The sequence below is a fragment of the Vidua chalybeata genome, chromosome 1 (assembly GCF_026979565.1).
Source record: "Vidua chalybeata isolate OUT-0048 chromosome 1, bVidCha1 merged haplotype, whole genome shotgun sequence".
NCBI classification, from domain to species: Eukaryota; Metazoa; Chordata; class Aves; order Passeriformes; family Viduidae; genus Vidua; species Vidua chalybeata.
The window spans coordinates 109,478,590-109,539,537 of NC_071530.1; the positions used below are offsets into that span (position 1 = coordinate 109,478,590).

At 38.9% G+C, this 60,948-nt stretch overlaps 2 protein-coding genes across 2 annotated transcripts; both read left to right on the forward strand.

Moving 5' to 3' along the window:
* Window positions 1-3,790: 3,790 nt before the first annotated feature.
* On the forward strand, window positions 3,791-28,656 carry LOC128797151 (desmoglein-4-like). The gene is made up of 16 exons (XM_053959462.1): window positions 3,791-3,904; window positions 10,502-10,537; window positions 10,907-11,035; window positions 12,022-12,177; window positions 12,311-12,458; window positions 13,405-13,568; window positions 13,818-13,952; window positions 14,577-14,762; window positions 14,933-15,192; window positions 16,144-16,286; window positions 16,435-16,653; window positions 17,792-18,295; window positions 20,365-20,513; window positions 21,014-21,074; window positions 22,521-22,729; window positions 24,229-28,656. The coding sequence occupies exons 1-16, from the start codon at window positions 3,857-3,859 to the stop codon at window positions 25,198-25,200; spliced, it is 3,519 nt and encodes a 1,172-aa protein (XP_053815437.1). The 5' UTR covers window positions 3,791-3,856; the 3' UTR covers window positions 25,201-28,656.
* Window positions 28,657-37,135: 8,479 nt separating this feature from the next.
* DSG2 (desmoglein 2) lies at window positions 37,136-59,983 on the forward strand. The gene is made up of 15 exons (XM_053962344.1): window positions 37,136-37,218; window positions 42,781-42,816; window positions 43,687-43,821; window positions 44,745-44,903; window positions 45,168-45,312; window positions 46,398-46,558; window positions 47,397-47,531; window positions 47,674-47,859; window positions 48,799-49,058; window positions 49,921-50,063; window positions 50,690-50,917; window positions 52,387-52,617; window positions 53,621-53,763; window positions 54,904-55,242; window positions 57,247-59,983. The coding sequence occupies exons 1-15, from the start codon at window positions 37,174-37,176 to the stop codon at window positions 58,270-58,272; spliced, it is 3,372 nt and encodes a 1,123-aa protein (XP_053818319.1). The 5' UTR covers window positions 37,136-37,173; the 3' UTR covers window positions 58,273-59,983.
* Window positions 59,984-60,948: the final 965 nt, after the last annotated feature.

Sequence of the window (60,948 nt, forward strand, 5' to 3'; positions counted from 1 at the left end):
AATAGGCTGCAAAAATAATCTATTTTGAGGAAACTGAAAATTGCCTTTGGCATAATCCTGCCATAATCAAAATTTAACATTCAATTTCATTCCCAGACAGATGGTTTGATAGTATAATGAGAGAAATTCTTTTAGACTGATATGTATGTTTAGCAATCTAAAATACTGTTGACAGGAGAAGCCCATAGTGCATAAAAGTTTTCCCAGCAAAAACTGTGGTCCTGATGATATTTAAGTGAGATTCCCAAAAGATATCAAAACATAAGTATATGATGAAACAGAAACCCATGTATTATAAGCATTGCAAAGTGTGTCTGTGTGCCTTACCTGTCAAACAAGTCCCAGGAGCTTCAGCTCCATAAATGTAAAATAAGGCATATCAGAGCTGAGTGCATTGCCATATGCCACTCATAAGTTATCTTCAATTGCACCAGGTGAGACAGAGTGCTGCCCTACTTTGCTGAGATATTTCAGACAAGTCACTGCATCTTGCTAGGCCTTGGGTTCCTCATATTAAAACAAGGTAAAACTTACCAAGGTCATCACACACTGCTTTGATAGAGCGCATGGCATTTCCCATTTGCCTTCTCTTCCTATTACAGAAATTCTCCTTTTCTAGCCTTCCATATAGGTCTGAAAATAACACTGATGAAATAATTCAAATCCACATTCCTGGATGTTTGCCAGAAAACCGATAGCTCAGGATTTAGGCTGGATTTCTCTTTCAGAATGGAGAGAAACCCTTTCTTTGTTAACTTAAGTATGACAGATTCTCCAGGTAATTGCTGAATAAACCTGCTTCCTTTAATCAAGAGGGTAAAGCTAGAGCAGAAAAGTTTAATTGTTTCTGTTGTTGGGGTTTTTCACTTCCCACACAGGAAGGTTAATTTGAGAGTGCAGTATTAGGGTGTGTGTTTATTATTATCTCATGTAGTTACAAGACCCTTGAGGGGGAAGTTGCTCATTGCTGACCTGGATCAAACACCTCCTCTCCAAACCCCACAACAGGAGCAGGCATGAGTCATATTGCGGACTTTGTGCCAGGAGTGGTACAGAACCAAGTATTTTCCTGTGAAATGTTCAGAAAGCTGACTGAAATGTGTGTATATGTATATATTTGTCTGAAAGTAGACTGTATCAAATATGGATGAAGCAGGTTTGAAATCAGCTGCAGGCTTGGACTTTTGCTGTCTTGGAGATCCATTTTAAAAAAAACTGACTCAAGAACTCTGTTTTAAAAGTAACAAGACCACTGCCATAGAATAAGGGTGCTTTCAGAAGCAGTCAAATATGTCAACTAATTCCTGAAAATGGGAGTCACTAGGATATGGACTCTTAGCTGGCTCTGTAATATCAGTAGATGACTGGTTGAATATTCAGATACCAAAAAAAAAAAAAAAATTGAAAAATCTTTCCACAAAAATCAAAGTTTTAATTAATCACATTATACACCAATTATATTTTCAATTATGTATCTGTTTCCAAAATTATCCATGGCCCCTTTCCTCTACTGTTTCGTAAGGTGCTAACAGGGGTAAGAGAAAAAAAAATAAAAAACCTTAATCCAGAATATAAAGGAGAGAAAAGCACCAAGAGTACAAAACGACTGTTAGGTGGATGCCACTGGTACTGTTTTATTAACTCCCATATTCCAAAAGGGTAGTGCTCAGCAGGTTAGGATTTCTTCTTTAAGCTGCATCAAATTACTGTACATTTTTCACTAATTTTCATTTAGATGGAACTATTTTTTAAACATTGTAAATGTGCAAATTTTATTTTTAAGCACTTATTTGGAAATCCTATTTGAAATATAATGACAAGTTTTACCATTGAAGAATTGTTCTTATTTATCTTTTCTCATAAATCCATGTGCATTCTTCATAATGAGATATGGCAAAGAAAGATACCGTAATAGCTGGTAATTTTGTTTTCACTTCTGCTGGGGCTATTTTTGTTGTTTGAGGCATTTTATCAGCTTTTATAGATCACACTATCTTCTCTTATAATTAAAAAAATTGACTCAGCAAGGGATATTTTGATCTGTAAAAAGAACATGCCTATTTTGTAGTTGCAAGAAATAACTTCTATCCAGTGATCAAAATAGAATTTCAGCATTACCAGGAGAGGCTTTGAGTGATGCATATTGTCAGACTTTCTTGGCTATCAGTCTGGTATGAAATAATAAAAAATACAAAAATAATGTTTCAAATTCTGCAAGCAAAAAAAAAATCCATACAAATGGAACAACTGAAAAATCTAAAAGTAAAAATGTTTTTAAAGTTACTAAAGTATTTTTAAATATATGATTAAGCAAAATTTCTGAAATAAGATACTTGGGTTCACAAAAGAATATGCATATTTTATATTTACAACAATTAAATTTTACTTAAGCCAAAAGCCAATTTCAGATTGTTAAGAATTTCCCAGAAAAGGGAAAATGCAGATACAATCCATTTAGCATTGCCTGTCCTGTCTGCCTCACTGACTCACAGATGGGCATGTTGAGCTTGGTACCAAGGGCTGAGTGACAAATGGGGACATGCATGACTGGCTTTGGCAGCCCCAGCCAGTTGCAAGACAGCAAAGTACCCATGCTAAGTGGCATGGAGACGCGGTGTGCTGCAAAGCTGCTTACCCAACAGGAGCATGGGACCTCACCCTGGCACGGGCTGAGCAGCCCCAAAGGTGCTGAGCACTCTTTTCCCAGCTCAATCCAGCCCTGGGAGATGCCAAGCACCATGGAGGGCTCAGCAGGCTCAGGAGCACACTGGTGGTATTGCACTTTCAAGGATGAAGTGTGCACCCCCTCCCAGCTTCAGTCACAGAGCAGAAGGCTGCTCTTAACTTCTCCTTGCCCATTAAGGGGTGGTTCAGGTGTCCCAAAGACACAAGGACGCACTTAACAACACCTGTGCTGCAGAACAGACAGCAAAGTAGGGAACCCTCTGTGATTTCTTTGTCTCCCACACAACTGTGCTCCTGCCATCAAAAACGAGGCCAGAAGAGAGCTGTGCAGCACATCCTCTCTCTCCTCCACTACCTGCTGTTTTGATCAGCTCTCCAGTTTCTCTAACACTCTCTACTGTGTCAGCAAGAGCACAGCCCATTGGAAGGGAAAGGTATGGCATGAGGAAGCTTTGCAGTTGGTAAAGGCAGAAAATCTTCCTCCTCTGCTTCAGATATTCTTGCAGCCTCATGAATAAAGCACTATTTTTCCCCCAAAATTAATATGATACCTCTTTATGACAGCCTCATTCTGCTCTGAGTGCTTCACTTCCATGAACAATGTGCATGGAACTCACTCCTTTATGCCTGGAAGTAAACAAATGGACTTCTAATTTAAATGAATACTTTTTTAAATTATGTATTCTTTATCGTAATATTCATTTCGTTTTTCTATTATACAGGGTGCAAAGAGAAAACTGGAAGTTGCATTCAAAGCAATGATAAGTTACCATTTTAATGATTCCTTATGTTGTGAGTAATTTATAAATCACCTGGTATCTTCTCAGCAAACCTTGCCTCTGTTTTTAAAACGTACCTTTTTGTATCCAACAAAGGGTTTCAGTGCAATAAGAATTAAGGTGTGTCTCTTAGCTCTTACCTGCAAGCAATAATGATGTTGTCAAGCATTTCAGGTGAGACCAGCCCAGGATTTTGGGGTGGGGAAAGACACTCTGTTATACAGCATCTTCAGTTCTTCCCTCAGAGGGAGGCAGAGACACCTTGAAGGGCTGAGCATAAGGACATGTACAGAGTGTCTTTTTAAATAGTCACCAGAGCTGGGGGGGGAGGGGAACAGGAACAGGCTTGTAACCATAACTCAGTTGGACTTGTTTCTGAGAAGTCAGATGCCATGGATTGGCTCCCTCACCGAACGGCTGCTTTTCTGTTCCTTTTGTTGGTAAGTCGGATTTTAAAACCATATTTTTAAACGCTGTGACTACGCCAGTTTCATCTTCCTCAGCAGACCATTACATTTCACAATGTAAACTGTTCCCCAAAAATATCTTGTGAAATGTACCATAAAAACCAAAGCTCTGTTCATTTTAAACAGTACTTCTGAACATTCTATAAAATCAAATTAGCTTTTCATTAAATACTGACAAATAGTTTTTTTAGACTTTTGGCGATCTGTTGATGTTCAAGATGTGACTTTCTATGTTTACTGCATGATTTTTCAGGCAAATGTTTTCTGTGGCTGCTATTTAAAGGTCACAGTTATTAATAAAATGCTATCATTATAAAAATTTTAATGGTTGCATATAATTTAGTTCTATGTCTTTTTTATCAGTTGAGAAAATACCTTTTTCTAAAAAATTAAAATCTCTTTTCTAAAATGATTAGCAAGATTGTTTCACAGCTGACAAAATCCTACAGCTATTTTCAAGAGAGCAAAAAATGACAAAATTTAGTGATCTCAGTTACGCAAAAATCAAGACTTGACCTATTATTTCACATTGCAAAGGATTCCTGTGTTGTTGTGCCCTAGTGTTTGAGCCGCCATGTGCTGAGCAAGTGAATGCATGATGAAAGTGTTGCTCTTTGGGTTTGTTTTTCTCACTGTAAAAGGAAAGTTGTGGCTATGGTCAAGTGGCATAGTTTTTCAACGTGTTCATCAAGGCATGGAAATTACCCAGAAGGGACTTAAAAGGGCTATGGGTGCCCTACTCCTCCTGCAATCTGATTTTTGTGTGGATTCATTTTACTCTTCTGTGTTGACCTCTTGAAATTCGGTAGAGGTTTAAGGCCCTGAAGATTGAGAAGAGCAGGATTTCAACTATAGATATGTCCTGTGGTTTTCATGAAATTTTACATTTTACACAGTGTATTAGTATGTGTAAATGTTTGTTAACTTCTCATTACTGACTTCTCTAGAAATGCTGTCGTCTGAGAAAAAGTTTGTGTTATAGGTTAAGAAATCCTAAAACCATTATGAAAATACAATCCATTAATTTTAGGTGACAGCTGTGCAATCAGTAAAGTAGAACTAATTAACACAGAGCAGCTGCCAAGCAAACAAGGGCAAAACTTGGCAAAAGCAAGTTATGGTTCAGATAAGTTTCTGCTTGTTCAAGGCAGCAGAGAGGTGTCTGAGACTGGCCTGTTGCACATCACACTAACACTTCTGGATTTTCATGAAGCACTAGTGATTATTCACTTTACTCAGTTACCTGGTGATGCATACTCCCAGTGTGTCGAAGTTCAAAATGCTTGACTGTTTTATGTTTAAGACCTGTCTATTGAAAAGACACTTTACTCAAATGCTTTACTGCTTTACTTCTCTCAGCAACTCTGGAGCCATTTTCATTCTATCAGTATATTGTTGTTAAAATTGTGAGTGATGGAGGGTAGGTCCTGGGTCAGGAAAAAAGAGCAATTCTGGAAAATGCCACTGTATTTTGATGACTATCAAATATTTGAACTTTTACTACCCACAGGAAACCCTTGTTCTTGTTATGCATTCTTCTGCCCAGCAATGTTCATGATGGCCTGTACGACTTAATAGCATCTTTCAACACTTTAAAGAAAGGTGGCAGACAAACTGTCGAGATCAAATTATACATTTATGTATTCAGTTTTAGTGTATTCTGAGAAAAAAAAATTTGACTTTCGGCTTAACTAATCTTTCATGAAAATCACCTGTCTGAATGGTGTGTCTGGTTAGTATATTGTTAATAAGTTGCATCAAATAAAATTAACATGGAGTTATACATATTTTAGTACACTACTGCATTTTCAAAAAAAAAAAAAAAAAAAAAAAGGAAACCTACCAGCCCTGAAACAAATAATTTTCTCTATGGATTTCAACTGATTCTGCAACCCTTGCTCATGTGACTTCAAAGACCTTATTCTCATGAGTAAGGGAGTTCTGTTTGTGATACTAGCACAGACACGTTTTATGGAAATAACCTGTTTGATCAGGTATGACTATTCTCCTGCCAGCTATCATGTGACAGCCAATAATTTTAAATTCACCACATCTCTTATGCACTTTTGTCTGGATACATTTTCCCATATGTTATCTAGGCTTATTTTTCCCCCCAGTTGTAAGGCTATGGTTACACATCCTCCTCATAACTTGATTGCACGTAAAAATAGTCACGGGCTACATCCTGTTCTTGTATATTCATGTGAAACATCTGCCAGAATTGAATCAGGAACTTGCAGGTTCTTCTGCCAAATATTTTGCTGTAGAAATACAAACTAAAGCAATTTCACATCCAGGAACTATCACCTAAGATTAGGTACTTAAGCCTGCAGTTTTACATTCCTAAATAAAATGGCCATTAAGCAAACATGCATTTGCAGCCAAAACACTCTAAGTCATATCAGAATTCAGGTTTTAGTGAGGAGATTTATTGAGGGCACTTAGCATGACTAATTTGAAAAACTCAAATTTTAATGATAATGGCATACACCCTGTATTGAAATTACTTTTCTGTTCATTTTTCTAATGGTTAAGGTCAGTTACTCTATGGAAATGTATTGCACCTGCATACAATAGAAGATACAATAGCAGAACAGAAACAATCTCAGTGGAAACTTTCCTGAAGTTGTCAGTTCTTTGAGTAAACTTATTTTAAAATAAATAAAACTTTGAAGTATATTCTTCAGCCTGACATGAGCATAGTCATAATTCCTGAATTATTCCTATCACAATTATTGAAAGCATAATGGATTATCCATCCTGGATGCAATTCAAAGTATTGCTAACATAGGAAACACCTGGCCTCCTCTGAATTAGAAAACAAAATGCCAGAAAAATAATCCAGAAAATCTTTCCCTTTAAATTGGATGAAGTACATTCATAAGTGACATATGAAAAAGTGAAGTATAGAAAAAGAAAATCATGTTTCAATTTAAAAAGTGATAAAATAGCATATTTTTAAAATATGAGGGTTTTCTTATATTTGAACTCTGCTTCTCATTATTTCATATGCACTGATGTATCACTTTTTTAAAGAGATGCAGAATGAATAAAGGGGAAGGGTTCATTATTGCAAACCTTTTCTAGTCAGGGCTTTGGATGAGTAAGAAAGATGTAAAAGTCCCAAAACGCTGACAGTACCAGAGCTACCACGGCAGCCTGATGACTAACACAATACGTGTGAGTTCTCAGCACTCCTCCCATCCAGGCCAACAACAATGCCACAGTTGACTTCAAAGAGAGAGAAGCAGATCCCATATGAATAATGCTGGGAAGATGTTAAAGGCATGTTCAGTCATTTAGATTTGAGTAGGTGGAGGAGGGAGGATTCTGTAATTACGTATGATATTGCTTGGCACTCAATTAATGATTAGTTAATTCTTGTTTGTAAATTGCTTTGAGGGTGCAAAGAACAGTAGACATCCTATGGGCCTAATTTTGTCCCCAGTTGCATCAGAATAAATCCAGAATAATAACTCCAGTGTGACTCTAAGGTGTCATTTTGGACACAGGGTCCAGCTATCATTACAATAAAAGACAAGCTTTCAGACAAAACACTGTGCAAATGACAGAAACCATAAACTTGTTTCCTGCCTGCACATCTCCCAACCCGAAACAGAAACAGCTTGTGCAACCAGCATCTAGATTCTCTGCAGCTTCTTTTTTTTTCACAGTCTCTCAGAGACTAACAGACAGCAAATCTTGGCATCATTTGGACCAGCTTGCCTACCCCAAGGTCCTCAGGATGCATCCCACACATTCCAGTGGCTCCTGTTGCTTTAATTATTGTTTATCCGTGTGTCTTTGGAAAGTACTGGGAGATTGGTTTAGAAGGGAATTCTTTTAACTACCTAGAAATTTGCTGGAGTTAGCTGCTAGGAGACAGAACTTATCTGTTGGAAATAGCACTAGAAAAAAAAAAAAAAGGTTTTAATCTCAGATAAATATTAGAAATAGACAACTGGGTTAAGGGAAGACTTCTAACTGCTGGTGACAGTGGAGAACCAGAAGGCAGAAGGCAGAAGGAGGTGGAGGAATCTCTATCCCTGAATCAAGTAGGATAAATGTAATTTCAAAATTGTTCAGATTTATCTGGTGAACTAGACATTTTTGTCTGATGTCTGCCTGCCCTCCTTCCTATACCACAGCTATAACTGAGAGACATACCAAACACAGCCACCAAGTTCATCGCATCAGCCTTTTCAAATAATAACATGAACTGTACTAAGGACTCTGAATTCAAGATCTTCCATTACCAACAAGCAGCAAAATGGGGTTTTCCTTCACTATCACAGGGCCTAAATTTACAATCCTAACATCACCAACAGACATTCCCATTACTGGTGCTCAAAAACAAAGGATAAGTCTCCAGTGTGAAATATGTATTTTTCACTGCTTGAAAACAGAACTCCCTATAGGCTGGAATCAAGAGATTTATGAATGTTCATGTCCTTAAATATTAGAATTCCATACAGGCTTAATTCTTATTTCAGAAAGACTTAGAATAGTTTTTCAGAATATGAGAGTGGTGTGGCTGGGCATGAGGTATTAGTCTCACTGTTAAGTAACAGGATAGGCCACATGATGCAGACAGCAGACAAGATTCACTAACACTGAGAGGTGCATACCCATACTTTGCCGGGTCAAGACAATTGTTTGCATGCCAGAAGGGATTTCAGCATAAGGGTGGAGAGGATTTCATTGTGCTCACCAAATGAGGTGGGATAGACTGATAAGAGACATTCAATTAGTGTTATTTCTGCTGGACCTCATCACTCAGGCTCTCTCGTGAGGGTGTAGTCTGCCCCTTTGACTCTTCCAAGTTCCCCGGTTTCCAAGGGGGATTATAAAAGAACAGGACTGAGCTCCCACTGGGGTGAACAAACCCTGCTGTTCACAGGGAGTCTGATATTGTCCCTTCTCTGAGATGAGGAACAGAACAGCTGTATGTGAATTTGAACCCTATTCTGAAGCTGAAGATTTAAACAGTCATAAACTCAAGGTAAAAGATGTATTGGTGCTTTTAGCACAACATGAACATATTGTAGTGATTCTCCTGCAGAGTACTCTTCTTAACCATTTATGTCAATAGCTGGCTCAAACAAGGAAAAAAAATATTACTCTGTGACTAGTCAAAAAAATTTCAAGTTACATATGCACATCAAATGGGCAGAAGCAGTCTAAACTCCTCCATTGAGAAGCAGATTAAGGCATCCATTATAGGCCAAGGTCTCAAGGAATGTTTTGGGTAAAACCAGGCCATTGGAAACACTGTTTTGTAAATGACAGACGGTGAATTCTTGCAGCATAAAGGCAAATGGGGAAGAGAGAGAGGGAAAGAGGAAGGAGGGTGAAGCTGACGTTCATTAATCTGTTGCATGTAAGAAGTTGTCTTAACATGAAGTGGAAAAAATGTTGTGTCCATGTTCCAGTCTTGCCAGTACAATGCAACAAATTTGAAGTGAGGGAAGTCCCATGATGTAAGGATAAAAGATGCCAGATTTTATCCATGTATAGCTGACATAAAACCCCACAGATATAACATATCAGACAAAAAAACAAAGAAACCAAACCAAACCAAAAAGCTATGGGAAATTATAAGAAAGTGAAATACTCATAACTGCAACTGTTAACATTTGTTGAGAAAAGAGAAACACTGCAATAATTTTTGAGTCACCTGGATATTTTGTATCTTCCAATGATGAATGAAACAAGAATCCAGTCCTGAAAATCCCACATTCTTCACCCTTTACTGTCTGAAGAGAGCAAAAGCAGAACCTAAACCTGAAAGAAATGCTCTGAAGAAAGTGAACTTCATTTTCACACCCTATTTAGGAATATAGTTAATTAAATTGTGCCTTCTTTTAAATTGTGCTAATCAAGAAATTGAGGCTCCTCTCATTTAAATTTTAGTTTTAAAGTAATTACATACTGCATCTGATCCTGCTATATTTATTTACTCAAGATTAGTTGCATAGTTGAGTCTCAAATCAAAATTAACTGCACTCCAGGGAAATTTGCCTGAAAACTGCAGGTGGATTTCCATCTTACATTGAATCTCTTCAATCTCACTGGGAAGTTCCAAAAAAACCATTTTAATTCTTTTTGGTTAAATTACATAATTAAGTACTCCAGGGATATTGCCAACTTTCTAAATTGGAAAAAAAGTAATGAAAAAAAGAATAAATTATTTAGGATAAATACCTCTCTGGTTTCCTAGAGTGTTTGGTAAAAACTCTTGCAAACACTTCTCTCTTCAGCTGAGGTGTTAAAAATCTGTGTGGAAGCTTTATTTTGATGAAGATATAGTTTGAAAATTGCTCTGGCATATCCATTCAAGCTCAAAGTTCTGTCTTGAAAGACAGAATGGATTTTGGAAGGTTTTAACTGTCAGGGAATTTTGGTGCTGGATATAGAAAAGATTGAATTTCACAAAGTCATTTGTGGAAATCTTGCAGCTAGATAAACTATTGCAATAGGCCTGCAGTACAGCAATATCTTGTAGCTGGGTTTTACTTGCTGCATTTTGCCTTGCATTTTTACGTGCCAATTTTTTTATTGTTTTTGCAGGTACTCTTGGATTTCAGCACAGGATTTCATGTAAAGGTAATATATATTTATTTAGAAACTGTTTTTCTGATTAAACAAAATCTAACAAATGAAAAAATCATATGTAAAATACTCAACTAAGACACTCTGAACCTGAAGATTGAAAACATATTTAAATATTAACCAGCTGCAGGTAATAACCTGCTAACCCTCTCAAGAGAAATTCACCTAAATCTAAATGCGTATCTCATACAAATGAGTAATTTTAAAATAAACATGTACAGTCATAGAGTTTGGGACTCACAGACATGTAAAAAAGCTCATGGTCTACAAAAATCTCTTTTCTTCTTATTGTTGTACATTATAATTGTCTGTATTTATTTAAAATGGACTGACGTCACATGATACTGGAACTCTCTGTCAAAGGTAAAAGAATGGGATGAAAATGGAATGGCAAGATGGAAAACCTTTAGAAGACAAAAACGTGAATGGATCAAATTTGCTGCAGCTTGTAGAGAAGGAGAAGATAATTCCAAGAGGAATCCAATTGCCAGAGTAAGTAGAAAGAAAAACACAAGTATTCACTGACAAGGAAGTTTTGCCAAAGACAGGCTGATAAAGGCATAGACATTTAAAAATTCGTATGCTTAGCATAGTAAAAGAAAGGAATGTGGAATAAAAGAAAGATGATGCAACATTCTCTGCTGAGACAGTCTTATAAGGTGAATCCATGTGGCTGCTGAGGAGTTACCAGAGCCTTCCTAGAACATTGCTATGAGTCTACTGTCACTATAGGACACAAGAAAACATGACGCTTGCCGCTGCTATTGTGAAGGTAAAAAAAGCAAGTTTATTTTTCTGACTCCAGCATTTATAGTTTTCCAAAGGTGCCAGTGGATTGGAGGGTGAAAGTGCCACCTCTCCAACAACACTGGACAAACTACCAGTACATCAAATTTCTCCGCCTCTATGAAGGAATGCAAAACAATAAGTTATTTACAGAAAGTGTGTGAGAAAGTTTGCTACAAGAATGTAAATTCAGAAGGCTTTAGAAAATCTTAAAAAATCAAGGCGACAGTCTACTTTCCAGGCAGCTCCAACCAGTGACATTTTTTTTTCTCTCTCTCTCATTCTGAGAAACCCCTTAGCAGAAATTCAAAGATGGTACATGGCCTGTGGGAAACAGAGAAAAATAAATACCTTCCTATTCTTTCACTGTGACCATACCCTTACTGAGTTCCAGGCACACTGTGACACCCTTGGAGGTTTCTCTCTGCACTTCCCTGACAGATTTAAGAGAAATAGAAGGCCTATCCAGCCCTTAAGGGGAGATGGATGTCTAGGTTGACGTTTTGTAGAAGAGCCTTCCATTGATTCTGTCAATTGAACCTAAATTATTTAGGATAAATACCTCTCTGGTTTCCTAAGTGGTTGAGAAACTGAAGTTATATAGACTTTTTTACAGGAACTAAGAATAGGAGAAAAAAACCTGTAAGTGTCCTCTGTAAACTGGCATAAATTATTATTATCTGTTACTGTAGATCCGATCTGATTGTGAAGAAGACAATCCAATCACATACAGCATCTCTGGAGTTGGAATTGACCGTGCACCCTATGGAATATTTGTTGTTAACCCAAGAACAGGAGAAATTAATATAACATCAATAGTGGATAGGGAAATAACACCAGTATTTGTTGTAAGTATTCCCCTTTTTCTTGACCTTTATAATGATGGATCCAGGGTGGGGCAGACAACAAATTTATTTATTTCAGATTGCTATTTTGCTTACTTAACTTTTGGTTTTAAAATGAGTAAATCTCTTTATTTAGATACGTTGCTTTGCTAAACACTCAGTGACTGGTATAGATTTGGAACCACCTCTAGAACTTCGAGTCAGAGTCCTGGATATAAATGATAACCCTCCTGTATTTGCACAAACTGTGTTTACGGGATCTGTTGAAGAGAGCAGCATGGACAGTGAGTACCTCTGCTATGCCTTTTACAGTACTGCTAGTGAAGCTCACAGAATACACTTAATATGAACCTGGGATGCTCTTTCTGCTTTTCTTAGGCAATGACATAAAATGGTCAGGGCCACTGCAGAGGAGGGAGCAGCAGATACTTCTCCAAGTGCTATTTGAGCCAGGGCCTGGGCTAACTGCTGTAAATTAAATAGCAATGTTTCCTTCTCCCTTTCCTCCCACACACGAGTGCTTAATGCTCCAGTTTCTAACCATACCATCATGCAAATTTTTTCAGATGTGAAAATGTAAAATAAATAATTGCATTTCTTCTCATTAGAATAAAAATATCATTACACTTATTTCCTTGGAGGGTATGTAAAATACATTTTCCCCATTTTTCTCTTTCAAATATTTGTACTTGTAGCCTGTGTGTTTGCAATTGCAGCAGAATTTTACTAAATAATTCCATACTTAAACCATTAAAATGCTTCTTTTTACCAAAAGTGCAGCAATCAACATTAGACATGTAAATAGCACTGAAGCAATGGTGCCTAACACTCATTTTCTTCTTTCTAGAAATTCTCATTTAAAGCTGTGATTTCTTATAGTAATCTCTACAAGCTCGGTACTTGCTGTATTTGCATATTCTCTATGATGATTTAAAGAAGCTCAGTGAAAGTCTGCATTATTCTTTCTGACTTTGATTTTTAATTCATTTGAAGTCATTAACAGTGTCAGAATCAGTACTACAAAACTAAAGTTTTGGTTTTCTTTGTAAATGTCAAGGAATAGATAGCCTTCTATCATTTTCATGCATTGTTTTAGCATTGTCTTGATGAGTTGCTTGCAGGAACTCAAGAGATTTTCTGGGGGGGGGCTGGGTTTTTTTTTTTTTTTTGTTTGTTTGTTTGTTTTGTAAGGGTTTTTTTAATTACTATTATTTTTAAATTTATTTTTAGACACACTGGTGATGAAAATCATTGCAACAGATGCAGATGAACCTAACCACTTGAATTCTAAAATTGCCTTCAAAATAGAGAGTCAGGAACCTTCTGGTCCACCCATGTTCATTATGAATAAATACACAGGAGAACTCCATCTTGCAAATTATCTTGACAGAGAGGTAACATTTCCCCTTCCAAAGCTAAATAAAATTATGCTGTAGTGTATATGTGCTATGAGAGCAAGAAAAATATAGAAGAGAGAGAAAGGTTGTGGTTTTTACAAATATTAATGGAGAAATGCATGGTTTTGATGTGTCACAATAAAATGTCTAAGTCGAATTCCTGCATTAGGAAATAGCAGCAAGCATGAGTTATTTGTAAGATGCACAGATGGTCTTCTAACATACTCATTTCTCTTTTTGTGACAGCAACATAGTAGCTACACTCTGGTTGTGAAGGCGTCAGACCGGGACGGGGCTGCAGATGGAATATCATCCCTTTGTAGCTGTAATGTGAAAGTTATCGATGTTAATGACAACTTTCCAACTCTTGCTCAAAGCTCTGTAAGTTTGCAGTAACAAAAGCAGCAACATTGATTTAAAACCCCATTTAAAAGCCCCATTGACAACAGAGCCCTTACTAACCTGTAGAGAATGTTCACATTAACATGCTACATGGGATTTACAGGGTTGTTCCCTTGAAAAGCACTCAAAATACAATCTATCGCTTGTGCAACAATAACATACACATAGATCATTTTTGTATTCAGAGATATAAATCCTGACACTGTCAGGACTGACTTCTTTGTATTCAGAGAAATCCTGTCATACAGGTGCCCAGATCCCTGCAATATGAGATTATGCAAAATAACCCAATCCTTGGAAGACCATTTCTTACAGAAAGTACAATTCCTTTTCATTTTAAGATGCCTCTGCAAACCTTGGAGGTGATACAGCTTTTCAAATCTGTAACCATAATCACAATTTGCCCAGAACACATGTCTTTTTTGTCAAATTGGCATGGACTGTGCTCAGAACATCCTTCAAAACAACCTCTGCACACAGCTGTGTTTTCCTCACATGTTCATATATATATATATATATATATTTATATATTTATTTATTTATTTATTTATTTATTTATTTATTTATAAATGTTTGCTAATAGGTATTTATCTGTCATTTCAGTTTTCAGCAAGTATTTCAGAAAATTCACTAAGTTCAGAACTGCTACGAATACAAGCTCTGGATGCTGATGAAGAGTTTACAGACAACTGGTTAGCAGAGTTTTTCTTTATATCCGGTAATGAAGATAACTGTTTTGAAATTGTTACAGATCGAGCTACAAATCAAGGAATCCTTAGAGTAATTAAGGTATGGATAAATATTGTGATTCAGCTCTTGACTTCAAATTTTAATTAATTGTTAATAGAATTAAACAGGCAGTAAAACCACTGTCACTCAATCACTTAAAATAAAAAATATTTTTAAAATATTAAAGGAGCTTTTATGTATTATCTAGTTCTCTGTGGTTTACCTTTCAGGAACTGGATTTTGAACATATGCGAACTCACTCGCTGATGATTGGCGTCAGGAATGTAGCTGCATTTCACCACTCTGTTGCACATGAGTACCAAATATTTGGGACACCCCTCACAGTAGAAGTAAAAAATTTGATTGAACCACCACGATTTCATCCATCTTCAGTTGTGTTTTCACTGGCAGAAGGCGCAAGAGTGAATTATGTTGTAGGAACATACACAGCCATGGATGAGGACACTAGAACTATTGCATCAAATGTTGTGTAAGCTCTGCTCTGCTTAACTTCCTGGATGGAATAATTCTTTTGAGATTTCAATGGGATGAGGAATAGGTATTTTGAAGGACTCTTTAAAAAACAATGACTATTGATTAGCAATAGAAAAATGGCAATAGAATAGTACTATAAAGTATCATATAATATTATATATTATATAGTACTATATTCTATATTATTACAGAATAGTATGTAGCCCATTTTTGTGCTATAATTGTTTTTTTTTTTCCTGACTACTTTCCTTAGCCTTATGCACAAGACAAAGAAAATATCACTTTTCCGACAGGCTGTAACTTGACTAGAATAGGGTTTGGTTTTTTTACTTACCCTAAGAATGTTTTTTCTTGAAACATTTGCTACAAGGAGGGAATTTGTTAGCATCACAAGAAAAGCAGGCAGAAAATCCCAATAAAGCCAATTCTGACCAATCAGAATAGAAGAGGTCCCTACTAGCTCATTCTTAATAAAAAAAAAATTTACACTTGTTTCTCTTGAAATTAACAGTAATAACTGAGACTATAATTTGCTTTTCAGTGCATGTAGAAATAAATACAGCCTATTTACAAATATTTGAAAATAAATTCCTAAAACACAGAAATGTGGCAGCAAATATAACTGTAGAATGTTATAGGAAGAGCTGTGGATTTGACCATTGATATCAACAAGGGTTCTAGTAAAGGTTTACAGGATCCAGAAAATTTTGCTTTTAGACTATGATGACTCTTTCAAAGTAAAATGCTTTTGCTTTATTCCTAATTACTTTTCTGGTCTACATCTTTTGGAGTCTACATGGATTTTGCTTGAACTGGGTGAAATGCAATAGGACCTAGCATAGCCAAAAGAAAAATGCTCCAGAGTGCCAAATTTTATCCGCAAAATAAATATGTAATACATGTATTCATCACATAACGCTGAGTATTTTTACTTCACCAAACACAGATATAGTATAGGACGTGATCCAGCTGCCTGGTTCAGAATCAACCAAAACACTGGTGAAATCACACTGAACAAAGTTATTAACCGGGATTCCATCTACGTAGTCAATGGGCAGTACCAAGCAGAGGTTCTGGCTATCACCAGAGGTAAGAAAAGAGATTAAGTTTTCTGAAATAAACTCTTTGTGTTCCAGATTTCTCTAAATGTTTCCTGCTGTTTCTAGTTTTCCAACCCTAACTGCATTGTTTATAGTATTACTATTCCCTCCTGACCACAAATACCTTCTTTTTACAGGGTCTCCTCGATATACTGCTACTGGCACCGTTGTGCTTTCGATAGATGGCATCAATGCCAATTGCCCAACTATTAATACTGAAATGAGGAAAGTATGCATGAATTCCCCATCAGTGATTATCTCAGCAAAGAATAGGGATGGTGACCTCTATGCCACCCCCTTCACATTCAGCATACATGGTGAACCTCAGACTACATGGATTATCAGACGAATAAATGGTAAATTAACCAACATTTTATAGCAGAATAAATGATAGTAATAAGCTCTTATCTAAAATAACTGATTCAGATGTTACCTTATTAACAAACAAAACACTTGCTAGAATCTATTAAAATCTCAGTTAAATATGAATCTAAGAAGTTACTCCAAATTTGAATATATGCATGTGTACATATATAGATATTAGAACACTTAAATCAGAATTATTACATGTGTTATATTTTAAAGGAAACTAAAATTTGCTAGCAAAACTGTACTTTGAGTATAACTATGACAAGAGCCTTTATGGGTCTAAACATAATGAAGTAAATCAAAATAAGTAATTTGACACTTTTTTATTTCTGTGTTATCTAAAAAATCCTAAGAATATAAAAAAATCTCAATTTTGTTTATTAGACTATAAAGTTTATAGTTAGCAGAGCTTTACTTTTATGAGAGGCATATGAAAATGGCAAATTAAGATTACAACTTTTTAAATTTATTGTACTGGTCACACCTACTTGTATTTTAAAGAAAATTGTTTTAGTGCCCAGTGAAGCTTTGCCAGTTTCCTTCAATAAGACACGAGAAAATAATGAATTAATCAAATCCCATGCATTACTAAATGACAAAATTTGCATAACTTACTGTTTACATAGAAGACTACATTAAATGGCAAGTATCACAATTGCAAGTATTCTTGAGTCTCCTACCTGTCTTAAACAGTTGCAAATACGTAATCTTAAATATTTTAAACCTACTGAAAAACTTTTTGAAAAACATGTATGAGTTCCTTGAGAGAGGAATAGGAAATGCATAAAACTTTCATCTTTTATCTTTACCATTGTGCGAATAAAATTCAGGAAACACAGCAATGGAAATAAAAGATTTCATTTTCCCCTTTTGTGTTTCTCAAGTTTAGAAGTGATAACTAGACTGATTTGGCTCAGGTTTTGCAAGAAAAAAAACAAGCATAGACGTTTATTTTATGTTTCAGCTTTGAGTAAATACTGTAGATGCTTAAGTAATTGAGGTGCTTAGAAAGGGAACAATTTTTTTCATTCTGTTCTATGGATGTAATACACAAGTAGTATAGATTTCTAGAACACTTATAGTCAATACCTTCATTTTTCTTTTTTTTTTTTTTTTCCCTCCAAGATTCCTCTGCAGAACTAGTGGGCCAGAACATAGACTTTTACCTTTATAGGATCTATGTCGTTGTAAGAGATAGCCAAGGCCGGCGCTGTGCTCGACCACACATAATTCCTGTGCAAGCTTGCCAGTGTGACAGTCGCAACTACTGCACCAGTGGGGCCACAAGAATAATTATCATCGGTGGTGGTGGCGGCTCTAGTGGTGGCACTGGTGGCGGCACTACTGGTGGTGGTGCTGGTGGTGGCACTGGTGGAGGAACCTGGGAAGAGGGAGGACGAGAAGATGGTGGTGGTGGTGGCCAGAGTAGACCTGAAGAAGGAGATTTTGAGGACCACACAGACTGGCAGAGTTATACTGATGGCTATGAAGGAGGTGAGGATGAATATACTGCCTCCACTGATGGCGGTTACGCTGGAAATGAAAATTATGGCAGACAATTCGAATCAAATACCACACTTAGTGGTGCTGCCATTGGCCTGATGTTCCTCGGTGGATTAATATTTGTTTGTAAGTATAAAATTAAGAAAACAATTTTTATCATTTTTCTAAATAATGTAAATAGCGCATTTTTAAATTCTTCTAAAATAAGGTTACTTTTTCAGTTGGTTGTTAATCCATTGGCTTCTATTGGCCATTTGACAGAGAAAATAATTTTCTTTTAAATGAAAAGAATTTCCATAAATTTTATGTTATACATACATTTTTTCATTCAAAATTAAGCATTTACTTTCTAAGACTTGTTATCCAATTCTTAGACAGAGCTGTCCTGTCACTTATATTTTGCAACTTGTACTTCCATTGCATTACTAGAAGAAATGGGCAAGTATCAGCTCCAAGATGGGTATGAAAGAATCTAAGAACAAGATTCCTTTAAACTCAAAGCCAGATTTCAGTAGCCTGACAATAACTTATACATTTTGAAATTTTTGGCTACTCCTTCCAAACATTACATCTAATAAAAAACCAGTAGCATTTATGATAACAGGATCAAAACAGGACAATAATTCATTTGTTCTAGTATTCACAAAGATTATGAGCTTCACAAATTCAAGTTAGAATTTATACAAGCAATTATTTCTCAGACTACCGAAATCATATGTGAACAATCTTCTTTCATGGCCTGGGCATCAAGTAATCAACATCTAAAATTTCCTATTGCAGAAATAGTGACTACAAAACCTGAGGAAATTGATTTTTTTTTTTCCCCTGATTTTTTGAGGAGGGGGGTTTGATTCAGGTTTTGATCTTCATTTAGCAGAAATCAAAAACAAAAAAATTTGAAGCTTCAAAAGGCAGTGCAATTTATAGTCCCCAGATGGTTTATCTTACAGGACAGATTGTCTTTCTGCCGTTGGGTATCTCCCCTCATAGTCTGGAGTAAATACATCCTTAGTTGTGCTGTATGAGGCAGCACTTTGTACATAGTATAGTCCTTTCCCCTTTTCATTTCACTTTGATGTTCAAGTAATCAGAGGGCTGGGGCAACTCTGCTATGAAGACAGGCTGAGAGAGTTGGGACTGTTCAGCCTGAGAAGTCTCCAAAGGAAACCTTAGGGCAGCCTTCCAGTGCCTAAAGGGGGCCTGCAAAAGAGCTGGAGAAGGACTTTTTACAAGAGAATGTAGTGACAGGACAAGGAACAATAGATTTAAACTGAAAGACAGTAGGTTTAGGAAGAAATTCTTTATTGTGAGAGTGATGAGACAGAGGCACATGTTGCGCAGAGAAGTTGTGGATGCCCCATCCCTGGTTCAAGGCTGGGCTGGATGAGTCTTTGAGCAACCTGGTAAGTGGAAAGTGCCCCTGCCCATGGCAGAGGGGTTGGAACTAAATTGTATTTAAGATGTCTTCCAACCCAAGCCATTCTATGATTCTATGAATTAATATTGCATTACCTTTCTAAAATAAGTAGTGTTTTTGTTGCTGGCTATTACAAGCACTGAGTTCTTTAAACAACTAAGCATAATACAGCACTCTGGGAAACCTGACTCACTCTACGTAAACATTTGGTTAAACTAGGACTTGGGGTTTGCCCCTACTGCTTTTTCAAATCAAGCATTTTGTATATGTAATGTACAACTGGAGCCTTAGCCAATGATCACTGTAGTCAGGTGGATTCTCCACTGATTCTCGTATGTCTATTATTACTAATGTGTATTTTTTTTCTATTACAATACTTGAAAAAAAATGTATGCTTATATATCCAGAAAGAATAGCACTGAATGCTATACATAGCAACACTGGTTCTGTTTGTTTAATTTTCATATGTATGCAACATACATTGGTTCAGCTGGGATAGATCAAAGTCTGTTCCCAGGTGTATAAGCATAAATTTAGAGTAACAGCCCCACCCCTGTGTTGCTCTGCTATAACTAAAGGAACAAATTATTCTGAATTCCAAATACAGGTATCTCCATAAGCAGCTAAGTCTGGAAGCCAGACTTACAGGCTGCTTGGTTAGAAATGTTTTAAAGGCCTATTTTCAAAAGTTCATGAGCACCTGCCCTCTGGGGAGAACAGCTATTCCTGTGAGGAAGAGATGTCCTAAATCCTTGTTTCCTGTTCCTTTCCTGTTAAGTGATTCCAATTCTGATGTCAATGAGCGACTGCTGTGGCTGTGGACCTGGCGCTGCAGGTGGAGTTGGAACTGGGTTTGAACCCGTACCTGAATGTACAGAAGGGGCAATTCATCCATGGGGAATAGAAGGTGCACAGCCTGAAGACAGGGTCAGTACATCCCCATGTTTCTAAAACCAGAAGTAATTAATATTTAACGGCTGCATTTTTCTATAGAAAATGATAGTAACACTGTGTAATCTAAAACCAGTCTGGCATTGTCAACAATTGCCAGGCAGATATGAAAGGTGATTCCTAATTAACATTCACTGATGGGGTTTATGCATTTAAAGCTGTGGTCAGTTAGTTTGGCACAACAGCTTGGTGCCACTGTTCCTTCAGATGAAGCATAATAATTAGCAAGCTTCTTCAGTGCAAGTTTAGGAAAAGGGAACAGAAATCATCTTCATTGATCATTGTCCATGTTGACAAGGAAAAGATCTTGTAGTCTCTTTGTTTTGGTTTGGTTTGTTTGTTAATGGAGATGGTGATAATGACTAACTATCACTAACAGTTTAGACTGGTAATTCCTTAACATAATTCACAAAGTCTTGGTTTTCATATGGGAATTTCAAGGTAATCATTCAAGGAGTCAAAATGTTGTTTTCCAGGATGTCTCACACATTCTTGCCCCAACAACCGCTGCAGGAGGTGATTTTGGTGAACCTTCTGGTAAGCAGAATCTTGAATCTTCTATGTTATGCTGTCATAAAGCTGTCTTTCAGAACTTCATGCCTTCAGATTCATGAGGTCCTTTGGTTTCCCAGCCATAACCCAACCCTTCCAACCTCACATCTGCAGATTGTCAAACTCATGCTGGTAGGACTTCCAGTATGAATAAAAAGTCTGGGGCTTGAGCTTTTGAACAGATTAATTTCTGCAAACTACTCCTATTTTGAAATATCTGCCAAGGCTTTCAGATCCTAGGCAATTTTTCTTTATCAGCACAGCTACTGAATGGAGGACATTTTCAAGACACCAGTTCAAGCAGAAATCAATCTTTAGCCAGAATAAGGATATTTGCTTTCATAACTTGGGTAAAATCTTCAGTTCTTCCCAGTTTCCTGCTTCCCACAAGGGAGCATGTCAAGTAGCTAGTTAATTACTGACAATTTGTGTGCTAACCTAGACAAGCTGATACATAACACAGTAAATGTATGCTTCTAAAGTAAGGTTCCTCCAGGAATTCAATGATCATAGAGAATAAGCCCAGCTGTGCAGTGCCACTTTCTCCTTCTCCCCCGTTCCTCACTTCAGAAGAGGAAGGAAGGATGCTGGCACAGATCCATTTTCCCTAGCTTCTGACAGGAAGAAATGTTACTCTGCAAGACAACCTCTCTGCTGACTATTATACAAAAATATTCTCAGATTTCTCATTTCATAAAAGTGAAAAAAATATGTAATTTAGCCTATGTTTCCCAGTGTAACCATAGTCAAGACTACTGTATGCAATTCTTTTATTATAGTATGTGCTGATCAGTAAGAAAACTCTTTCCTTGTTATCATGTATTTAAAAAATATGGGGAGATAAAATCCTGTAAGTATTACTTTATAACTTATTTTAAAAACTATTTCCATTATGCATATATATATGGTGGTTATTATGATCCATTGCTGTTCCCCCCTAAAAAAATCTCACTACTAGAAAATGTGAAAGTAGTTATGAAACTCTTTCTTTTCTAGGATTTACAAAACTCTTTTTTTTCTAAGTGTGCAAGGGGAAAAATTTAATGCCAATGTGATCATAAATATGCATTTATGTATTTGCATAGATAAAGACTATCTGATTTTATAACACAAACCCCACAACAGCATATATATGCACTAGACAGAATAATCTGTCCAGCCAATAACAAAATAAATCCCTGATTTTCTAAAACACATGTGCACATGCTGCCTAGCCTCAGGAATAAAATCAAGCTCTTAGATGTCTGCTATTACATATATAATTGTTACTGCACTTTCAGTATTTGGTACCTGTGCATGTACCTGTGACTGAAATTTGTCTAAAATACCTTTAGAAACTCAGAAGTGTCATTATAGTATTTGTAAAAACTACTGACAAATTGTGTGTAAAGTTTAACAGAGCACAGGAGGGATAACTTTTTCTGCTTTCAGACATATATAATAACACATATGGAGGAGGAGGAGTAGTAGCTTCTGGTGTTGAAGAAACTACAGGTGTTGGCTATGGCACTGGTACTGGCTACGGAACAGCTGGAGGAATTTCTGGAACAGGGGAAGCAAAAGGGTCAATTGGAGGAACAATAAAAGAGTATCGAGAAGGAGGAGTGAACATGGCCTTCCTAGACAACTATTTCTCTGAGGTAATTAAATGTTATTTTTTTGAGTTACATCTGTGAGCATGCTTTCTGTTAGATTCTCCTTCCCAGGTTGCATGATGGAAATCCAAATTAATTCTTCTCAAATTGAAATTTCCATGATATAAGACTGCTGTGAGAGCAAGACTGACCACACTAGTAGGAAAAGTTACAACACTAGTAGTAGTACTGTCTTTGAGCTGCTGCCATAGTAGGTGGATTGTTCAACAGCCTTTTTGTAAAATTGATGGACATACTGCACGTAGAGGTAGGAAGCAATTAAATGATTTCAACTTCATATGTACCTACCAAATTTATATATTTTCTCAGTGTATAAATACTTAATAACTTTTTAGAATTGTTCACTCCTACTTCCTGTACAGTTTGTTCGATTAAGTCATTTTAATCCTTAAAGAACTTTAAACATCAGTTCTTCCTTATTTTTATTGCCATTTCTGCTCCCTAAAAGACTTGTGAACTACCAGTGACACCAATATGCAGTTTTTCCATTGGCAACACCTAAATTAGCCTTTACATATGGGATTTTAAAAAATGGTATGGAATTTACATGATTAATTGTTTCATGGGCTATATTTTTATTCATATGCATGAACTGTGAGGCATAAATGTTATAATTGCATGTTACCAAAATATCAATTAAGATATAAGGATTGCTATATTTCAAAATCTAAACAAGATTCAGTGGAGGAGAGAACAGAGCAGTCCTGACATCCTGAGCATGGATTTCTCCCAGACTGCAATCTTCCTGCCTTGGCCTGAAGCACTATTAATTGTCTGCCAGCCACAGGCCTCCACATACTACTGCTATCCTCCTGGACCATCTCAATTCCCAAACTCTCTGACTCTGCCTGCCAGGCCTCCCCTTCCATCCTTTTCTGCTTCCTCCAACCCCACTCTGCACTCACTTTAAATTTTCCTCTTTCCTCCCTGATCTCTTTGCAATGACCATGCCAGGATCCCCAACATCATCCCGAGTTGGCGATTGCCTTCTTGCTCAAAATGGACTCCCCTCTGGACTCACCAAGTCTCCCTCACTGTGGAGAATCCTCCATCTCATCTCCTCTTTCCTGGTCTCTTCATTGCTCCCCTTGCCACCCTGCTTCACTCCTCTTCCTACTACTTTGTTCAGATACTGCTGCCCAAAGAAGGCATGTGTTTGCCTGTCCATTTTACCCCACAGACAGAGACATTGATAACAGACCAAATTCAAGATGCTACATGTTGGCAGAAACAAGAATAAAACACAGTAGTATTTAAATAAACTTATTTCAAGGTTAAGAAATGTTGATGGTATAGTCTGTCCTGTTGATGTCCTATTTTTCAAGTCAGGTGGGCCTTACTGTGGCTAGGGAAACTTTACTGTGCTTTGAGTATTCATGGTTAAAAACCTGACAAAATTCACTCTGTTATTCTGTTCTCTTTTTTTTTTTTTTTTTTTGTTTGTTTGTTTGTTTTGTTTTTTGTTTTGTTTTTGCAAACTACAGAAAGCATTTGTGTATGCAGATGAAGATGAAGGTCGGCCGGCAAATGACTGCCTATTAATTTATGATCATGAAGGAGTCGGTACTCCTGTTGGCTCCGTGGGTTGCTGCAGCTTTATTGGAGAAGATACAGATGAAACATACTTGGATACATTAGGACCAAAATTTAAGACCCTAGCAGAGATCTGTCTGGGCAAAGAGATCGAACCTTTCCCTGATGTCAACCCACCCTGGCCAGGTGTCAACATTCCCTTCCCCAGCCCTGAGAGTGATCTAAACCTCCCGCCACCAGGCACCACCATCGTTGTCAATGGAAGTGCACCTATGCCTCCCCCCGCTGGCACTACAACGGTTGTTACTGAAAACACCTACACATCTGGGGCAACCATACAGACCCCGAGGCCAATGCCGGATCCCTTGCTCCATGGCAACATGACGGTGACCGAGACCTACACCTCCAGCTCGCCCTCTCTTTGCGTTGACCCTCTGCGTGCATCCAACGTTGTTGTGACAGAGAGGGTTGTTGGGCCTGCGTCTGCCTCTGATTTGCGCGGCATGCTAGATATTCCCGATCTCACAGAGGGCTCCAACGTTATTGTCACGGAAAGAGTAATCGCGCCTAACTCCCGACTCCCAGCATCTCTGAGCATTCCTGATTTGGTAGATGGGTCAAATGTGGTAGTGACAGAAAGGGTGTTCAGGCCTGCCTCCGGCATGCCGGGCAGCCTAATAAATATTCCCTCAGAGTTATCCAATGCCCACAACGTGGTGGTCACAGAGAGAGTAGTGTCAGGATCTGGGATGAGCAGCCTGGGAGGAACAAGCCTGGGAGGAGCAAATCTGGGGGGCCTGAGCAGCACGGGCCAGATGCTCAGTGCCGAATGTCATCTTGGCCAGGGAATGGGCACGGCATCTCCAGGCACCTCCCGGAGACGAATGACAAAGTACAGCACCGTGCAGTACTCCAGTCAGTAAGGCCTCTGCTGGCACCCCTCTGCTGAAATCGCCATTTGCACCGACACTCATTAGCTGACACCCATCGAGAATATTGTTATTATTTATAACTAAGAAATAGTGCTAAAATTTATGGGGTTCCTGCTTGTGTGAGGATCTCTGACGGGTGCCCCATTTTGAGGTCAAATGCACTTTGTCAGTGAAGGGAAAATAGAAGTTAGCTTTAAATTTCTTTCTTTCTCTCCATCCAGCACCACAAGTGTATAAAGAGACTAGTATTTTTGGAGAGATATCTGATTACCGAGGAGAGCAGTGAGAGGGGATCCTTGCGTGCACACAGCATGAATTAATGTCGTACAAAAGCATGTTAAAATAGTGTACAGCTGATTGATCTCTCACAATAAGCAGATTTGGGTTAATAGGCCCTCACTGACAAGAGAAGAAAAGAATGTAGTTAATAATTAGTCAACTCAAGACTAAATAAGCACTTTCAAACACATCATTTTACTGTGCATGTAATTCAAGAAGCGCTACAAAACAGCACTTTCAACCATTTCTCCCATCACCGACAATAGTTATAAATAATAATTATATAAACATAATACACTTCCATTGCTTTCTGAAGTTCTCAGTAAACAAACACCCTGACACAGCCTGCCATGATGTTCCTGTCATGGCGAGGAGCGATTTGTCACAGCTGGTGCTGCCACGTTGACACTGTCACCCAAGAAGATGTTGGCTTCATCCTTTCTCCATTGCCATTACAGCTTTGCTTAAATCTAAAAGGACTTCAGTGACAACCAGGAACTCTTTGTCAGATTTTTGTGCCAAACTATGACTACCATTTAAATTGCCAGTGTCAGGTTATATTAAGAGGGCTATAATACACTGTGCCAATTCTCGTCTCACATACTGATAAGAAAAGGAAATCTTGGAAGCTTTGTGATGTGAGGAGGCAATAGCAAGTATTGTATTACTGACACTGGTAGCTGAAGTCTTCCTGAAAAGAAAAAAACACTTGGAAGCAATATAAATTTGCTAATAAGCAATGTGGAGAATTTTTATTTCATATGTCAATGTATTTTGCATTGATATTTTGAAAGTTTATTTGAATGTATTAATTGAAAAAGTCTTTATGAGTTTATAAACTTAATTAAATCTGGCTTTTATTTTCCCACAAAAACAGCTCTGCTGGACTCTGTTATTCTAATAATACCTTAACATGTCTTAGAATATGATCTGAAGGAACAAAATACTGAAATATATCTTTTATCTCATTTTATTTCTGTATCATATGTATAGTAGCCATAGCACATCCAACATTGCTTCGGTGTAAATAAACTAGAGTTATAGGGAGGGACTAGCTTTTTTGCTAGACCACCAAATCAGTAGTTTTCCTGCAAATTTTGCTTCTTTGGCTTTGACAGATAAGTTAGTGAAAAGTTTAAGAGTTGTCTGTGAACCTCCCACTCTACAAAATGAAAAAGAAATTCAATTGCATATCCAGACTAATTTACCTCAAGAGAGGAATGGATGACCAGTTTCTGAGTCTGATACCAAGAAAATGTTTTTTAAAAGATGTTTTTGGAAATGCAACTAGATCTGCTGTCAACAACAGCCTGCAGTGCCCCCTGAGTCAATGCTACTGTCACCATCAGTAATCCCTAGGAGTCATGACCGAATCCAAGGCTACCTCCAGGAAAGGTCCCTTCCATAGCTTCAGGTTCTTTTCTACAGCAACTGGGCATGCAAGATACTCTCCCTATAAAATCCGGTGTATTGCTGGTTTCGCTTCTATCTGTAGCCTTGATTATCTTAAGTATCACTAAAATTGCATTGACTTTGAAGGGATTAGTCTTTCCTATAAATTATGTACCAACTGTAATTATGGTTCCTGGAACCATTCTTTAAAGAAGGAAAATAGGTACTAATATATAAAGCTATATCCTTTTACACCTGGAGATGTAAATTTGTGCAGAAGTTCACTAAAATGCTGACAAATTCCCTTTCATTTTGCTAACCACCTGTTTACACTAAAAAAAAATATTTAAAATATATATGACTATCTGGTGTATAAAAAGCCTATGCAGTACAGCCAAACCCCACTAGAAAATATTTTAATGTAAAAAAAAAAAAATAGGTCTAGTATAAATATTTCCATAATCATCTTAAGCAAATCAGAAATATTTTTCTGAATTGTGTTCAAAATAATGAAACTTCTCTTCAGGAGCACATTCTGAATTCCTTGAACAGGAATGCTTTGTGAAGTATGAGTGTCTGAACTATGGTCTCTTGCATGTCTAGAAATAGGGGGAGAATGAATAGAAAAAAATAGAGAAATAGAAAACTAATAGAAAAATAGAGAAAAAATGTTGTTCAAAGGACAGATTTTGGTTATGTGGTGGTTGTCTACTTCTAGTACTATCTTTTACCAACTTTCTAATTATTAATTATTTTGTAATACACTTTCTTGAAATATTTCTAGCATCTTATAATATTGGTTTCTCACAACAAACAGCAATTGCATTATCCAGTGTACTTCTGGATATTAACTCCTATTGCTGTGTAATTTTTACAAACTTCCTAAAAAATGTTTTCTTAGTGAATTGATGGTTCTTTTAGGTTACTACAAATTGTGGAAGAAAAAAATGTGTGTGAAGATGTGAACAAATACTCGGTTCATTAAAAATTCTGCTCAAATTCTTTTTCTAGCATTATTGTTTTAAAAATAGCATATAGTTTAATTCTGGCCAGCAGACATTAGTTTGGTTTCTTTTCTTCCAGTTGTAATTTAAAAGCCTATGCGCTGTCTTACCTTCAGTCGTATGTTTTATAATGAAGAAGAAATGGTTTTCAGGGAAGAAAGAGAGTGATGATATCAGTTCTGCTCTAAACAACTCAAGAGACATGCTCTTACTTAGAGTCAGCAACATGCAATATCAAAAAAGCTTGCTGCTTTTTTTTTTTTTTTCTTCTTTTTTTTTTTTAACTCGGGTTTATTTGGGAATAGGATCCTACAGTTTTAAACAGGCTCGGTGAGATCTTGGCATGATGAGAAGTATACTGACATAGAAGAAATCAGAGCCACAAGCTGAGGGTCTCATTAGATTTCTATCTTAGGAACACTGTCTCAATTTGAACTCCAAGTTTCAATACTTTTTACTCTGTCCTAATTCTGTGGTAATAAATAACACTTTTAAACTGTTGTGAGCAGCACTTACTATGCGCATTATGAAAAGGCCACACAACTTAAGTAACAATTAGAAAAAATTATCCCATTTTGCTTGAATTAACGTAACTGCATAATTCAAATGCTCCTCACTGTTGAGTCACCAAATGCATCATTTTAATTTTATTTAAAATACAAGTAATATTACTGTGGGTTTGTGTTTTCATAAATAAAAATATTAGAGGTTTGTTTGTAATAATTTCTGAATGGCACTGAAAAAATACAATAAATGATCATTTGGAACATCATGTTTTACATAGAGTGGCTCAGAATATTTTTTTTCCATTTATCAGTGGGAAATACAGTTTCCTTAAAACTGATGGGTTTTTTTCAGAGAAAAAAAAGTAATAGAAGGTGTTGATTTAGAAAGTCAGATAATTCCAAAACAAAATTATTTCATGTGTCAAATTGACTACAATACTTTATTTCAGGTTGTCAAGCAGAAATGTGTGTCATGTCTCACAAGAATTACAGTACAGTTTCCTCAACCTATCATTCTCTGCATTGTTCTCTCTCTTTAGACAGCCTTTTCTGTGATACCCTTCTGTCCTGCAACTCTGAAACAGTGCTTCAGAGGAGCTATAAATTAATGATGGACTACAAGCCACAGAGAGGACAGCAGAAGTCTCTAGAAACATGGTATTTGGGCAGCACGGGCATCACAGGTACATTCACTGCATACTGGTCAGAAAGAGTTGAATCAAGGAAAAGCACGTTGGTTCTATAATGAAATTTCTTTCTAATGTTCCAGGTTGGTGTTGATGATAATAATTCTTTTTTGTACAGAGATTTTTTCAAAAAGTTTTATCTGAACTCAATAAATTACTGCTTTTAAAAACAGTATCATGTATTAAGTAAATGTCATCTAATCTATAATTTTATTTTGCCTTAACACTTGGAGACATCTTATTTCTGCAGTTTCATACAGAATTATTATGCGCCCTCATACATATTTCAGAAAATGATTAAAGTGTCTTTTCAGGAAGTTAAGTTAGAAGAAAAGATTGTCCATCTTCAAATTTGCTATCAGTCCGATGATGCTGCCAATTCCAGTGCAACAAAGATAATTTATCTTTTTTTTTTTTTAGTGTATTTAGAACCTGCCTAAACAGAAATGAACCAAAGCTATGTTACACATTCGTTCTTATGCTCAAACAACTTGAGTTGAAATATATGAGAGCACAGATACAAGTCAAAAATGGGTCAATAGACAAGGTTATTTCATATTCCAAGTGCACTTAAATTTTAAAAAAAGGAGAACAATGACAAAATTACAACTGGTGACAGTTTTAGATGCATGTTTGTATAATGATGAATCTGTCATGTTTTCTTATTGTGACCATATGTTAAATAGCATCTTGTAATTCAGGATACAGTGAAATAAGTTATGAAATAGATCAGTCACAAAATGAAAGCTTAGGAAACAAAAGCTGCTTAGTTGACACCCATCACATATCCCAACTTCTGATGTTCATCATGTGTTGTTGGGCCTACCTGCAAATTTAGATAGTTACCAGTTTAATTTTTTTATTTTTCCTATTTTTTTGGGAAAGCTCTAAAAAACAACAACATCAACAAATATTATTACAGGCTTCCCTCCAGCTCCTTCATTAAAGATTGGTTTCAAGCCAGTCAAAATCTAGGTAAAACAAATGGTAATTTTTTACCTGCAGGCTTTGATTTTACAGTGATCCAGTACAAAAGATCTAGGTAAGGGTCTGTTCCTCTGCTGGTCACTGCAGGCTCAGGTTGTCAGGGAGGTGAATTGTGACACCAGAACAGGACTCAAGAGACAAAGGCTCCCCAGAATTGCTTATAGGATCTTGGTAAGTTGTTCAATTTTTCTGAATTTTCAATAAATAAATAAATAAATAAATAAATAAATAAATAAATAAATAAAAGGGGATTTGCAACTTAATCTCTTCCCCTTAGGAATATGATTAGAAATTCATCAATGATTGCAAGATGCTCAGGTGTTAAGGTGTTTTGGTAATCCCCATAAATACATTGTTAGCTATGCCTGAAGCACATATGGAGAGGGACATCTGGAATCTTTGATGCTGAATGTCTATTATATGAATGCTATTTGACTGTAAAATCCACTCTAGATCAAATGCTTGAATATAAATAGCAAAATTACAGCTATTGGACATGCAAAATTTATAAATACTGGTAGGAAAGTAATGCTTTTCTTGTGTTGTTTCTGGGTATGTACATCTGACTTTTATCTTTGTGACATTCTTAGTTAATATATTACTGAATAAAAGACACCATGGTAAGCTGTAGGTGCACCAAGAGCCCTAGAAAGGGACTGGAGAAATTCATGTAACACATCAACAAATACAAACTAAACTGGGACAAAAGGGGAAAAGAGAGGGGGGGAAAAGTCTAATTCTGGAAAGTGCTTTAAACCACAGCACTATCCATTCAAGTAATTACAAGAAAAATCAAGTGCACACAAAGTTATAAGGTCAGAGTTTACAGCAGTCTTTCAGTACCTGAAAAGGGCCTAGAAGAGAGCTGGAGAGGGACTTTTTACAAGGGCATGTAGTGATAAACAATGGAGAATGGCTTTAAACTGAAAGAGGGTTTGGATTAGATATTGGGAAGAAAATCTTTACTGTGAAAGTGCTGAGACACTATACCCCATCCCTGGAAGTGTTCAAGGCCAGGCTGGATGGGGCTTTGAGTAACCTGATCTAGTGGAAGGTGTCCCTGCCTCTTTTTACAGGACTGCTCTCTGGTCTTTCCTCTCCCAGTTTATACTTGTGCCCAGTTTACTCCATCCTAGGTGCAGAATCCAGTTTTCAACTTGTTAAATTTCATCCCATTAACCACTACCCAATGCTGCAATCTATCTAGATCTCTCTGCAAGTCATCCCATCCAGGGAGGCTGAAACTAGATCTTTAAGGTCTTAAGATTCTGTGATTCTACATCCCCAGTCACTAATAAACAGCACCTGACTAAATCAGCAGCTCCTCTCATGTCACCAGGAAAGTCCGGTGCTTTAAAGGACTGGAGTTCACTGTCCCATCTAACTTGTTCATGTCTTATTCAGCCAAACTTGCCTAATGCAAATGGGAAGATTCAACAGATTAATTCTAGCACTATCTTTCCTGACAAATGGTTATCTTAACCCTAAGAATTTCCAGTAAAGAGGATTCAACAGGCTTCCAGTTGTCCTTTTATTCCTACTGTTAAAGTTCAACTGGTAGCTTACTTAAATCTTCCTTTTTTGCAATTTGTCATTCTTTGTAAATGCAGAGAGCACCTACGTTTTTTCTAATGTACCTTTTAAAAATCATGGAATTATAGAATGGATTGGTTTGGAAACCTCTTAAAAGATTATCTAGCCCAGTCTCCTGGGCTTGTGATTACTGCCTTACTGAAGTTTCTTGGAGCCTGTAAGGACATGGGAACCAAAATTCCCTTTTATCTTCAGACTGACCATTTTATCTTTTTTAGCGTGAATCATGTGACTCCTCCTGAGTGCACGTCTCACTTTATATATCAAAGACTTTGAAAATAAGAGAATATATATATATATTACATCTTGAGGGTCTTTTTAGTTAATTTGGAATTATTCTTATTAATATATTATATTATTATAGCCTGATCTAGTCGAAGGTGTTCCTGTTCATTGCATTGGGCTAAATGACCTTTAAATGTCCCTTACAACCCAACCCATTCCATTACTCTATAAAAAAATGTGAAGTGACTTTCTGTTATCACCATGGCAAACACATTATAGAATCCATATTCAAATCCACTGATCTCTTATCTCTGAATTTCTAACCAAGACACTCCAAACTCTACCAATCAGAGTTCAACATTCCTCCAATTTCCAGCCTAAACTTCAGGTCAGTTGAGATCTGGTTTCCTGCCTGCATTGTTCTTCAGTTTTAAAATTAAGCCCTCTTTTTTTGCTAAACCAGCCCCTTCTAAGGTTACCTACTGACATAGTGCAGAGGCACACACATTTTACATTTTGCATTCATTAGCTCATATACCTCAGTTGTGGCAGAAAAAAAAAGTAGAATACTCTTTTTCTTCTGAGACTGGGAATGCCACATTCCTGAACCTACAGTCTCTGAAAACTTACACTGTACCATTGCAGCTAATACTGGTCTTGACAGATTAGAGTGAGTCAGCAGAGATTTTTTCCAAGGTGCAACTTTTCAAAATTATCTTTCTGTTGAATACAGTTCAGCTGTTCAGCACTAGATAAAAATTCACAGACCAAAAGGAAGCTAATATTTCCACTTACACTAAACACAAGTATAACATGGGAAAGGAGTGGTTGCAGAGCAGCCTGCAGAGGGGGATCTGGGGGTGTTGGCCAACAGGAGGCTCAGTAGGAGTCAGCATTGCCCTGGCAGCCCAGAGCACAACCTCCAGCCTCGGGTACATCAAACACAGCACAGCCAGTCAGTCTTAAAAGGAAATTATTCTGTTGTGTTCCATGTTGGTGTGGCCTCACTTGAAGTACTGTGTGCAGTGGCCCCACACAAGTCAAGAAGGATGTGAAGGTCCTTTAATGTGTCCGAAGGAGAGCAACAAAGCTGGTGAAAGGGCTGGAAGGAATGTTCAGTGAGAAGTGTCTGAGGATTATGGGTTTGTCTAGCTTGGAGAGAAGAAGGCTAAAGGGCCACCTTTGTTGCTTCCTACAGCCTCTGGAAGAGGAGAAGTGGAGAGGGAGGTGTTGATCTAGTCTCCCTGGTATCCAGTGACAGGACATGTGGGAATACCTCAAAGTTCCACAAGGCGAGTTTCAAACTGGACATCAGGACGCATTTTTTAATGAAAGGCTGTTCAAACACTGGAACAGACTTCCTAGAGAGATGGTTGATGCCCCAAGCAATCAATAGTTAAGAGGCATTTCAACTGTGCCCTTAATGACATGCTGTAGCTTTTGGTCAGCCCTGAAGTGGTCAGGCAGTTGGACTGACTGATTGTCGTAGGTCTCTTCCAGCTGAACTATTCTATTCTGTTTAATTTATTGTATTCTATTCTACTAGCTGCAAAGCAGAGCAGTCGTTTATTTGTATCTACCTAAATGCTCTCTGTCATGAGTTTTCCCAGAAAGAGCTACACCACCTTGAAAGAAGTCTACAGGCAATTTCAGAGCAGTGCCAGTTGCTTCGCAGAGGAAAGCAACAAAAGGGTTACTCTGCCACACCTTGTTTCACACACACATAAAAGTCAGTATATCACGCTGTCTGTAACAAAACGCCTGTGTTCAGGGCAAGGATCTGGCCTGGCTATTTTACAGCTCTGCCAATCCCACAGCTCTCAGCTCAGCAGGCTTACTCATTTCCACAGCTGCACCTGGCACCTGAAAAGTTAAACAACCTAGCCACACCAGAAAAAGAAAAAAAAAAAAAAAAAAAGAGTGCATATAAGGGAAAGAGCATAACAGAGAAAGATAAGGAGAAAGCAGTTAAGTGAGAGAGAGGAGGTAATGCAAAATAAATGGGGGGGATTAGTCCTGCTTGAATTTGTTTAAGGTGCATGACAGAAGGCATAGAGAATCAAAAACATATTTAACCCACAGGAACAACAATGACTCCATTTTTAGAATGCCAAGTGTTTGCTTAAAGTATCAAATCCTGGTGCTAATCTACTCTCCTCAGTTAGAGCATTTTTGCTCTCAAAAAAAATGCAGGTGCTTGGTCGTGCAAGCACTTTGAAGCTGGTGACTGTACCTATTGCAATTGCTCTGGTCTCAAGAGCTGTCTGGGGGTTAGAAACCCTCTGCGATGTGTATTTTTTACATATTATGCATTATCCATTACCTATTTTGAATAAATAAACGTTATTTTGATATATCCATGCAATGCCCTGATACACTGTTTCTACTGGGATCTCTTCCCAAAAAAATGAGTTCCATCTGCAACCACAGTGCAGTAAAGAATCTTTAAACAATGCAGAAAAGATTAATGACAATCTCAAACAATGCAAAATATTTGTATATTAGCTTCATGTGAAAATAAATGAATTTCAACATTTCATTACTTAGCATGTACACTGGGTTTTCCACCTTAACACCATTTCCTAGGTACCGGACCTGTTTTATTTGGTTGAATCACTTGTCAAAAAGAAGGAACTGTATTGTTCTAGAAAAAAAGAAAAAAAAAAACAAAAAAAAAAAAAAAAAAAAAAACCCACAATTGTTGTAAAGTTAACCTTCCTTTTGTAAGAAGCAGAGGTGGACTCTGGTGGTCTGATCAAGCAGGTCCTTGTCCTCCACCCCAGGGAAGCCAGAAGTTTCCTGGCACTGCTGTAAGGAAGATTAGTCAGCATGAATAGGGAGCGGCAGGCAGAGATGGGGGCAAGGCAAGGTTTCAAGGGAGCCACCAAGATCCAGCCACTATGGCAAGGGTGCAATAGTAACTTTCTAGAACACCTGTCCTTACAACTATTATTCCTGAGAGCAAACATTCTCCCTCCTGGCAAAAGTTAGGCTGTTTTAGATGATAATTAATTGCTGTTAAAAGTTTATCAAGAGAATTTAGACATTTGTACTTTTTTTAGATGTTTGTACTTTGAGAAAACAGCAACCTAGAGCATGCTTCCTACCTTGAAAGCCCCTTTCCTCACCAGGCACCAAGAAGGGCTTAGCTGCTTTTATGGTTTGAAAAGCAAAGATTAACTTTCTCTTTGTTCTGCAGTGTCGGCAAACTCTGAATTGCTGCTGTCCCCACCGGGAAAACAAAGATCTAATGCTCAATAGATCCTCCTGTGCAAACTGATTGTAGGGACAGAACTGCAGCCTGGTTGTGGGAGGAGGAGCTACCAGGTTAAAGTGAGGGAAAGACAGAAAGAAATTCAGCCTCAGTGGTTGCTGACACACTTACTAGCGGTTTTAAAACAAAATTGATACTGTTTGACATTCTTTTTGTAACAGCAGGCAATTTATTTTTGTACAATAGGGATAACAGAAGTTTTTCATACAAGACAGCCAACTTAAAGAGAAAAGAAACAACAAACAACATTTTTATGATAGCTGAGGTTTTTGAGGATGTCCAAGACATGTAGTTGGCCCACGCTTAAGCTGTAAGCAACTTAAGAACAGGCATCTAAGCTCTGGCAAGAAAATTTGCACAAGGTTCCTGTGCTATTGAGCTCTGGGAAAAGATTGTTCTATTAATTTCTCCTGTAAGCACATTTGACTTCAAAGGGAAATCAATGCTAATTGATTCTATGCTAATTCTTTTCAAAAGAAATTAATTTATGTTTTTACTCCACCATATCAGCATTTGAAGTTGTCAAATAGTTGTAAATATCTATATATATATGTATGTATATATATATATATATATAAAATCTCATTAACAGTGTGCTGTATCGGCAACGAAAAATTGGTTCAGAATTCCACAAAGCAACCTGCAGATTGAGAAGAAAGTTGCAAATCATGGTTCTTCTCTTACAGCTTTTTGATGTAAAGAAATACTCGACCATCAGTCTAGGAAACGTAATATACATCTGAAAGCAGAATCTACTTCTACATCGCCAAATTAAAAGGGTTGCAATATAAATGCTTCCAAGACATGCTCTGCCTCATTTATCCCAAACAGGAATAGCTAAAAGGAAACTTCACAGTACTTCTATTACCATTAGCTGCAGTAGCTGCAACAGTTGTTAAACCTGGGCCAAAATACACCCTGTCCTCGAGACCCTGAAAAAGATCCTCACAGGATCTCAGTGTGTAGTGCTGTGTGAACATGCACAGCTCTGTGTGGTTATAAAGTGATCAGGCCAGCACAGTGACTCAGTGACAGAACAAAGAAGCCATACAAAAGCCCTTAATACTGAGCATTTCACATATATTTGCTCATTTATGCCTTTTGTTTTCTTTATATTAAGACAACTGTTTTCATGCAGGGGTATCAACAAACTCCATAAAACGGTATATTCTAAGTAAATAACGCAAACAGATATTTGTCACTTCAGAAAAACTTTTGAGGTAAAGCTCTTCCCCTCATGACAGCCATGGAAATTAAAATTGCTGTAACTGACATTGAATTATTTATTGTGCATTGTTACAACATGCAATAAAGGTAAATAATGTGATTAGAAAGACTCCTTTAAGGCTGGTTCCCCTCTCCGACCCCAGGTTCTGAAGTTACTTACCACAACTGAGTGTGACCCTGGAAAGATAATCCAGGTAACTGCCTCAGCTGAGAGGACGCACAAGAAAGCAGGTTTGTTTCGCCATCGTGAAGGATCAGTTATGCCTTCGTAAGCATCAATTAATCAGGTGTATCCAGGAAAGATCTCTGCCAGACAACAGTAGGAAGGATATGGCTCGGAGCGTATAAAAAATGAGGATTACAGGGAAGGTTGTCCTAAAAACGCCCACAATTTTATTTTCCTGTAAGACTGCGCTCCCCGCTATCAATTACTCCTTAATGTATCAGTTTGTTGTCATAGCCCTGCGCACCTCCTGCACGCTCCGGCTCGCCTTCCTCGGCGGAAGCGGGGCAAACAAACCGCAGACTTTGGGAGCCCTGGGGAAGCCGGGGCCCGGCGCTCCCAGGGCTGCCCAGCGCAGCCTCCTCGGGCGGGGCGCGGACGGTTCTCGCCGCCGCGGGCCGGGCGGGGCTCGGGGCCGGGTGCCTCTTGCCCCCTCCGGGCGCGGATCCCGCCCGGCACACTCCACCCACCCGCGGCTACTTGTGCCCCCCTCCACGGGCCGCCCGCATTCCCGTGTTGGGCGGCCGGAGGCGCTGAGCCTGTCTCGGCACGGCACGGCACGGCGGTCATGTCGCGGGGCCCCGTGGCGGCGGTGCGGCTGCTGGCGCTGCTGGTGAGTGCGGGGCGCTGCTTTGTCGCGGCGGTCTCTCGGTACCGGGGCGCTGCTTCGCCGCGGGGGTCTCTCGGTACCGGGGCGCTGCTTTGTCGCGGGATGGAGCCGCGGTGGTACCGCCGCGGGGGTCCCGAGTGCTGCCGCTGGAGAGAGGTGTTCTCATCAGGACTTGGCAGCCCTCCCAACGCCTGCTGTGTGTGTCTGGGAACGGGTTTTCTCTCTTTCTTTGGGAATTAGATAAAAGCCATCGCCGTTTGCTGCCTGAAAGCAGGTGGAGGTGGGAAATCCCAACAGGAACGGTATCTGGGATGGGTGGGGTAGCTGAGACGCCGGGAGGAACAGGAAGGTAGTGAGGAGTTCACATTTTTGACGTCTTCATGTTCAACATGCTCTCTATACTAGTAAATTGCATTTCCCTTCTGTGGGAACAGTGCAACAGTGCCAGGAGAGGAGATGAATCAAAAAGTTTGGAAGTCTTTATCGCCTCAGAAAAATTACGTCAAATTCTTAACAACCCAGGACTCCTTAGGCTTTCTCCTGCCCTTCCCTCACTACTTTTCAGACATCAGCCTTTAGATCTTCCATCCTATGAAATACTTACCCAGGCTAAAAGCAATGACTGTCTCATAACAAACTGAGAACTAAACGCTTTATTTGTTGGATTTGGACTGATGCTTTCTAGTTCTTTCTAGCTGGTTTACAGCAAACTCTTTGTTGTATCTGCAGCATTTTCTTTTGCTTTTCACCTTTCCAGGCTGGCAGAACGCCTGCGGAAGTTTGGCTCCCGCCATTCAGACAAAGGTGAGGGTGGAGGCCATGCACTGGGCTGTGCTGGGAGCAGCCGAGCAGCTGGGCAGGGATCAGGAATGGCTTGTTGCATGGACAGAATGGAAGGCACTGGGGGTTGGGACCTTGTTCTCTGAGCTCAGGAACCTGCAAAATCAGATTTGTTATCTGGAGACCTGTTGCCTGATAACTTTAATGCAGACAAATGGTTGTGCATAAGTTGGCAAGCAACAGTTAAACCTGTTTTTACAGTAAGCTGGTCGTTGTGGTTTAGTTGGAAAATGTTTTATCCTCATCTGTCCAAATTAATGATGGAAAACATGGAGCACCACTTGTGCAAAAGTTTTGACATATTCTTTCTGCAATACCTGAAGCCACACCATCGTCCATTTTGGTGGGCTTGCACTGGCTCAGGATGCTGTTTGTTTTGCCTGAAGAACATTATTTTTCTCAAATCGTCATCATCCTCAGTTAGCTAAGGCTGGGTCAGGATATGATGTACTGAGAGTCAACTCAATTTGGTCTAAAAGACTCATTGTTAGAATATTAGAGTGAATAAAGCTGCCTTAGTTGCCTGATGGCAGAAGAGAAAGAGAGGGTTTTGAAATTTTGAGTTTTTTTCCCTAATCTGGGCATTCATGTAGCAAAAAGTCAAGTTTCTTATTTGAAAGTATTGGATTAGGGTCATTTATTTCTTATGAATCTTAAGAAACTACTGAAAGACAAAATTAATCTAAAAGTAGTGTCTTCTCAAAGCGTCTTCTACCTTAGAAGCATCAGGAATGGTAGGTTCTTCCTCTCCCCGTTTTTCCTGGAAGTATCTCTCAGTGCTCCCTCCCTGCCTGCAGGCTGCATCCCTGTGTCATCATCCCTGGGTACCTTGCAGAGGTCATGGCAAATCTCCCCAGGCCCCTGCCTCCAACCCTTTTCCAGGAACGTTTGTGCTGAATGGTGGTGCACCCAAAGGGTTGGGCTTGACTTGGAGTGTGTCCAGGGCACACACCCAGAGCCATGGGCCTGCCAGGCGGGCACAGCTATCGAGATTATTAGACTGTGAGGTTTCTCAATCATTTCTAAAGGGGGTGGACATCATGTATCCAAGAGAAGAAGTCTTAGAACACTTCCTGCATTTGAGTGAAAGAACAGTTGACAGAGATGTATGAATCTTTCTACGGCAGTAGCAAAATTAATCTTTTCTCTGAATGTCTTCCTCAGATTGTACTTCATTGAGGTTTGGGATGGGTATAGTGAAATTCAGGCCTGAATATATTAGATCACTACTGTGATGTCAGTAGCAGTTAATTTTCAGAAGTCATAGAAACAAGTTTAATAAAAACCATCACAAAGTGATGCTTGGTTTTACAAAGAGCAGAGGCGAGCTAATTCAAAGCAATCTAGCTTCTGTTGCTAGTAACATGTTGAAACGTGGTAGAAGTATTTACAACCATCTGTGGATTGAGTCAACATTTTAATATTGTTCCAAAAATGAGAGAAAACCCAGCTGTGGTGAGGTCTGAAAGCAGCTGAGAAATATGTAAAGCCTAGTATTTTATCCATCCTATTGAACTGAAGTGGTATGTTACTTTTGATGCCAGACTTCAGAAAAAAGTGATTCTGTCCAGGAGAGACTACAGAACAGAAAAAAAGTCACTAAATCCTTTTTTTAATTATTTTTAAGGGAAATTAAAGAACTGGTATGTGAGAAAAGACAGTGAGTAAGATATTTGATCAGTTTGCATATACATGAAGAGTAGAAGAAAAGGGAATTGCACCGTACAACAAGAGCATTGTCAACATGTCAAAGGATATTAGGTTTGAGGCTAAGACATCTCAATGTAGATGTTTAAGTTTCTGCTAACATATATGAAGATGCAGTGGATGCTGAGTGCACCTATTTGATTGGATCAGATTGTACTTCTGAAGAAAATCTCAAGAGTGTGTGAATTGTATCCCTCCTGAGTGAAACCATGTTGGGAGATGCATCCATCTGCTTGGGATGTTTGATCTGTGGGAACAAACTAATTCTAGTCTGAAGGATCCATGAAACCATGGGTTGTATGGTGTTGGGTTCTCTGCATCAAATGCTTTGCTCTACAAATCCTCCTGTGTTTGGTTTATAATACTTAATTGGGTGTACTTACAATCAGTAGAGCTCAGACAGAAATAAATATGGACTGGTGGGGGCAAGTTGAGCAGCACTCCAATCTCTGTGGGTATTGGCTAGATTTCTGCTGTTCATAATGAAAGTTTAGGCACTTAGCTTTCATTTAGATGTGTAAATTTGTGTGCCTTATTCTGAAGATCATGCAAGCAGCAATATGGTCGACTTGCAAGGAGCTAAGAATTAGGATAATGAAGATGAAAATTAACAGACTTTTCATCTGTAGGACTATCTAGGAGCCCCCTTAGGTTAGTGAGGCTGAGGGACCTCCATCCCTCATGTTTAAGAACAGGATAAACAGTTGTCAGGAACCATTTGACTGCAGTTTGTTTTCCCCACAGCTAGGAGATGTACAAGTAGATGACCTTGTTGGGTCCCCCCTGCTTGCTTCTCTGAGGTCTTCACATGTTGTCTTCAACACCAAACTGGAGGTGCAAGCTTCAAATCTCCTAACACACAGCACATGGAAAAGACCTCATTTCTAGGCATTACTGTTTCCTGGTGCAGTAAATACATACACATACCTTCTTGGTTATTCAGTCTTTATAGTTTTACAGCTTTGTGTTGGAAATCTGTCCTTTAGTCACTTCCTGACTACAGATGGGAAGGGATTTGGGCAAGAGCAGCCTTGCAGTCACTATGGCAATCACTCCCTTCTTTCCCATGCCCTCTTGCCTATTCCTGGTGCTTTCCTGTAGTGTTTCATTCCAATTTCATTACTTCAAGCCTCAGACTTTTTTTTTTTGTAACCATCCCATTTTCTTCTGACAATATGTTCTCAGCTCTGGTCAACAGGTGTCATCAGTAGATGTCTGGTTTTTGAGACAAGGCTGTGATCCACAGCAAATGACAGAGCTTTCCTACTCTGAGCCATTTAACAGAAGGCAGTTGAAAGATACTAAAATGAAAAAAAAAATGTGGGGGAGGGGGAAAATTCACATGTTCGACAGGCAGGAGATTCTGACATTTCACTTGTCCTTGAAGAAAATGTCACTAAAAAGTATTTTTCCCCCAGTTTAAAAATTTTGGAACTTTTAACTTTTTTCAATAAAAAGGCTGGATCCCTTTATATATTTTTTCCCCCTTGTATTTATGCATCTTGTGAATAAAATCGTCATTCTTAAAAATTTTTCTAGATCTCTTCTAAGTCCCTTATGAGGCTACCTGTGGACTTTAGATTGAATAATACAAGAGCAAAAATATTTTTTACTGCCTTAGCATTAACCTAGAATGTTTTGAGGGACATTTTCTACTATGCAAACAAATTGATTTTTACTTTTACTTATCATAATGATATATTTTCTTTTTATAAAAACTAGTGGAATTTTTTACACATTTTTGACAGACATCTCACTGGAAGATCTGCTTATTCTTGGTTTTCAGACACTTTTGTTTATACTGGGTTCTCAAGTTTCCAATACAAGGAAACTTCTCAGCGCATGCTTCTTGTCTCCATTGAGTTTTGAGACAGAAACAGTTTTCCCTCCAGTTTACCAGTTATAACAACCAAGGATGTTTCTGATGATATATTGACTCTTCCAAAAGAGTTGCAGCTTCTGTGTAAAACCTTGACTATAAAGCAAAATTCTCCTGACACTCTTACAGGTATAATCTCATTAGTCATGAAAATAAATTTTGAAAAGCCATACTATTACTAAAATCAAATAAGATTAAGAACATCCATGAAAACAGCTTGGTGTGAGATCCTGTACCCTTCCTGATGCATATCCATTAGGAAACTTACTGCTCGATAATTTCTGTCTTCAGAATCTATACATTGGGAAAAATACCATTTGAAAAACAGTTTTGTTGAACAAGTTGAAACAGAAATCTGCTGTATTGCTCAACAAAGTCTGCTGGATTGTGTGGGTACAAGATAACATCTTTTTAAAAAAAAAAAAAGCTGTCATCAATTCAGTAATCAAGGCTGAGTCAGAGGGAGTAATAGGGAGAGCCCAGTGAACAGATAGAAACCAGAGACTGACTTATTTGAGTAAAAAACCACCTTTTCTGAGCCTGCTTTGCCTTAGGCAGTAGTATACCTAAGAAAATAATCACCTAAGTTGCAAAATATAAGTAGTAATAGTTTTCAGAAATTACAGTATTCGCAACCTGTACAAAGTTCAAAACTTGATTTGTAAGTTTACCATGTTGTAATAGCCGACTTTTTATTGTTGCTGCTTCCCAATACCTACATTTCTTGCAGTTTGTGGGGTGTTGTTACTTGCAGAGCTATGGTGCCTGGAAAGCAGAAAAAACATAGGGTCTCTGGTAAGTTGGCTTCTTCCAGCCAGGATTTGTCACCTAACTGAGTCATTCAAAGCCATGCATAGCTGTCCTGGCCTATCCTGGTGTGTGAAGAGGTGGGCAGCCACAAATCCAAGGCTTGCCCAGAAAAGGGAGCTTCTCCAAAGTGCTGCATATGTTTAATGTCAGTGGTTATGGGTGAATTTTTCAGAAGCTGTTATGGGTAAATAATAAATATTAATTTATACATGTCAGAAGCCTTCTTCCTTATGGCTTTGCTGCTCTTACGAAACAGGTCACAAAAGTTATGTTTTAGTGCTGCTGAAGAGACATAGAATTAATAATTACTGTCATCATTTCCATTGCAGATCTGTTTGAATTATGGACATGGGCTCTATGTGAAGGTAGGATATAATGGAAAGCTTTTTATTTATCAGTGCCTGTAGAAGTGTTCTCTGAGCAGCATGTCAAAGCCGTGCTTTATTTCAGTTGATAAATGTCTTGAATTCTACCATTTTCTGAAATGTGAAAGCTGCATAATGAATAGAGAAATGAAAGCTGAAAAATAAGTGAATAGATTCCTACATCCATCACCTAGAGTGGCATTGAACTTTAAGGAACTTCCCCTAACACAGCAAAAATGTAGATTGGTTTTTTGACCTCAGTAGATGAAAAGCCATTGTTTTATTGAATATGTTAAACTGGGAGTCAACAGAGACAGTAGAAAATAAAGTGGACAGAAGGACGAGGGGTCTCATGCAGAGTGAGAATGAGATGTAGTTAAGAGACATTGGATGGATTGAATAGAGGCCTGCTCTTCCATGTATTCTGTTTCAGAGAGAAGGTTAAATATACGAGGCAGTATTGGTGGGAAGATAAACACGGTGGTAAAGCAGAAATGGTGGTTCAAAACAGCCTCATTGCCAATCTTCTTCCCACATCTGATGACCAGCATTTAAATCTTCCAGAGCAGGTGTATTTTCACCAACCACTGGTGATGGAAACTTGCTCATATTTTTAAAGCCTGTCTTGCCTAATTCTGTCTTGATGAAAAGACCAGTGCAGTTTTCCTCTTCAACCAGCTTGAGGACTGTGTAGCTCTTAGATTCTGACTCAGATGCTGTGACTCAGAAGGCTGATGCTGCTCCATGATTTTGAAGTTACTAGCTATTGAAAGAGCAAAAGTTGCTCAGAAGTCTTGGCTACAGCAGCAATAAAGCATTTATCTGAAATGAGTAAATGCAGTGCTGACATTCCATCTTGTCTTTTCACAGGTTTATAATCGAAATGACAGGAGTGGCCTGCTGTCTCATCCCAGCAGCCTAGTCAGACAGAAGCGAGAATGGACAGTCCCTCCAGCTTTCATACGGGAGGAGGAGGACAATTTCTATAAGAATCCAATTGCTAGAGTAAGCTCAGAAAGCAGTTAAATATACAATACACATAAAAAATAGAGATGAAAATGCAAAATAAGAGTGTGGCTTCCCTAAACACATGCACAAGTGTTTCTTTAATTTTAAAGGACTTGAATGCCAGTTGAAGATTGACACATTTCCTTCTGTTTCCTTTACTTTTAAAGCCTGGTTTGTCTCAGTCTCTCATTTTTTCATAGCCCCATTTTTCATTAAGCTTTGGGAATGCAATGTCTTTAAGTTTTTTCACCCCACTACCCCCCTAAGGTTGAACTTGGCGAGTCCAAAATGTGCTGGTGCTGATTGGCCAGAAGGATGTACATAGAACATGATTATGTATGCCTAGTCTTTTAGGAAACAGAACTAAATATAACCTGTGTTGTCCTGCATGAGTGATATCCATCTGGTTCAGCACCAGTGTTCAAACCTAAATTCACCACTCCTGCCACTTCAGCATATGAAGTGACTGCAGGTGATGGCAAGCTGTTGCCCTCTGCCTGGGATGCCCCTTGATAGTGATACTGGTAAAATGTACACTTTTCCAGATGGTTTGAATATCTGCTGATAGCAGAGAAAGGGTGTAATCTCTAGTCTCTGCAGCCTCTTCTATATGTTCATCTCCAGGTCTGACCTTTTTCCTCTACCCTATCCCTTCTCCAGTCCTGGTATATTTGCTAGCTGAGGTCTGATCTCCCAGGTCAACTCCCTGCTCCAGATGTTTCTCATCTCTCTGCACCAGATTCTCAAATAGAACATGCAGCCCTTCCTGCATTCATCTCTACATCTCTACAGTCAGAGGAGTGCAGGGAAATGTGTTAAATATTTTTGTTTGCTCACTACAAGATAGAAAAATATTTTGTTGCACTTTAAAATGTGGTTTTATTTACTGAGTGCTATTTAATTTGTTATATTCTTACTAGATACATTCAGATCTTGAAGATACAGGAATAGTAGTAACATACACTATATCTGGTCAAGGAGTAACAGAACCCCCATATGGATTATTTGTTATCAATGGAAAGACTGGTGACCTGAACATAACAGGAAGGGTGGACAGAGAAAAGACTCCAATTCTTCTTGTAAGTTGAAAATTATTTTCTTTATAGATCCCCTCCTGTCACTTTTTTAATTTATTTTCTTTAAATGTGTCTGCTTTAAATAATATATATAATGCATTTCTGGATATTTGTGTATACTTGCTTGTATTTATGAGCATATATAATAAACGTTTATAATATTTAGACTTAGTTGTATATAATGGGTGTATTTCTGTTTTGCATATGTGTTTGTTTATATGACAGTCACTCATTGGATTTGTTTATTGTTTCTGTCTATATTATCAGGTCCGAGGCCACGCACTAGATAAAAATGGGGCAAAACTGGAAGAGCCAATAGACCTCCCAATTAAAGTTGTGGACATAAATGACAATTTTCCAGTGTTTTCACATGAAGTTTTTGTTGGTTCAATTGAAGAATTGAGTGAAACAGGTAACTTTATTTTAATTTTTTTTTCTTTTAGTTTTTCCCAGGATATGCACAGGGACAAGTGAATATGCACTTTGGAGCAGCGTATCTGTAGTAGCAAGGGCACATTCTCTTGCTGACATAAGCCAGGTTATCCATGTGTGAATGAAGGTTTTTATTCAAGGCTAAGCTGTGTTGTGTGATTAAGGGAGAGCATCCCCCTAGGGGCAAGAGAGAACAGTATTTCCTCTTGTGGCACCTTTGGTTTGTTGTCAGAGCCACCATAAATCCAGGAACCAGAGTTCATCTGCAGGAATTGCACAGGAAATGCAATCTGCCTTCTGGCCTAGTAGTCACAGCCTATTTGGGAGGGACTTCATTCTGCCATCCTCATCGAAAGCCCTGCTTCATTTGTGGGCTGGAGAGGTAGTTTGCTGGTAAGCACATATGGCTGTGCCATAACCATTGAAGAGCAGGTTAATGGCTATTTAATTTTGACATCAGTAAACATAAGAGCAACAGATTATTTTCAAGAAGATTAGAAAAGCTGGAATAAAACTACCTAATAAATACCTGGCAGTGTGTCTGTTTCAATGCCTCTATAATGTGAAGAAACATATTAAATTATAAGAGGATTGCACCATGGGTACCACCGCGTATATTGAATGAAGTTGTTGGAGGGCATCAATACAGATCAGTGGTTTTAATAATGTTCAGGTAAAGGAATAATTAGTGCTGTCTTTTGGAATAATGTGTGAGGGAAATGTAGCTCATTGTTCAAAAGCTTGTACTTTCTGCTCTGTATGGTATCTACATTTTTCTGTCAGAATTACTGAGAGAATTTAACCTGTTGTTTAATTTGTGCATTGAATTTTATGAGTTACAGATGTGTAAATGCAATCTTTTTGTTGGCTAGAACATATACTTTTAACATGTACCTGTTGGGTTTAAGAACATTTTATCAACTTCATGCATTAAATAAATAAAGTCAAGAGCACCAGAAAATTGTACCGTACATCTAACAAAATGCTCTTATCTTTGACATTACAGTAAAGATATATACCAGGTACATGGTGGTGTAAATAAGTGCCGTATTTTGTGTTTTCCAGGTACAATTGTAATGAGGATAAATGCAACAGATGCAGATGAACCAAATAATCTAAATTCCAAAATTGCTTTCAGGATTGTTTCCCAAAGCCCTAGCACTCCATTCATCATAGATAAGAATACTGGCGAGGTTCGAGTAGCAAAAATAAACCTTGACAGAGAGGTAAAAAAACCCCTACCGTTTTGATGTTTGTTAGTAGTGGTTTTCTGGTGCCCATTGTGTCACCCTCAGCCCTACCTGCAGGGTGAAGAGCTGTCCCTCTTACCTTTCTTAACTTCCCTTGCAATTAAAGCCTTGTCTGTGTGATGCATGCTTTTCAGGGATTGCGGGAGGAGGCAATGGGATAAAGGCTGTATCCCCCTCATCGCCTCCCTAGAACAGCACCAGCCCGATGGTTGTTGCTTTTTGTCCCTCCTATGCAGTCGGGGCAGCAGTTACACAAAACAAGGCGTCATTTCTTTCTCCTGGGGAGTGTATAGCAAAGATAACCTCAGTCACCACCTGCAGAGTTACTGGCTGCATCTGGATTTTTGTAGCCTGCCATGCAAATCACGGTTCAAAGAGTTAGGACAGGTGCTACTGTGAAACTGCATTGGAGGTCACATATTACCAGGGACATGACCTGTGCTTGCAGAGTTTTCCCTGGCCAGCAGATGGTGATGGGAATGCTGGCTCTGTGGCTTCGGGATGTGGCTCTGCCTGTGTCCTGACATATAGGTGTCACTGCTCCTGTCCCTGTTCATGGTCACTGGAATTTTTTACTTTGCTATGTAAGTACAGTCTGACTCTTTGTGGGGAAGATGTGAAAGTCCTGTACTCTTTTCAAAGCCTCAGTTCTACTCCAGCAGAATCTGTCAAGGCACTTGTGTGTGAGATTTACTTTTAGCTAGAGTGGAGCTACAATTGACCAAAAGAGACATTACCAAAATGTAATATAGGTCATATAGCAAAGGAAGAATTTTTAGCCTGGATTAAACACTTTTTTTTTTTACCATGACAGACACAAAGTAGCTACTCTTTGGTGGTAGAAGCAAAGGACCGTGGTGGTGAAAAGGATGGGAATGCTGCAACATGTTCTTTAGAAATCAAGATTCTGGATGTCAATGACAATCTGCCTGTTGTTGAAAGTCGTACAGTAAGTACAATTATCACAATTTTTAGCATGTTCCTACACCTGCCAGTACCCCATAATAAGACACTGTGCAAAATTCCTTGCACATTTGAAATAAGGTTAAACCATGACATCTTCTTAAAGAGTGGATTTTTTTTAATTGCAGTTTGAAGGAAGCATTGAAGAAAACAGAGCAAATGTGGAAATAATGCGAATAAAAGTATTTGACAAAGATGAAGAGTTTTCTGATAATTGGCTGGCAAACTTTACATTTGTTTCTGGCAATGAAGGTGGTTTTTTCAAAATTGTAACAGATACCCAAACAAATGAAGGAATTTTGACTGTTGTGAAGGTAAGTATAGATTTTAGAGAGTCTACTTTAAATATTAGAATAATTTATCCATCTATGTTGGCAAATTGTGTTTATTCAATCAGTATGTAAAATGTGTGGATACACCTCCTTTGCCATAATTTTAATGCATTCAGTAATTCCATGCAAAATAATAATTTTGTCAAGCTTTTCCGTTTGCATTCTGTGTAATCTCAAATATAACTAGTAAGGCAGAAGTCCCTAGAATTCCCTTGCCCTTTGGGTAACAGTACTAACATGCTGTAAACTTTCACGTTTCTCCTGTCCTTGATTTTCAGTATAAATTTCTTTATTTCTCCTGGCCACTGCTAATGTTGCAGGCAACACCTGTTCCATGGTCCACAAGCTACAGACAATTTTATGAATTTCCACAAGTTGAAATGATGATGAAAATATTTTCCATTAATGGAAATGTCTATTTTATAATTTTCACTTTTCTTTACTCCACAAACACTGAAGATGCATAGTGCCCTAAACAGCTCTTTTTTTTCCTGCTCAGATTTCCTTATCTGAAAACTGCTAATTATTAAAAAAAAAATGAGCATTATTATGTGAATGATTAGGTTTAAAAAAAAAACAAATGCAAACACATAAATTTGAAGGAGCCAGGTAATTGAGGACTGATTCACTGAAAGTACAGGCAGAATATATGTGTAGGACTCCTTTCGCATACATTGAATAAATTTAATTTATGAAGCCATACCTATGGTGTAATCCATTAAAAATGAGCAAGAGTAACAGGTTAAGAAACTTCCTTGCAGTGTAACATACTTACTGTTAAATATTACTTAAATATTTACATCCCTATTACTCAAATAAGTATGCTATAGTATTATTTAAATATTAAATGTATGCGTGTTGGCTAGATATTGGATTCTGACAAATTCTGAATTTTTTTTATTATTTTCTTTATTGCTCTAGGAGCTGGATTATGAAAAAATGCAAAGCCTAAACTTAGGCATTGTTGTTACAAACAAAGCAGAGTTCCACAAGTCCATTAAATCCAGTTACAAAGCAGAAACAATTCCAATCAAAATTAAGGTGATCAATGTGAAGGAAGGCCCTGTGTTCCCTGGTGGCACAAAAATCATTGAAGCAAGTGAGAAACTGCAGATAAAGCAGGTTATTGGACAGTATCAAGCCTACGATGAAGACACTGGAAAAATAGCAGAGCACATTACGTAAGAATTCTTTATAACCATCATAACTGAATATGTCAGAAGTCATATCTTACTGTCAAAATTTGCATGTTAAACTGAAATAATTTCAAAGGCAATAATTTTATGCTAAGGATAATTCACATCTTAAACACCATAATGATCTTCAATATTATATTATGCAGAAAACTGATGATATGAAAATCCTCTGCCTTTTGTTGTATATGGCGAGACATGAGTGTTTGGATTGAAGTTGTTTGTGTTTGCATGGTGTGTTTGTCATACCTATCTACTTTTGTGATTAGATTTACCAATCTGATTCCATTATCTCCAGTAAAATTAGGAAGGAATATGCAGAAACATTCATCAGTCAGACAGAAAGGGTGTAACACAGATACGTCTGCATGTGTGTGTTTGGGTTTTGAATCATAGCTTTTTAGCTAGAATGTTATTTAACCACTACCATGGCCTTTACAAATGGTACACAGCAGAGTTGCACCCCCATGGATGGACCTCTTTCCTCCATACCCGCAGTACAGTTTTTCATGGGTGTCTAATGCTCAACTTTTGCTGAGAGGACAGATGTGGGGGGAAAGAGGACAGTGTCCAGCAGAGCAGCTCTATCTCCTGTTCCAGTCTCGCTCCCTGATTGTACTTTCTGTACTGCACCCATACCTAAATCTTTGATTTAGAGTGAAAAGCAGCTCTCAACATTCAGGGTAGGTTTATAGTTGTAACCAATTACAGTGGCAGGAGCATCAGGCCTCAGACTTAAAGATTTGATCTCAGTTTTAAATGATGAGTAAATGTACTGTGAAGCTGCTTTTTCTACTGATGGTTGCTTTCCTCATTATAAATGTGTCCATCTTTGTGTTCTTTTCATCAGATACATGAAAGGAAAAGATGCAGCAAACTGGATCACTGTAGACTCAGTCACAGGTGAAATCCGACTTGCTAAAAATCTTGATTACGAATCACCTCATGTAGTAAATGGTACCTACACTATCACCATGTTGGGTGTAACTACTGGTAAGTTGAGAGGGTTTTGTTTTCACACAGATTGGTTTGTTTGCCTGTCTACAAGGTTAGCTGGTTTAACCTACCCATCTCTAACGTTAGGCAGCAAGTGCAGTCTCGGTATTCAAAGGAGAGACACAAGCAATTCATTTTTTGGAATGGGCTTCCAAAGAGTCTGTTTCTCCCCTTTGACTAGATGGAGGTGAACTTTTTATAAAAGTTTTCAAAGATAGGTCTAATAGGAAACTCTATTGGCAAGGTGGGAATTACCAGTATCTCAATATGCCTATCATCAGACTTCATAGTCTTAAGTTTTCTCGACTTCAAAGCAAGAAAGACTCTCTGAGCTTCTTTTGTATCTAAGTAGAATTCTTCATTTATAATCTACATGTTACTGTGTAACAATACAGGATTTTTTTTTACAAGTTAAAGTAATAAAACAGCTTCCCTTCAGAAGAACTTTGTCAATATATTTATTAACATTGGGAATGAAGCACTGCTGTCATAAGCAGCAGGGAGATCTCTTTCAACTTACTTCAGTAATGTTGGGATTTTGGAAGATATTAAGATCTGTTGTTTTTTTTAAGATAATTTTTTGTGCATAAATCAATTTAATTTTTCATATTTTAAATTCTTAGATTCCCCAAGGAAAACAATCACTGGCACAGTTGTCATTCAAGTTAAAGATGAGAATGATAACTGCCCAGTTATTGTGAACCCTGTGCGGACTGTGTGTTCAGATGCAAAATTAGTTGATGTTACAGCTCATGATTTGGATAGTTACCCAAACAGTTATCCCTTCAGCTTTACTGTCATTGATGAACCAGAAGGAACAGCAGCAAAATGGATAATTGCATCTGGAAATGGTAAGAAATTTTTTTTTAAATTACTTTCAGTTCTTTGAAGTCCTAAGGTCGTAATTTATTAATTCCAGTCAAACTGCCAGTTTGGCTGAGTGAGACCAATACAGCAACCCTATATATGGAGTCAGGCATTGAGACCATAATTTGCATTCTGCTCCCTTTTTTCTAAAGGTTATAAAAGTCCAGACATGTCCTCTGGCCTCTGGGGTCTGTTGCCTTCCCTCAGTTTGACCATCTTTGCTTGGCTTGATACCCCATGTGTGGTGACCAGGATTTCATTAATAGCTAGGAATAAGCTATCCCCATCTTCTTATGATAATATGCAGTGATGCATTATCTGGGCATAGATGACAAGCTGTCCACAAGCCAGCAGTGTGTCCTTGTGGCCAAAAGATCCACGGTGTCCTGGGGTGCATTAGGAAGAGCATTGCCGGCAGGTCAAGGGAGGTGATCTTGCCTATCTCCTGTGCCCTGGTGAGGCACATCTGGAGTGCTGTGTCCAGTTCTGTGCCGTGTCCAGTTCTGCCTCCTTGGTACAAGAGAGTTGTGGAATTCCTGGAGCATTGAGCAGAGGGCAACAAAGATAATTAAGGAACTGGAGCATCCTTTTTATCAGGTCAGGCTGGGGGAGCTGGGCCTGTTCAGCCTTGAGATGACTGGGAGGAGACCTCATCAATGTCTATAAGTATCTGACAAAGGGAGAGAGTCAAGAGGATAGAGCCAGGCCCTTCTTGGTGATGCCAAGCAATGGGACGAGAGACAATGGGCAGAAATCCTCACTGCATCCAGTGAGATGCTCAGGAAGTTTCCACCTGAATATGAGGAGGAACTTCTTTGCTGTGCAATGACCGAGCACTGGAACAGATTGCCCAAAGAGGGTGTGGAGTCTCCCTTACTGGAGATACTCGAGAACTGTCTGGATGCAATCCTGTGCCATGTGCTTTAGGATGACTCTGCTTGAGCACAGAGATTGGGCCCAGTGGAGATGCCCCACTGTGGTCCCTCCCAACCTTAATCAGTCTGTGATCTTATGCCTAGTTAGTCTTTGACATGACAATGCCACAGGAGCAGGTGTTTTATTGGCTCCTGATCTCTGTCTGTGGCCTACAACAGATTAATCTCCTCAAGACTGAGGCTTTTTCTCTGTGAGTTCAACCTTTTTCTATCCAGATGACATGGTTGATGCTATGCAGGTTGTCTTCCATGCTGTCTCTGGTCATATGAAATTTCACAATTATCTGAGGCTGCAAGTGAGCATGGCTGCTCACTTACCAGCATAAATTATTTGATACAAATAAAAGCATGTATACTTTAGCAGCAGGTAATTAAACTTAATTCCATCGCATTGGCTGGGCTTAACTGGAGGGGATTTGTTGGAAGACTGTAACAGTTGTATTTTAGTTAGTTTACAGGAGTCAATTTTCTTTCTTTTTTTTTTTTTTTTCTTTAACCTCCCTCCACTTCTGCCTTAGACACCAGCATACAACTGGTACCACAAAACCTGAAGCCGGGCAGAACTGAAGTTCCCTTACTAATAAAGGATTTCCAAGGGGTCAGCTGTGCTCTGCCACAGTCTCTGAAGATGACTGTTTGTGAGTGTGCAGATGATGGCGTGTGCCAGGAGAGGTTTGTTGGCACAAAGTCAGTGGGTCTGGGACCAGCAGCGGTTGCACTAATCATCTTGGCATTTTTACTTTTGCTGCGTAAGTAATTGTTTCATATTATCTCAAAAGCACTGTAAATGTGGTCTGCAAAGCATCAAGAAAGAAACAGTCCAGCTCCCAGGTTTTATCATCTTGATAGATTCTGTGTAAACTTCTAGTCTTGTGGAGGTCATGGCAGATCCCCAGCTAATTTTGGTAAATCAGCATTTCACCCTCAAAGGATTTCAAGCTGTGCATTTTAAAATTAATATCAACAACTTTTAATATTTGTTTATAGTGCAGTTAATAACAAGTGGAAAGCAGTGAGTAATGCTTTTGGTATTCTGAGATGTCCCCAGGTGAAGCCTAGCTCTTCTTACTCAAACCACAGCACAGTCTCCACTGTCTTTTCTGTCACTGCAGATTCACTGCCTTGCTCAGAGCAGCACGTGACATTGTTCTTTGGTGAGATAAAATAAAAGAAAAATAAGACTATTTGTAATTCTGCTGTGGCCAGGTGTAGCAGTGCTGCATTTAAACTCCCGATAGTTTATTGCTTGTGCTGGCAAAAATCTAATTGTGATAAAACAAAGTTCATGCCACAGGAATAATATTCTCTGTGTCTGAAACTGGGTTATTTTGAGTCCCCCAGGCAACACTCTAGGCATGTCAAAGGAGTGGTGAGGTGGAATTTACATGACGCCATGTTGTTATCTAGTAATAAAAGAAGAGGAGTTAGAAATGCTGAGTGATAGCCAGGGCTTGGAATTGGTGTATGAGATCTTTGATAGAAGTATAGCTACATACATGTGTGGCCATCTGCAGGATTCAGACCCTGATGTGTTAGTTGTCAGTTTGCTCTCTTGGAAACTGGCCTCAGCATGCTTCTAGGAAAAGCCTTGAATATTTGGGAACATGTCTTCAATCCTTGCCAGCCCTCATACTGGTCACTAGCTCATTAAAAATACATTTGGGGTATGGGATGGCCAAATTTACAGTGGCTCTAAGTATGCTAAGGTCCTAATAACCATACAGTTAATGGCAACCTTCTGTTTCCCTGTAGTCGTTCCACTGTTACTGCTGCTGTGTCCGGGTGGCTTGGGAGCAAAGGGATTTGGTGGAGCAAAGACTTTTGCTGACATACCAGACCACAGTGAAGCGATGTTGCGTCAGTGGAACAGTGAAGGAGCAGCTCCTGAGGAGAAGGCATGTACCCCTAATAGCCCTTCTCTTTGATTTCTATCCCAGTGTTCTGTTTGGCATCTGGGGCCTCTTCCACACTACAGGTGGATATTTCAAAGCTCTACAATAAATTTTAACAGCATATGAGCATTAATTAAAATTAACCCTGTGAGGCTCAGCAAAGGATGTGTGGGAGATGACTTCCACCAGCAGCTGAAGACAAAGCAACCCTAGCACTTAAATCCCAAAATATAGGGAAAGCAATCAAGCAAATGTTGATCATATCTGAGCAGAAGATAGGACTGTGAGAAAAGCATTAAACCAATAGAGAGTGAAACATTTGCATTTGCAAGCCTGGAATGCTCTGCACCCCTTTGGGAGCATGAGATAAAACAGCAAAATAATGGGTTATAATGCTGAGCTTCCCTTCCCTGATTTAATGTTTCAGACTGTTTTAAATTACTTCCCTGTATATTTTCATTTTTTAAACAGAGGAAATTCCCTAGTGAAAAAGAAGAAGGTAGAAAAAGTGCAAATCTGTAGAGGGAACAGTAAATACCAAGAGAAATTTGCTCTTTGTTGCTACGCTGCAAAACAAGGTTTACAAAAAAAGGGCATGACACTGACATGCTTTTGCACAATAACAGAAACAAAAGACTTTGATTTAGGGCCAATGCTCACACCAAATTCTTGTTAAAAGATAATTAACAAGCCAAACTGCTAGGGAAAAAAGGGGCCAGGCAGCACCACAAAGGTGGAAGGCAGTGCACACTTCCCCACTTAGTGTCTGAGGAAAACTGGCCAGAGTTTTTCTTGGAACAGCTGAGCTCCCTAGAGTTTTGCAAGCCTATTTTTGGTGGTTTTTTTTTTTTTTTTTTGTTTTGGTTTGGTTTTTTTTTTTTCATTTTCAATCCTCTGAATTTCAAGAAAACAATGATCTATAGAAACATTTCCATTAACCTTCTTGGCAATACACTTGTGGAAACTGCACCCTGTTTTAGGAGGCCTTTTACTCCTTGCAGCAACACGTATAAGTGCAAATTCAAACAAGTCGTAAGACAGCACCCTCCCTGTTCCCACCCAGCCCCGCTGCTGGTTTGGTGAGTTCCATGTGCTAGACAGCAAAGCTTTCATGTCACATCTTAATTTGTCTTATTTATGTAGCCTGTGCTAAGCTTCATTCCACCCACTGCACTTGGGAACTTGAAAGGAGGGACAACAGCAGCAGCGGCAGGAGCAACAGCAGGAATGAGCGGAGAAGAAGCTCTAGTAGGAGCAGGCAGCTCTGCCTCTCACGTAGGAGAGCATCACAACACTATGACCAGGGAAAGATGGGAAGAGCAAAGGCGTCTCCTTTCTGCTGCCGACTATGGAGCCATGGCAGCTGGAGCAGCTGAAGGCATGGCAGGTGTAGACAGCAAGACAGTCGTGTCTGGAGGAGGAGCTGCTGTGGGAGCGGCTGGAGCCATGAATGAAGAATTCTTAAGAGACTACTTCAACGATGTAAGCATATGACCCAAAAATAACAGTATTTTGATGTTTGCACTTAGCATTGTGAAATATCATTCATGTGATGACAGACAGAGGTGAGTAGATACGTAGATATAAACAGTCCTGACATTGTGCACATGGAGTTGGGGGCATTAAGGATTTTTGGATTAGCCACACATGTGGGACTTGAAGTGTGACGATGCTCAGTCTTTTAGCACTGAATTGCTTGCAAGGTGTCATATAAATAGACCTTTCTCTCAAGGGAGGTATTTGTGGATGGGATCCAGAATATTCAGCAATAACATAGGAGTGCCTTGCCCAGGAAAAAGCCCTGAGAAAGACTGTGTGATCTAAATCTCAGTACATGAAACTGATCTCTAGGGAGGCACCTGTGACTCATCATGAGTCACAGCTCCAAACTTTACCACAGAGTAGTAGGTTTTTGAAAGATAAGCTGAAGATGTCATACACCAGTGGGTGGGGCTGTATTTTCAAAGTAGCTGATGCAGTATGTGGTGCTGACTTGTCTGTTTGCCCAGCAACCTGGGTAAAGGGCCATTCATCAAAAGTGTATGAGGTATATGTTGCAATCCCCTTTCTTTTTTTTTTTTTTTCCCTGACCTAACCATTGGCCAGTAGGTTGTTCCTACTTGTTGAAGCTACTTCTCTTCATGTTATGCATATCATTAGTCCTTTGGCTGGTGTGCTCCTTGTAGTGAAAGTTTGACTTCCATGCACCATCACCTATACTAACAAAACGTCTTCGCACCCTACAGCTGGCAGCTGATGTGGTTTTGCAGCAGAATAGCTGTGCAGATTTGAATCACTACCTCAGGCCAGGGAAGGATTTGAGCTTTAGGTACTTGTATGTCTCAGAGTGCTCTAGCTACTGGGTGAACAGATGCAATAGTAGCAATCTCCTTTTCTTCCACTCTTTGTGACATAACTTTAAGCATAACTGCCTGATGAAGTCTGCAGGAGGGAAGTCATACTCAGTATCCATAGAACTTCTGGGGGCTAAAATATCTCAGATTAGGGGTGAGGAAACAGACAAGTAACCAAACCAAATAGTTTCAGATGCTGATTTTTGTGGCAGAATCTTGGGTTGTGTGCCTACTTCAGGATCAAATGCAGATAAACATGCAGAGTCAAATGGGGTCTGGATATATAGCACATTACACAGATGCCTGAGCTAATTTGCAGTCCAGAACTTCAAATGTGGTAGAAAGGTGGTTCTGAGCACAAGCCAGGAGCCATATTAGATACAGCTGGTTCAGCAGGCCCACAAGATTTGGCTGTCCTCACTTTTGGAACTGGAGCTGATGCAAACACACATGCACCGCAGCAGCTCCATAGCAGACACTGCTTTCAGATTGAGCTGACCTCATAAGCACTGTAGGCAGAACTCATGAGCCCTCCTTGTTGCCAGATGGCCTGCACAGAGCCTAAGAATTTACATGATGGACTATGCATCCATACTTTACCAATCCATTTAACTTTGTGATTTGTTTCCTGTTTGGCATCGTGGATGTGATCCTGTAGTCTGCGCTATTGAAAAGGGCCATGGTAGGTGATAACATGTCAGCATGTACTCAGTAAATGTTTGGTAAATGTTAGGATACTCTCACAAATGGTCTTGGTGTTCTCCCACGGAAACCTAGTTAGAGGTGAAGTGCATTCACTGAACTAAAACTAAAACAATGTCTTCATGACTATGGAGCAGTATCACAAATGACACATTTACTGGAAGGAACAGCAGTAGGTGGTGAAGGAATCCAAGGTTTTAAATATAATCTCAGATTTTTCTTCTCATCAAGTGTACTGTCAAGATCAGACTAATTTCAAAGAAAAAAAAAAACATATTAGGTACAGCCCTCACTTGGTTGACAGTTTCTGTGGGATCAGTTAAATTTCTTATTTCAACCTTTTTTGTCCAAGCATTTCAGATTTTTCAAACTTACTAAGTCTAGAGCTGGCATTAATGAACTTTTTCTTGCTTTTGTTTTCTGTTTGCAGAAAGCTGTCTCTTTTGCGGATGAAGATGAGGAGCAAGCTGCAAAAGACTGTCTCCTGATTTATTCCCAGGGAGAATCAGGCTCCCCTCATGGCTCCGTTGGCTGCTGCAGCTTTATTGAGGGGGATTTTGATGACCATTTTCTTGATGATTTAGGAGACAAGTTTAAGACTCTAGCAGAAATATGTATAGGTAGACAGATCAATATGAAAGATGGTGGCTACAAGAATGAATCAGGTTTTGGTCTTAGTGAAGCAAAGTCACAGTTCTTACATCAGCAAAATGCTTCCACCTCTGAACAAGCCTTTGCCTCAAGCAGTGGTTTCCAGTCCATCCCACCCATGCACACAGGCAGTGGCACAGGAGAAAGCACCCTATCCAAAGAGGTGGTCACAGAAACAACTTTCTCATCGTCCCATTCTGGGCATCACAATGCCCAGCACCTCCCCACAGGCCACGCGGAGAGCAACGTCACCGTGACGGAAACATCCTATTCTGTGGGGGCTCCTGCCCGCTCGGGCCCTGTCTTTTTAGACCCTCAGTTTAAGGAGAATGTAGTGGTGACAGAGAGAGTGCTGGCACCTGCATCAAGCATTCAGGGGATGGTGAAAATCCCTGATTTGCCACACGGAAGTAACGTGGTGGTTACAGAAAGGCTGGTGAAGTCAGCGGGTGCAGGGCCAGGAGCCCTGGCAGTTCAGGATCTTCCTGACTCACAATATGTCGTAGTGAGGGAGCGAGAGAGGGTGCTTGTGCCTGCTGCAGAGCAGGGCTCGCTCAGCTTCCCCGCTTCGACAGAGGAACGCAGCACAGTGCTGAATGAAAGGGTGGTGACAGCCTCGGGGCTGCAGAGCAGAGCTGCACAGGCAATGGGTGCCAGCTCAGGAAGGCAAGAGCATGCTCTGATCACAGACTCCCCACTTAACTTGATGGGCTCTGACTTACAAGGGCCACCTCCTGCCAGTGCCACACTCAGCAAGTCTTCAAGGGTCACTAAATACAGCACAGTGCAGTACACTAGCTCTTAGCCTGGCTCCATGCAGAGGGTGGCAATGTCCAGCACCCTTCTGTCTGCGTGCATCCTGCCTCGGGCTTTTCCATGAGATCCAAATTTGCTAGAGCTTCCAGAATGGCATGTACTCATTTGCACTAGTTTGTATAAATATGGATTATATGACCACGAAGCAAGTAAGGAAATCTGGTGTTATGTTACATTGGCAGGGATGCCTTTGAAATGGAAAGATATAGGAAATATTTTTTTTCCTGGTTTGCTATTTTTTTAAATTGCTTTTTATTATACAGATAGTGTAAGAACACCACATAACCAGAGCTGCATAATTATGGGAAAACAGGAAAAAAGTGTCCAATCTAGTGATGGATAGTAGCCTGCAAAGCACAAGCAAAGTTTTTGAACTATTGCTATTGAGTGTATCTGAAGTCCTCCTGTGAGGGCAATCAGTTTCTCATTGTGTTTTTGCTGTTGTGTTGTTGACCATGGTATCTCCTCCTGAACCTTGCTAAGAAATCTTCCTGAGAAGCCCAGGCCACCAAAGTTAGTATGCCTTCAGAGCAGCGGTGTGTTGACCTCCTGAAGGGATGTCACAATTTCAGGTTATCAGAATTTCTAACTTCAGCAATCAATACTTGCATGTTACCACAGCAGTTAAAGAGAGCAAGTAGCAAAAAAAGCTGAGAACTGCAATTTTTCATTACCTCAGTCTAAAAGTTCTATTACTTAGGGTGGGTCTACACTGACATGGACAAGTAAGCATCGTGCACATTTTTCACTTTATTTAACTTATGAGAAACAGTCAAGGCTTACCTTAGCCTTAGAGCCAGAGATTCAGTCAGTGGTTTTGTCAGCAAAGTTTACTGCCCTTGGACATCTGTAGGATCTGATTTACAGGCACAATTCAGTATTTGGAATTGGTTTTTTGAATGCACAGACATAGAAGGCAGCCTTGTGTGTGTGAGGTTCCACTAGTTTCAGTACCAGAGCTCAAGTGGCTGGTATAGTGCTGTGTAATGACAGCTTCCCTTGGCTGTGACAAGATAACACAAAGCTCCCTTTAGCTCTGCAATATTTGAGTTTACTTTGCTTTCCTTGAAGTTTATGTGGTAAAAGCAAGAGACAGTACTGCACTGTTTGGCAGTATGTACAGATATATATGCACATGTAAATATTTGTATACCATTTGGAACATTTTGAAGTTAATTTTATACAAGAAAAAATGTCCTACACTCCTTTTGTTTTCTCAGAGTATTTTAGCTGAGGCATAGGTAGCATGTTTATCTCATACCAGTGAAATCAGCAAGTTGGTCACAAGGTACTGCAAAGCCTGTGGACCTGCAGAACTTTCAGGTTGTCTCCATCTCCTGGAGTTTTCCTGCAGCTGCAGTGTTATGCTTTCCACTGATGTGTTCTGCCTTTGGCTAGAAATGCTCTCAGTGTGTTTAGTTTTACTAATAGTAAAAGTTGCTTCAAAAATATAAATACATAAAGTAGGAACCATAACTGTGGTCAGCCATTACATTAAGTGGAATAGTATTTCCAAACATATCAGACTCCCTGCTTGCTTGGACCTATTGGTTATTTATCTCTTACACTACATTTTTTAAATACATGTATTTTTTTTCTCAGCAAGCCTGCAGTTCCAAGTGGTCACCACTTTTCTGACTTTATTCTGATAGAATATCTTTGTGGGTTTATGCAATTTTAAAATAAAGAACTCTACTATATTTTTTAATTTTTCATTCAAACAGCTACCCCAGTGAAAACACTGGCTTTCCTACTGCAAGTAAAGAGTTTAAAGATAGAATGAGTACTGAGATTTCCCAAACAGCCTCAAGGAATATCTGAAAGATGCAGATGTAAAAAAAGTTGGTGTTCTGCTGTAACTTAAAGATTCTGACAAAAATGTGAATTCTGCCTTGTGATTAAGTGCACTAAATTCTGTACTAACTTGATGCAAGAGAGCAGCATCCCCGCCATAGATTTACTGGGCTTTGACACAGACCCTTCAAATCAGTTTATGCTTCCAGACAACATGGCATAAAACAGTCTTGGTTTTATAACATATTAAAACATGCAGTTGTTAACATCCAGAAGAAGAGGTAAGCGTATAATGTTTGTATATAAATGGCTTTCACAGATCTGCTTGTACAGTCTATTTGAATAGCTTCATTAAGAGCGAGTCTCCATTATTTGACTTAGACTTGTACCAAGGCTGCAGCTGCTATCAGCACAGCATATCAGCATCTGTTAATGCTGGCAGAACATCCATCAGATTCACTCACTCACTTCTAATGGAGCTATGTTTTGTAAATGATAGTAACTGGTGGGAGGAATGCACAGACCCAAATTAATGGAAGTTCCTGGTTAGCATCTGGCTACTAGATAACCCTGAGAGGGGGACTAGCCCCAGACACTTATCTTTGTGAGAGATGCCTTGTTGTGACTTCAAAAGCAAAGCTAAGTCTGTAATTTTCTTATCTAACAATAATAGAGCACAGTTAGGCCGAAATGCCAGCACGACAGGGATTAGATCCATGCTGCTCTTCTGTGATTTATATTACCTGTAAATCCCTAGTAAATATGTTTGACTCTGTGAGTATGAGCCATCCTGCCACAACAAGGATGCAGCCTGTGTCCTGCGTACCCACAAGGAAGTATTTCTGTGTCATCCCTCAGTGTCTAGTTGGAG

Coding starts and splice junctions, on each gene's coding strand:
- LOC128797151 (XM_053959462.1), top strand. CDS start 3,857: ATGGATTGGCTCCCTCACCGAACGGCTGCTTTTCTGTTCCTTTTGTTG. Junction 12,178..12,310: donor AAATAACACCAGTATTTGTT/GTAAGTATTCCC, acceptor CTCTTTATTTAG/ATACGTTGCTTTGCTAAACA. Junction 15,193..16,143: donor ACTATTGCATCAAATGTTGT/GTAAGCTCTGCT, acceptor CACCAAACACAG/ATATAGTATAGGACGTGATC.
- DSG2 (XM_053962344.1), top strand. CDS start 37,174: ATGTCGCGGGGCCCCGTGGCGGCGGTGCGGCTGCTGGCGCTGCTG. Junction 47,860..48,798: donor GAATTTTGACTGTTGTGAAG/GTAAGTATAGAT, acceptor TTATTGCTCTAG/GAGCTGGATTATGAAAAAAT. Junction 49,059..49,920: donor AAAATAGCAGAGCACATTAC/GTAAGAATTCTT, acceptor TCTTTTCATCAG/ATACATGAAAGGAAAAGATG.